A 72,089-nucleotide genomic window follows, 5' to 3' on the forward strand; every position below is an offset into this window, starting at 1 on the left:
CACACGTGCGCACACAAACCCAAACACATGCACACACAGATAACAGAACTTTGCCAGCGTGTCAAAGCTTTGTGCTTGTATTACTGTCACACTAAGACGTATGTTTGCAACACTTGACATGTCAGGCATTAGCATGTGCCCGTCTGTCTCCCTGTGCTTTCACAAATACAAAACACAAGCACACTCAGACACAGAGGTAAGTTACCTCAGGGCTAAAAGTAACTATGGATTCTAAATCCCATTATGTAAAAGGTTTCCTGCTTGTGACCACAGGCTATATATGTACTTTTTAATCCAAGACAAAAGCAGCAGGGGTTTGCGTGCATCCTTTTACTACCTGAGGTCTGACTCGACAGATGTGCTGTCTATGTATAAAACAGTTGTACTTAGTTTCCTTAATATTCTTCAACATAATGTCTCTCCAAAGGCGATTACAGTTGATAATATACAACTGTGCACCTGTAATGAGCGGCGCGTGCATAAACCAAATAGCATAAAGTCTTCAAACGCTATGAATTGCTCCAACAAATCTTTTACAGCACCTTGTGTTCGCTCCGATGAGTTACAGAGCAGGAGGCAGATGCCGAGATCACCATTCCTATTTCTTTTTTTTTTTTTTTTTTTTAACTGGCTTACAGTTAAGATGCACTTTGATGGAAAATACAATGTGTTGCACTCCACACTAGCTCCGGAGTGTTCACAACTGAAACACAATAGCTATAAAGTGTGTGACAGCTCCTAAAAGGATTGTTAGAGGGATAATAACAGAGCGAGGAAGAAGCGAGGGGAGAGAATTAATCTAGCTTTCTGCTCAGGCTTTAAAGTTATTCTGCGGAGAGAAAAGTTCTCACTCGGATCTGACGATAGCTCGTTTTGGATAAATAGCCACTGTATCGTGGGGGCAGAGAAACTAATCAATGTTCTGATGCTATCTCCTAAAATGTTGACAGCGGCAATTTATGCACTTTAAGCCAGATCATTCTGCCCTGTGAGATGGAACAATCCTTTTTTTTTTTTTGTGATGAAGAAGGAGAAAGGATAAAGATTATGTTGCGACGTAAGGCTTTCACTGGTGCTTAATCAGAAAGAAATCAGAGCTGGAGCACTTAACATTTAGTTGACTGTCAAATCTTTGTGGGGAGCAGTGCAAGACACATTCCTTGCCTTTTGCTTGTTGGTGCCTTTCCAAACCATGTCTCTGTGGTAATAGTGGTGATGATTTTACAAGGCTCCATCTAATTAGCTTGTTACAGAGAGACTAATCAGAGCCAAGGCAGATAATTAGAGCCTATCAGCTCCGGAATGATAATGAAGAATGTAGTAGTGTGTGTGTGTGTGTGTGTGTGTGTGTGTGTGTGTGTGTGTGTGTGTGTGTGTGTGTGTGTGTGTGTGTGTGTGTGTGTGTGTGTGTGTGTGTGTGTGTGTGTCAAAGCCCATGTGTTGCAAATGGGTGCGCGTGTGTGCACGGTGCGTTTTTTCCGATGCTGCGAACGAGTGTGATTTCTTTCTGATCTGGTGTGTTACGTGCAGAGCACCTGTGAAGGATGCCCCCGCGAGAGCCGAGCCAACACAAGCTGACTCACCTGACCGGGAAAAAAAAACAAAAAAACAATAGGTGCGATCAACTAACGAGCGCCGGCTCCCGTGGATTTTTTTCAAAGTCCAATATGCTTTCTGTGCTCCGTGCGATAAAAAGGCGGTCTGCGGGATGACTAACATAATAATGTCACATGAAAATTTGGATGATAGGGATGCAATGTGCGTTTGGCCAAGGCTCAGTGGGTACAACGAAACTTGGAGTGTTTGCACGTGTATGTGTGTGTGTGTGTGTGTGTGTTCGGTATCAGCGAGCCGTTCTGTTGATGTTTCTTGCTGTTAATCCTCTCCTTGGGTACTTGCTATATAAAGCTGCTAAGTGGCTTGCCGGTATGAGAGAGAGAGAGAGAGAGAGAAAAAAAGTTGTCTCAAGTGCTTCTGTGCACATATACACTGCCCACAGTACAAGGACACTGAGTGTGTGTGTGGGAAGGGGATGAGAGGAAACAGAGTAAAGGAGAGAGGCACAGATGCAGAAACACAAATATCTACTGAGGGAGAAAGAGAGAGAGAAAGAAAGAGAGGGAGAGAGAGAGAGACAGAGAGGAGGCAGCATTGTGGAAGGAATACTGTGTGATTCTTACCAGAGAATGTAGAATAACATTACAAAGACAAAAGCACAAAGGAAGCACAGCAAACAGCAAAGCACTGCACATAGCAAGAGAGCCCGCTGTCTGGACAGGAAACAGTATCAGACCGCGAGTGGAGAAAATTAAGATAGAACACACAGTATAATTAATAACACAGGGTTTCCCTAATGCATCCCTTGTTCCTTGTGCTTCCGTCGAGAGAGGAGATTAAGATACAAATATTTCTGTGTGGAGTTCAACTAATTGCATCTGCAAGCATAAATACCAATGGCCCGTACGAGACATGGAATTTCAGGGGTGCTTTTTTAGCAGCAAGTGAATGGAAAGTGAAAATCAGCTCAAAGGGGGAGTAATGAGGTACATTAACCAAATGTTGGTTAAGGAGGCTCTATTTGAAGCCCCCGGGCCCCTCCCAGCCGCTCCACGTCTCTGTGCTTAAAGCGGAGTGTGAAGCCGTCAGCAGGGGATCAACACGCTAAAAGCACTGGGGACAGAAATCTATTAACTCAGGGATCCCGGCGCCACACACCCCGGACTCTGCAGCGGCTCAGAATGGCTGACACACTAACCGCGTAAACAAAAATGCAAGTGCTTTTCATCCCAGAACAATTACAAGTGGGAGACGCCTTCAACTTGTAATAATTCTCCCGCTTGCATCTCAGCAAAAAAAGCGATTTCAAACAAAGTGCAATGTTGTTGAATCAAGAAGCTTGTATGTGTGATTTTGAGGGCGATAATATCGCACATGATCAATCATCAGTCGTAATGACATCCATTTCCCGTGGGATCATTTACAGATTTATCTCAAAAGGCCTCCAAGCCATATTTGTTTGACAGCTTTCAGCTTTGAATGAAACAAAAAAACAAAACTTGCTCTTTTAATTGTCCTTGTGATTAAGTGATTAAAGATGGCTGGAGTCCCATTATGAGCGACGCCTCTTCAAGCGGTGAGCCTTAATCTTTTTTCCCAGACGCCCCCCATCCCGATTTACCTTCAATTTTAGAGTCAGCGAGGCCGGAGCCGATCCCGGCAGAGTGCAACCCGGACAGAACATCACAGGGCAAACACACACAAACACATGGAAAGTCAACACATTCTGCAGTGAACCTTTAAAGAAAAAGCAGAGTGAACACTTGAAGGTCGTAAGATTTATATAGAAATATGGGCTTTTTTTTTTTTTTTCAAAAATCAATTTGTTCTGACTCTGTACTCATATGAAGCCTCGGGGCCTTGTGATGTTGGTTTCACCAATCTGCATTGGGATTTACTGAAGTCATATAAAATCAGTATAGATTAAAGATTAATTAAAGTCTTCCAGATCCCAGCCATCTCCCCTCTCCTCCGGTGTCCCACCGGGCTCTGTCCGAGGCCCCTTTCTCTTCATTATCTATATCCTCCCCCTTGGCCATTTTGTTTTAGTATATAATATTGAATTTCACCGTTACACAAATGACACTCAGCTCTCCCTTTCCACCAAAAAGAAAAATCGCGTTTTACAAAGTATATTTTTACAGAAGCGTATTCATTTTGAAAAATGTCAGTCTGCAAATGTCTGCTTGTCTATAACTGTATTTTGACATATTCATTGTGCACAGTGACCTTGATTGTCCTGCAAGGCACCAATAAATAATTGTATTATCATCATTAAGGTGAGCTGTGACCGGGAAATCAAAAATCCATAAAGTATCATTTCCGTTACGGGTGTTGCATTTTATGATCATTGTGGAAGTCAACATGGCCTGAACACCTCTTCCATGGGCCGCAGTCTCAGCTGCAGCTGGACTTACACAACCCAGGATTTGTGGTATTGCTGCTTTAAAGACGCTGAAGTAAACTGGTAGTTTTCCCTTTAGAGCAGTTCCATTTTTCTTGCGGCATTTGCATACAGTTCATTTTTGTTCTGTGTCATATTTACTGAAGCCAAAAGGTCTCCACACAACTGGCTCCGCTTTTTGTTTGTTTTGGTTTTTTCCTGGAACAGCCTTCTCTCTCCACCTCGACATAAATAAACGGTACCAAAAAAAATGCTGCAAAGTAGAAATCGTCTACTAAATACTTAAAAAGGGATAATTGTGGGACACACTTGTTGTTGCCACGGAGACTTATGAAGTTAATGAAGTTGACCAGCCCACTGTGGTGCTGGAAAAGGCCTTTAAGTGTGTTTTGTTTGTTTGTTGTTGTTTTTTTCTTGTAACTGTGTTCCAATAATTGCTGTCCTTATTATCTCTCACAGCTGAGTTTTATTGGTTCTAACAGCTCGGTGCTGAATCAAATTCCAGCTGCATATGCGAGTTTGTGTCTGAGCGTGGCGCATTGGGGGAAAGAAATAACAAAAGATCAGAAGCTAACTATAAATGACAGCGATCGGCCATTTAATATGGAGCAATATGACTTGTCGTAGAAGTCATGAGGAAAATAAGGGAAGCACCACGTGGATGGAGGATTTTAGAAAATGAAGCTGAAGGAAGGAAGGAACGGACACCTCTCCCCGAACAGACCCATAAAAGCGACAGTTTCTTTTCCGGTGGGCTCACTTCTCCTGTATTTCTGCCAAAAGAATTACAAAACTTAAACAATCCCTTTTGTTTTATTGCTTTGAGCTGGGAAAATTGTACCCCATTCACTTCTATTCACTTGCACAAAAGAGGAGGATTTAGAGAGGAGCAAGTGTTGAATGGAGATTTACTGCTAGCGTGTAGCCTTCAGGGAAAAGGAAATGTATAATTAAGCCGAAATATTTTAACGTTCATTTTAAACAACTTCACATACTTCACAAATGCACATACTGAAGTAATGTTCAAATATTTATCGAGTCTAAATGAGAAAAGTGTTTTTACTAATAGTTAGCCTTTTTTTTTTTTTTTTTCAATCTGCAAGATACTGTCTAATTATTTCCACATAGTAATAAACATCACATATTTGATATACCAACTTGCACCGGGGTGAACATTCAGACTTAATACCTGTCAATGAATTAATGACAGCAGCTACTTGCACCAATTATTCAGTGGCTGACTCTTAATTCACATTCCTATTGCATGCTGCTGGAGTTGTTTTTGACCAGGGGAAGGAGAAGTAGTGTCTCATTACCCCACCAGCCTCCACCCACATTTCCTTGGAGATGCTCGTTGTGTTGTGTGCCGCTGCTCCCCAGAGCCACGGACGAGGCCAGACAAGTCGCTGCACTGAATTCGCACGATGACGCATATGCGCGTCATTTGAGATACTCCATAATTCTCTAGTTTTGGAGCATATACCCTGCCAAGACCTTACGGTCCCCTTACGTCCCCTGTGCAAAGTGTCGGACTCACTGAGGCCACATCCACACCAGGCAAAACCATCTTTTTTTTTCCTCCCCGAGGTAGTACACATGCCAGGCCTTTAGGGGTGCCGTGACTCACCAAACACACCAAAAACGAAGAAGAAGACAGACAACATAGATATTTAGAAGTAGACTCCAGCATTATGTTATTCTGAGTTCTATAGGTCTTGCTGTCACAAGTCGGGGTTTTAGAATTTCCCCACTCTGGGACCCGTGTTAAAAAAAAACATCGCAAAAAACAGTTTTCATGCTTCTAAAACACCGCCTCATGTGGATGATAAGCCTAAAACAGCTTGTTTAGGTAAACCGGTATGTAAAAAAGACAGTCCAAAAAGGCAGTGAGCATTTTCAACATGTATCTTATGGCTTGAATGCAGACATTGATGATTATAGCAGCCCCCTCAAGTTATTCCACACTGACTACCAGAGGGCTAAATTGGGACTCATCTCGTAAATTACAAGGATATATATCCTTTCTTGTGTGTGCGTGTATATAGGACGTATGGCTTGTAATTCTACAAAGGTTTTAACAAACATTTTGATTTAGTTTCCCCCAGAGTGTTCGTAGACCTGAAAGGTCACTTCAAAGCAGCTGTAAACCGCACTCACTACTGATTTGTCTCTAGATTAACCAGATGACTGTTACGTAAATGTTAAGATGTGCAGCATATGCTTAAGAGAACATGATGTATAGGTTTTACGCCGGCCCCTCCCAGTCACTGTTAGCAGTCATTTTTTCCCGTATAAGCCCACACACACTTGGTCCCGCGGTGTCAAAGAGGATATGTGAGGGAAAAGAACAAAAGCCCAGTAAGGAGAGGTCAGAGAAGCAGCAAAAAGCAAAGGCATCGTGGACATTGAAGCATTCTTATCCAAACAACAGTGGGACGTGGCCCTTTTGTGGGATTGTGGCTTTTTACTAGATTATTTGTTAACGTCTTGCCCAAGCGGCTGAGGCCCAGTCTACATGACAACGTTTTCAAGTCAAAACCAAAGAGCATTTTTGTTGACGTTTTGAAAACGGCTTCCAAGCTGGAACTTTTTAAAAACACTCCGACTTTCTGAAAATGCTCGGGTTCGATCGAAATGTGAACGGAGGAAATGCGTGAACTCCACAGCCGTAATAAATAGTTGTTATGCACGCGCTCAGTAGGTGGATAATAACAATATTGCTTTCTCTCGTGTCGTGACTCCATGCATGTGTGTATGTGGTTTTATTTTGAAAATACCAACAACAGCACCCACTACTGGCCCAACATGAAAATGACATAATTTTCAACGTTTCCGCCAGGAAAAGCAGAGGAAGATGTCTACATGTCGATAGCTTCCACCGTTATAAGTTTTATTTGCACCGTAGGCTGCGTGCATCAGTTAGACCCCAGCTTCATTCCCCCCCCCCTCTTTTTCTTAGTTTGTATTTTCTGCTTCGTGCTGTTGTGTTTTTTACTCCGAGAAGTATTTGTAGCGCCACATTCAACTCAAGTGTTTTTCTAGGTTCTGCAGTGGATGCCGAGGTGTACTATGAATGAGTAATTATTCCAAGTCTCTTAATGTCAGAATGTGTGTTTACTAATGGAGTCATTGTATTCTGTGAAAAGAAAAAAATGTGGTGGATGTCATGTTCTTTCATGTCACTGACTAAAAATGCCCCTGAACTCATTCACCTGAATGAAATATTGTGATTATAATTTGATAAAATTTGAATAATCCTTTCCTGTTTTGACAAGTCTTAATGCCTGCTGTAAAAAGAGTCTGTTGAGCTTGAAGTGTGAGTCTTACCGGGGAGACACTACATAAATTATGCAGGATTTCCATTTGACAAAAACAAAAACAATATTGCGTGCATGAGTAATAGTGTTGCTGTATTTGCTTCCAAGGTTGACAAAGTGCCATGTGACGAGTGTAAATTCTCACAGGCTAGCCAGATATCATTTGAACGTGAACCGACAGAAGGCAGGAAAAGCAAAAAAAAAAAAAAAAAAAAAAAAATACATCTATGACGACCATGTTAGTCACATCCAAAATGACACATCAAATCCCTGCTCGCCATACAGTTGAGGTCATCAAAAGGCCATGTCTGTGTTAAAAAATAAATAAATTCCCTCGTTCATTGCCTGAAAACTTCTTCAGGAGGAAAGGTGGTTTTGTAGATGCAAAAATATTGTATATTGAGTGTAAAAGGGCCCCATCTTGAGCTCAGTGAAAAGTGGCACATAGTGCATCACAAGTACTTCGCAATGACCTACTTGTCAATTTCCCATCAGGCTTCTCTGTCATGTAAACACACTTACACGCATGTGTGAACTCCGTTGGTCGTAACGCGAGGTGTGGTCAGGTGCTCTGGTCGTGCACGGCCGTCTCCAGGCAAAGCAAATGGGCCGTTGACCAAATAAAACGGAGTCCTGAGTCGACGGTGCGGCGCGTTATTGTGTTTTTAATGGGCGAGTATGACTGTCTGCCATTACGTGTCGCTCACAACTCAAGTTCTCTCTGCTTGGTGGATGCTGGGAGATTTGGAGTGACACTGTCAAACAAGAGCCTCCAGTTTATTCACAATAAATGTGTAGAATTCATACTCACCCTATATGCAGAGTTGGAAAGAAAGAATTACATTTATTCACGTTACTGCCATTGAATAGTTTTTAGACAGGTAGTTGATTCTTTTTTATCAATTTGGAGGTGTTAAGATGGTGGAAATGTATTGTTTTTGGTATTTGTTTTTCACATTACGAATAGAATAGAATAGAAAAACATAATTAATTCCAGAGGGAAATCCTTTGTAGCATTGCAAGAATAAATCTAATAAAAGTTTAAATATCAATGAGGCTGAATGTAAATTAAAAAAATCATTTTAAATATCGATATGGCGAAGTGTTAACTGGTATAGCTGGTATAACTGGAATAGAAGAATGAAATTAACAGGGAAAAAAACAATAAACATTATAAACGGGGAGGAGCTATAGAGTCTTATGTCTAAGAATCTAATCCTACAGTCAGGATCAGACAGAGATTAATATGTCCTTTTTTTTTTTTATTTAATACAAGTGAGAATAATTTGTCTTCTCGCAGCTGTCAGTCCTGAACTCTGCTGTTTTTGTCACCACTGCTTGACTAAATCTTCTTTCATAAGTGATATCAGCCTCATGTATTATGCATCAGCACAGATTCCCACACTCAACCTCAAAAATGTTAAAAATAGTAAGGTTGAGACCTACAATAAAAAGTTGAAGTTCCACATGAGTGAGTATGCAGACCAGTGATTTAAAAAAAAAAAAAAAAAAAAAAAAGGAGAGAGTGTTGGCATTGCCTCTTTGACTTTCTGTTCATTTTTTTTTTTAGGGGGGGGCATAACGTCCAAAAACACGCCCATGAATAATTGAGAGAATAACTATCACCCCTTTGAACTATGCGCTGGACTTGGCTGCAGACGATCCGCCATTAGAATTGCAAGCAGGTACTCTGATTCGTACAAACTGCCTTGAACTTTAGACAGTGCACTTCAGGCCGCCAAAAAAAGCCCCTCAAAACCTTAAGTTCAAACCCACATGACTGCGAAATCAACAAATAAGAAACTGATACAGAATACTACTTCTGCTAAGCAATGTTTTTTTTTTTATATCAATACTGAGAGGTAATTTAAGCTTGGGTACTAAAAATACATTTCCACTGCGTCACCTTGTGTCAACGGGCTAAATTGTTCCATTATCTATTGAATCTTCAAAGAAATTACAATAGTAATGCCTCACATTTCTCCCCTTTTTCTTCTTGAAAAACAGCATCAAATGTCAAATGACTCACCCTCCACTAGAATTAGTTTACTAAATCTGTACCCAATAGAAATTCTAATGCAGCATTGCAGGATTCTTTTGCACCGGCAGCGGCACAGGCTTTGGATACCGGCCCGAACGTGTGAGGTGTGCAACTTAGATTCAACGAGACTGGCTACTACAAATGTCTTTTTCCCCCCCAAGAGAACCGTGTAAATCTACCGAAAACGGAATACAGTACAGCTCAGATTATATTTAACGGGGCCTACTGAAAATATATATCGCGAGTTAATTTCAGTAATATAATTTTATTTACTGCTTCAGGTAAATTGTGCTTCTGCACATGCGCTAGTAGATGATAACGGCAATGGCGGCAGCCAGACTGTCATGACTCCCGGTCCATATTCTCCTGGGACTTGGTGATTTATTAGTTTACAGGCACCGTGACAACAATGCAACTTCCATCTGGAAATGACAAGAGCCTTGACCCAGAACAGAGAAGCATGGCCATCTTTTGTTGCTGCCTGATGGCATTCGTGAGCGTGACTGACTGTGACTGCCTTGCTCTAGGGAACTTCTTGCATATGGGCATGGAAAGATGAGGAATCGAACCTGTGACATTGCAACCGAAAGAAGATCTGCTCGCACATTTAATTGATCAAACATAATCATATAGCATGAAAACATAATGTGACTATTGTGTTTAATTGTTTCAGCTTTACAGATGCACGTTGTGTTCATGTGCTAAATATTTCATGCAACTTCTATATTGTTCCCACATACAAACAGGGGAAAACCTAGAATCTTCTCCCCACATTGTGTGGCACGCTAAATAATATATGAAATCCAGTTCATGTACGTGTGACTCGAAGAGATTCCTCCTTCATCCGCAATAATGGAGCCCTGCGGGACGCCTGATCGTTTGGTTAACAGTGACGTTGGCGAACGGATTCCCGGAAGAAAGGTTTGCCAGGCAAACAGTCCAAGTATCGCGGGAATCGTGGAGATTGATCGAAAAACCCCTCCCACCTCCGTCGGATGGTTGAAGGGTATTTTCTGCTACGCTTCATGCGAAATCGTCTGCGCCTTTAAGGTACAAATTTCATGCCATCTCCTGCAAATCTGTTTAATCATCGTGATATGCAAACTCCACATAGTTTATTCAAACGCGGGTTGAATACAGATGTTCTGCTCAACACCTGTCAATAGAGCCGGTTTCAATATCCATCCAACCAAAACATTTGGCATGCTCTCAAATGGCACGTGAGTCACGCGGATTTATTCACGCCGTCATGTTTGTCACTCAGCAAAGTCGGACACATAAAGGCCCCTGTGTCGGAGTAACAGCCAGTCGTGACGGTTTGTCATTTGCTCATAGGCGCCAAATAGGGCGTCAAATGTCACTTTGTGTTGTTCTGCAGCTTCCCCTGGATGCACATACTGCAGAAAATTCAAGTTTTAAGACCCTTCTTTTCCATTTCTTTCAGAGAAAAAAAAAACAAAAAAAACCTCCTGATTATCACCATATTAATCCTTGGCTTTGACTAAGTCAGAAGAAGGTCTGATTGTTTCTGAATGCCTAATCATTCAGAGAGTGTATAGTGGCTTCACTGGTAAGAAATACTTACTTACCAGCCCAAGGTTTGCGAACGCAACCCGCAGTAAAAGCCGTTCTTTGCTTCGACGCTGGCGATCACAGTTAATGCGACACACAGACGTCAAGGCGGAGGAAAAAAAAAAAACTAAGTTCCATTTGTTCTTTAGTCACCTAACTCTCTCGACGGTTGCCTTTAAAGCGTGGTCACTTTACCGCTTCTCATTTCACCCTCACCTTGGCCTCGGCGTGTACCAATAAAGAGAAGCGATAACTGACAGAGGCAATGGCCACTTCTACGCCACTGCCTCAAAACCCTCAACTGTACTTATGGATGAAGTGAATACATGAGCAGAAATAGTATTAGTGTGTACAGTCCTTGGGATTTCTCACTAGAATACACCCATAAAATCTTAATTCAGTGGATGGTCTCACAGTCGTTGCACTCTGCAGCCAAGAGAGAGAGAGAGAAACAAAACAACAACCCTGCATTAATTATATAGGTATTTACTCTTTCGGTGTTTATAAAGTGTGGATGAATAGAGATGGAAAAGCAGTTATGTCAGGGAGATGAGAAATGTAAATATTTCATGTGTATTTATGAATGAAAATATCAATAATGATTAAAAAAACTACTTTATTCATATAATATTTTTCAAAACATAACTACAAAGACCTCCACTGCAAAGTATAGGGAGAAATCGATATAAACAATAAAGAGGTAGCATATGTGTGTCAAAAAAAACCAATCAAACTGTTCAAAAGGTGGGTTTTTATGGGACATTTGAAAGAGGATGACATTTCAAGGAAGAGGCATGTTGGAAAAAAAAATAAGCACTGAACGATATAAAGGTATGAATGAACACTAGATATACTCCCGTTAGTTCCTGCTTTGACTCCTGTTTATACAATTTTATTTTCAAGTACAAAAATATCAGAAATAACCGTCACTAAAATGTACTCCATAATCTCAAATTATAGACATTTGAAAGGATGAAGGCACTTGAACAACTACATCACTAATTTAGTTAATTGCAAAGAACTTCTCGACCATAAATGATCCCACAAATTCAGAAATAACAGTTTCTGAAATTGAGAAAGTGTGAAAACTGATTTCCGTATGACACCAGAAAATGTATTTATCTGAATTTTTGAGACTGATTAAAAAAATTTTATAAATAAAAAATGTGATAATACAAAACATGTATGCTGAAAGTCAAGTGAGTCAAACTCAAAATAGCGGAGAAGTCATGCTATCAATAATTCATGTAAAATGTCCAATTTTGAACACTTCTTGCATGAAAACTTCAGCAATACTTTATACACTCGCATCAGATGTGTCCTAAAACAAACACGCATAAAAAAAGAATAACCCCACCCCCCCCCTCCCCCCCAAAGAAAAAGCCTTAAAAGTCGTCCCAACATTGCAGCGAATGCGAGAGACGCCACCAAAGCCGACGGGAACATGTGCTCCCAGCAAATCAATACAAGTCCCGCAGCATAATGAGGGCTGCTACAGGTTGACTGTTAAGATGCGATAAATAGGTTTGCAGCCGTCTCCTCAAAGAATATACAGTATTGCTGTTTGCATCCCTTCAGGCAAACGGCTTCAAAGCTCAGACGCCCCGACTGAAATGCCTTTTGTCTCTTATCTAAACTCCGAAAAACAGACTAAACAAAACAGCTTCATCTGTGGGCCCTCTGGAAGATTACTGACGATTGGAAGGTAAAAGCACCCGAACAGAGGCCGTAGACAGCCATTCCATTGTGCGAGAACAATAGTCCGGTGTTTGAAACCTGATTGGGAGGCGGCGTAATGAGCAATAGGAAAAGCACTTGGCAAGTGTCTCCCCACTTTGAAAACTTTGGATGTGCAAGTGAGTATGAATGAACTGGATCTGCGAGCGGCTATTACAACATAAAATTCCAATGTGGGATTCCTTTCCTTGTTTCAAGATGAAATTGGGGAGAAATAACTATACACACAGTTATTAGGGTACATTTACATAAGCACTACATTAGTAGTCAAGTCTCTTCGCCGCGATCAGTGATGTCGTACGTAATTGGAGCGAGCTGTGAAGTATGCTTTCTGGGTTAAAATAATGTCGCTGCAATTCCAAACGGACACTTGGGGCAGACATAATACACACTCACACATGGGCAGTACAGTCTACAGCGCTCCCACACACGCCAGCACCTAATACACCGTAAATGAATTAACTGCTCACACGGACGCGCCGTCACGTGGCTTTTCAAGGAGATTCATCTCAAGGACTCCCCGAGATGGAATATTCCAGTGCTGTCACTCAGCAAGAAGATCTGAGGGCCCCACCTTGCTTCAGGGTTTGTTTGGGGGTTGTTGTTTTTTTTTTTGTTTTTTTTTCTAATTTGCTTGTCTGAAGCTGGGAATATATGGTGTGCATGTTTTCTTCAACTTCTATCATGTGTGTGCTTCTGACCTGCTTGGTACCCGTCGGGGTATTGATGTTTTATTGAATCGCGGCTTGTTTGCGCATCCATGTGTGTTTGAGGGCTTTCATGTGTGCGTCAGGGTCTGCGAGGGGATCGTATGGAAGTTGTGTAACTTTAAGTCGTGTGTGTGTCGTTGGCCTACTGGCGTGTAACGGCAATTAGTGTGCAGTCCATGAGCGTGTGTTTATGTGCGTTCGATGGAAAGCTGACGAGGGACGCGCTATCCACTATGCAACCCTCGGCGAATACTGGCCTGGAGGTAAAGTGGGAAAATGTAGGCTGTGAGGAGAGGAGAGAAGAAGAGAGAGGAGAGGAGAGGAGGGGAGAGTTGATTCCATGTTGCTCTCTTCTATTCCAGTCCTTGCCAGAAAGGTGCACTGTTCATAGCCGAGGCTTTCATTTGGTCATTAGTCTCTATCAGCGCCCGTCTGTTAGCGTTAGTGTGTGTCAGCGAGCCATCTTTCTCCCTCTCCATGGTTTGATGATAGAGAGGTAATTTCAGCTTTATGGAGGCATGACTCTAATGATGAGGAAGGGACAGCTGAGAGCATGCGAGGCCACTGAAATATGCGGTGGCGAGTTCCCGCGCGCGTTCATACGAAAGTGCACATCTGTGCTTTCTTTTATCTCAGTGTGTGTGTGTGTGTGTGTGTGCGTGTGTGTGTACGTAAGCACCACGTGTGTGTGGACGCATCGGGATGGGCTCCAAGTCCTACTGCCGTCCCCATCACTGAATGGGCCGTTAATGGAGAGTAATGAGGGAGTACTTTCGTGGCAGATGTGCCCTCACTGCAACTCTGTTTTACCACGAGACTGTAAAACTGACCCAAGTGAGACATCAGCAGGCAAGTAGCCTCTCTCCTTGTTCTGATTAAACTTTGCATGTGTTGCACGGATTTCAATGGCTTTGTTGCGCCGAGTTCGCCTCATGCCGCCGTACCCTACGTAAGTAGGAGTAAGTATCATTCCGACACAGCACCTAGAGTCACATTAAATGACAAAAGCCCTGGCGGTGTCAGCCAGGCCCAAAATCTGTTAGAGGGGCCATCTTCTTCACTGGAGTGTGAAATTATTTTAGCTCTCTCCTCATTATAGGATTTTAAAATGCATTATAGTTAGGGCTTTTATGGTGTGCTGCAGCATTAATTCAATTTGCCCCATTCACGCTTTCTTATTATCATACTCAGTTCAAGCTACAGGGAGAAGAAGCTGCTGAGCGGTGCTCCCCGGCCTTATCTCTAAAGGATATAAACTACACTTCCCAGCTCAATCAGAGCCAGCCTGTACTTCTCCATCCATTCATCTACTTTTCTTCCGTCTCCTCCTCTGCCTTTCTCAGGATGCCGCTTCCTGTGGTGACCTCCATCTCTCTTTCCATCTTCCGTCCCACTCTACATTTCCTTCTGAGCATGGGTGATTGATGGGGGTGGTCCACGGAGTGCTTTCGATATCTTTCCATAGGAACACGTGTATAGGCAAACAAACGCACGCGGCCCGCGCACGAGCGGGGACGCCAACACACAATAATGAGAAAGTCGGACCGGGGCGAGGCAGAAGCAACAGAAGCAACCGCGCAGGTTTAATGGGAAAACAAGCCACAGTGTATGGGTGAGACAGCATTAATCTATCACAGAAACCAGACCTGGGACTGTGTTTGTTTAGCACACCACATAGTTAGAGAGAGAGAGAGAGAGAGGGGCATTCTGGGAAACACCCTATCGCTATCTGTTATGGTGGGAAGGGAAAAAAAAAATTTGAATAATGTCTTGAACACTGCAAATTTATTCCTGTGGAAGTGCAGCAGATTAGTGAAGAGCAGCCGTGTGAGGCCGGACTTGAGCTCTGACATTGTCCCTCTAATATGAATGCTACACACTTGCTTGGATGCATGCACACACACACACACACACACACACACACACACACACACACACACACACAAGCATGTTTTGTCCATCCGCATTGCTTCACGAGTCACATGCATTAAACTGTAACTCTGCATGTGAGTGCGTTGTGGCTTATTTCTAATGGGGAAAAGAGGAAGAGAGGATGAGGATAAAGTCCTCATTTAGATATCTAATCCAGTGAGCAGTCTGTCCTGTGTGGACCATCATCTCCCATCATTAGCAGCGGGCCGGCAAGATTAAACAAGATCAATGTTTATCACCCACTGTGTTCGAGAGAAACCAAGTGTTAAACCCCCCCCCCCCACCTCATCACAGTTCATCACAATATCTGCCACCGCAGCCACGACGTTAACCACGGAAATCTATGATTATTGCAAGCACATGTGATAAAGGCGGAGATTAATCAACTTTAATGCCCCAAATCTGTGATAACGTTCGCATGTTGGTACTGGATGAACATGATCTGATATTAATATCATTAAAGTAAAAAAATGTTAATGTTCCATTAGTAGGATTCGCGTCAATATGTCAATATATGGTAATCTTATTTTAAATCCAAATATTAAGACAAGCTGAGAGAGTCATTTGTGATTCTGAGTGCTAACTGAACGTTTAGGAACAGATCCTCGATTTAGCATTTAACAGACACAGCCATTTCTCAGTCAGAGATATCCATCAAAACCGAGTTACCGCACATTCACACAATTAATTATTGAAATTACTCAAATAAATAGCAGCTGGGATGTCAGGGCAGAAAGGGCAGAAGTAATTATGAGTCGATAACTTGTGAAAAATGACATGACAGAGTCTAAACAAAAGCTATGCTCTCTTTGTTGCATAAGAAGCTCAAAGAAATTAGCACTTTTCATTCTGCCCCCCCCCCGCCCCCATTCTTTTATTTCCTCCATTTCATTTTGAGCACACAAAAAAAAAACCTCCTGAAAGGTCTGCAGCAAACTCAGTTCCAGGTCTCGATCCTTAATGCATGGCGGCGGTGTATGTCTGTGATTTCAAAGCAAGGCTGCGCACTACTAATGACACCCCAACCTCGACATCCTATCCTTTCTCAGAAACATCATAAGACTGTAGCGGCCATCTGGTCTGATTAGTGCACAGGATTAAGCCCTACAGTGTCGTGAGAGAAAGATAGAAACAAAGCCATGTCCGAAACAGATACAAATTGGGAGCTAGAAAGCAGTTAGAGGGGAAAAAAAACCCCAACAAAAAAAACATGTGCTCCATAAGTACACACAAGCCAAGTTTGAAATGGGCGAAACCATTCAACCACAGATAGATAAAGCATAGGAAAAGTTACAATACATTATCCAAGTTGGATCAGAGACAAAAGGGGGGATTTTTATGTGTCCTCCTTTGTGATCGTTACAACATTTGGTTGAATGGAAATTGACTATATGACTGCAGCTCATGTAATTTAATAACATATGGGAGGCCCACCGAAATGCTCAACAATCCCGAGACGCACCACATTTTCTCTGCATCAAAGACACCTGCTATCTTCGTCAGGCTTCGTCTGAGATGGGCATCATCTTCAAACAAATGCTCTCACATCCGAGCCTTGACTCGCTCGCCTCCTACGGTCTTTAAAAAAAAAAAAAACGTCGGTCAGACTAAATCTTTGCAAGTGTTTTTCTTCATTCCACCATTTTGCATGCATGGCAATCATTTCCATCTTTCCAACAAAAGACTGTGTAAATTGGTGTCCCACAATTACTGCAATTTGTGCAATCGGTGCTCTTTCCTCCAAAGCAAAGTTCACGGCGTGTCAAAACATCTTACAGGGCGACTTGGCCAACCATGTGATGTTTTTTTTTTGTTTTTTTTCCCTCACCGCATTAAAAATCTCCTTGTTCACTGCTCACTCTGAAAAGCATTTAAAGTTGTCTGTATCCTGCGTGTTTATCAGTGCCTCCTTTGGCCACCGAGAGCAGGGCTGCAACCATTGTTATGCTCAGCTAATTGGACCTTTGGGTACAAAAGGTTGGGAAATTCAACAACAAATAGATAAATAAGCACGGGCACTGAATTCCCACGGCATATCCCAGCGCAAGCTCCAATTTTCCCTTGGTTATTCTGGCCTATAGACAAGCTTGTCTGAGAGGCTTTCATTAGAGAGCTCCGGGACAGTTCCTCCAGCCCTTTGGCTCAATCACACACCTACCCCTCTGCAAGTCTGTAGACTATCAGCAGCAGTCTGTCACAACCTATTCCGCGACATATAAATTGTTGCTTAAAGTGATGTTTTGTGACTGGGAGCAAAACTGCTCCTAGTTAATCAATACCACAAAATCAATTCAGCTCTCTGGGGAAATGCCACGGAGAGACTACCCAGCATGCAAAAGGTGGAGCCCAAACAAAAGTTTTTCGACGGACGGGGGCGGGGAGTGGCAGGCCTGCAGGGGGCGAGGCAACGAGGCAGCGAGAGAAAAATATTACTGTGTTCATTACAAATCTTTTCACATTGAGGCAATGGCGGCAAATGCAATACAGATGATTCAATTATGTCAACAAAACCTACAAACTCAAACCTCCCACTAAGCTGCTGTCAGTGCATCATGGATTAGTTTTAATATTTGAGAAAGCGAAAAAAAAACCAAAAAAAACTTTAACGTTGGTGATAAGGAACAGTGTGTGAGCAGCGCTCATTTATCACACAGGTAGACATTAAGTAGCACAGAGGCATTCTGGGAATCCGTGCTATTGGAGGTCCGTGAGACATTTTACCTGACAGAGCCTGCCTCTGCGCAACGTCTGGAGGTGACAGTGTCTGTGGTAATGGGCATCAATAATGCAGATCCTTGGCCAAATAAAAACTCTCCGTCGCCACGGCTGTCCTCGCTGCACTGTGCCACCTGCAGGACTCAACTTCTTCTGCACCAGCACACACAACAAACTTGTATATAATACATGTGGGCTGAACGAATAAAGTTTATGGCATTGCGAGACACGCAGTGCTGCTGCAGACTGGTGCAGTACACACTCACTCAATCCCTGTCTTCAACTCCAATTACTTTTTTTTTTTTTTTTGTTGGGGACATCTAAGTGAACTCTGACATCCGCAGGCAAACAACAAAATACCTTCTCTTCCTCCGCGGTGCTTGTTGTCATGGTGGCAGGCCTTCACCAATCTGATCAGGGTCAATAATGACCTTATGAGGACGATCAGGTATCGGTCAGACATGAGCACTTCCCATTAGATCCAGTTAGCGCCGACGCCATTGTAATGTCATGGAAAAATGTGGCATTTCGACTCTCACTTATATTCATTAAGTCCCGCAGGCAACAAACACAGTCCCAATTGAAGAATACCTGGAGATTCACCAGCTGTGACGGGCAGCGACAACACCGGGCGTCACATGTACCAAAACAGCCTCACAACATTGAAATGTTCTTTTGATTAAGTATTAAAATATATAAATACTATATTTTGTTGTACGGTGGTATATACACAATAGATTCCCTTTTAACTAAACTAAACAAACCATGTTTTATTCATTCCTTTTTCCCCATTTCGAGGATGCGGTGGGCAGCCACATTACGGTGCTATAAGGGAGCCGATGGGGTTCAAGGGTCTTGCTCGGGGATTCGAACCTGCAAACTTCCGAATCCCAAGGCCACTTCACTGGCCTCGAAGCTACTACTGCCCCGAAACCCACAGACGTGGCGGCCATGTGAGGCGCTCTATCTGTCCAGTGGGACCAGTTGGTTCAGCTCAAGGACGCTTGTTGACCGGGAACCAACCTTGTAACCTTCTGACTGAGAGATGACCCACTCTACCGTCCTAAAAAAATACACTTGTGGTAGTTGTAACAGACCAAACTGTGCTAAAAATGCAGCCTGGATATATGTGCTTGAGTGTTGCAAATATCTGACGAGTCTCATGTTTTAAATGAAGTTTTGTGAAGTAGCTACTTATAGGGGATCAATTACCCTCTCCAGTTTTTCTATTCACCTTCGATAAATGTCCTCTGAATGTTACCTTGGTTTCGAATGGGATAGAGAACAAAAACAGCAGACCAGAATACAACTGAAGGTAGAAGTAGGAGAGACGGTGTCTTTCCCTACTGCTATACAACTGATAGGGCGAGAGAATCGACATCCCTTTTATACTATAAAAGTCCTATAAGTTCACTTTTCTATTTGGTTCTCGAAAATGTGATTTTACCAGCTTGTGGCCTCAAGTTTCTTTATGAAAGAACATAAACACAAGATCCCCTCTATGAGTAGATTGTGCCGATATAACATTTTTATTATTTACTACCAAATAGTTGAATTATTAACTTGGGCTTTAACTCACTTTTCTAAACATTTGCGTCAGTGTTCCGCCTATCAGGATGTATTTTATTCGTCTTGCATGAAACGTGAAATTGGACAAATAAATACATAAAATCATAATGAAGTGACAACTGTCTGAGACACATACAAATCCATAAATATACCTGTCATTTCATTTCACAATTACTATTTTTTACATCATTTAAATTGGCTTTTTGTTAAGATTGCAGTAATTATTGGTGCTAATTGTTCAGATTTTGGGGAAAAAATACAGACTTTTTGAAAACGTATACTCTGCACTACAACAAAGAAAAACTTTCAAGTTTAAATTTAAAGATTATCATGCTACTACTTCACCCCCCAAGATGAAGCTGCATGTGGCCCCTGAACTCATGTGACCCTGGAGAGATCATCGGTTCATCACAAGATCCAGACAAAGGGACTTACGATCACATGCATATGCACATTAACACCAATTGCAATTTTCAAGTCACCCATAGCCAAACATGCCGGTTTTTGACGGTAGGGTACATAAAGAAAACATAGGGAGAACATGCAAACAAAGAATTCTCCTCAAACCACCATTGATTCCTGGAAATGACTTCACTTTAGGTGTGACGTGTGCAAACCTCAGTCAAACACTGCATGTCGTTAGAATGTAGAGTGAAAGCATTAGTGAAGCTCAATCTATTGTTTTGTACAGACAGCTTGCTGGAGATTTATTGTGATGCCGTGCCGCCACGACGTGTTTGGGTTTGTTTTGCGTTATGGATGGAACCGGTTTGGATGCGTATTGGCAGACACACCTGTGTAAGTTATTGAAGTTTCTATCGAGAGAGGGAAAAAAGTCGAACAGAGCATCTCTTTCCAATAGATAAAACAATCTTTTTTTTTTTTTCCCACTCCATCGCTCCATTTTGCTTTCTATCTTCACGGCGTTCCAAAGGGCAGGTCATACTTTTTCTTTTCATCTTCCCTCCATTTGCCCTGCAAACAATCTTCAGACAAATTTGAGCACACATTGCCCTTTTCGCTACTGTACGCTACAACATTCCCCCCCCCCCCCCCCCCCCCCCTCCCTTTCACCACCTTTTCTTGTGCCCTACAGCCATCCACTCTGCACTACAGGGTAGGGTACATGCACACCTCATTCCCCTCCTGCCACCCGAACAGTTTCTCACTTCTGCCCTCTAACCATCTGACAATTATTTTTTCGCCGAGCTGACCTCTCATCAGCAGTATACAGCTCTCTGTCTCTCATCTGGCTGCCCTTTACTTTTTTTTTTTCCGCGCAGCCCACAGCAGCACGGAGGGAAAAAAAAAACAAACAATCTCACATATTGGCATGCATTTACGCAACCCTTCCCATCTTCTTTTTTTTTTTTATGCTTCATTTCTTCTCTTTCCTGTTCCTCCTCAGGTTGCTCACCTTCGCCTCACTTAACTTTCCTGGTCTTCGTGGCCAACCTCTGTGACGGTGCCCTCAGCTTTGCGGTTTTGTCCTGGCCCCTTTTTGGCCCCCAGCTGTAATGTCCTGTATCCGATTTAAATATCTCTGCTATAGGTGCAGGGGAGCTTCTCTCCTTTCTCTTTCTGCTCTTGCGCCACCAGCCTAATCCCATCTTTTGGAAAAAAAGAAAAGTGGCACATGCACACACACTCACACACACACTCTTTCCCCTCCTACATGGCTTCAGATACATGCTAGGACTGTAGAGGAGAGAGGACTGCGGGGATGTTGCTCAGACACATCCATTTGATATCTGAGACACTACAGAGCAGAAATCTAATGCTGCAAGGCATGTTGCAGCTCCAAAACGTTACGTCAGGAGAAACAAATCTGGGAATCTCTGCTGCAGGGAATCTGGGCGCTGAAAGACCAATCACAACACTTAATAAGATCCAACAAATACACACAATTATATATGTAGATGGAAGAAAAAAGATTCCTCAAGCATATCCACATGCAGACATGCTCACAAGAGCATAGTGTAATAACCACAGGCATGATTTCTTTTCGTTTTGTTTTTATTTATTTATTTATTTTTAATTCTCAGTAAATCTAATAGATGCACACAGCTTTTTGTGAAATTGTTTTCTATTTAAACAAACAGCCCCTCAGTCACAAATTACAAAACAAAAAAAACGAGATCGGGTCTCTTCTCAATTCATTTCACACCGCAAGGGGAATATGCAAATATGCTTTGGGGTGAGATGGTGGGGGTTAGGAGAAGGGAAATTGGATTAAAGACAGCATGAGGCTAGATGTTGACTGGGAGACAGGAAGACGGGAAGAGAGATGAGGGCAGAGGAAAGGGAAGAGTGCAGACGAAGGTTTCCTGACAAAAACGTTCTGAGGAGAGGCGATTACCACAAACTGAATGCCACCGTGCCCACAGACACACAAAAAAAAAAGGAGATGGAGAAACCTCTCCAATATCCCTCACTTCAACTCACAGAGGGCTGCAACACTCATTCAATACTCCCCCTGACCCGTCAAATACCATTAACAGATTTCCACTCAGGTGCAAAGAAAAGGATTCTTTGGGTGGGACAACCAAAAGCAAACGTTCCCCACCATTAATCTAAACTGACGTCCTTTGTGGGCCAGCGAAAATCCTTTACAGGAAGAGCTGTAGAGGTCCCTCACTCCCTCTTCACAAAACAACACCACATAACCAGTATCAGTGAGTCATGAGTCATGGCCTACTTCCATTGCTTTTACCGTTTTGTTTTTTTTTTCCCCCTCTTACTGTTGGTTTGATACACAGAGGCTATGTCAGGAAAATATCACTCTTTTTCTCAAGGGATTTTGAGTGTACTGAATATTATTTAGAAGGTAAATATTCTGCCGGCATCACCAGGAGATTTAGTCAAGGAGAAAAGAAGGATACTTTCATTGGGCCCTGAGATAAAACAAGAAAATAAATAAATAAAATTGAGCTCCTTAAGCAAATAAGTTGAATCTACAGTATGTTAAATCTGATGCATCAGTGAGAGGAGCAGCATCAGCGCTCGTCCTAAATTCCACTTTATCCTGTCCTGCAGCAAAGTCCTAATTAAATCTCAACCCTCTCGAATGTATCTCGATGACCTTTGCTTACATGGATGAATAAAATTCACACCCCACACATCCTCCACACACTCTGGAGATGAGCTACAAAGCGTAGTTTTCTCAATAAGTTGAAGAAAGTTTCAAGAGAAATATAATTAAAAGAAAAAAGAAATGGGGCAAAACAGTTTTGTTTTGTTTTATAAAAGCGAAAGTAATTTCTAACTTTGGGGGAGTAATTAAAAAGTAAGTGGAGTAATGAATCACAGCACTCTGATGGTAATATGTAATATAAGGATATTACTTCAGAAATACGCATGAAGAATAAACTAGCCCACTCTGGTTAAAGAATGGAAGCAGTCAAATGTGACAATATGTTGCGTGATTACATTAACCGATCAATTACTGCAGAAAATACCAATCAAAACTGTGACTAATTATATAAGATCTGGGTTCGTGAAGCAGATATCAGAGTTATGGTAAATTACTGCGATCATGCACGAATGGGAATCGACATTTGGTGTGTGTGGGCTGCTTGGATGACAAACACAGGCCAGGCACGCTACCCTGAAATGTTTAATGCGATACAAGACTCTTCACTTTTTCTAACAACGCTCGTACGGCAGGAAACTTTTCACCATCGTGTTTAATGCAAAAGGTTACAAAGAATGCTCGGCGTTCAAATGTGTCTCAGACGCAGTGGCGGAGCTGCGGATGAGCTTTTAGTGAGCTCTTTCAGGTAACCATGTCGCCATGTATTGACCCATGCTGAGTAATCTAGGCCCGCTGTTCCATCTCTTCCTCATCTGCAATGTGCCAGAATAATTCGTATGCAATATTAAGCGTTATTCTCCATTTGAACAGCACTAATAATGGCTCCTCTGATGACTCTAATCATAACGGCATTCCCACAGAAAACGTATTACCATATGAAAGCCGAGCACCACTGTGATTAGCAATTTGTGCCCACATTAACCAAATAATGAACACATTCCCCATACATTTAGTAAATCTGCATTCACCAGTTAATAACCATACACGCACACCCACACGCAAACATGTGCGCACACAAAGAGAGAGTAAGATGTTTATTCTAGGACTTATCCAGTGGAGCAAACAATAAACTATAACACCTGAAAACAGAGAGCTAATCCCAAATACACACATCCCCGAGTCTGCCAAAGACAGATTATGACATTAGAATATATGAGAGTTGAGGCAGCTGCAGTACTAAGTGTCAGAGATGGAGATCAAAGGCTGGAGTTTTTCCATCTGTGTTGGTAGAAGTGTATTGAAGTCAAATTTGAATTCCAACAATTGAGGCCCAGATAACAACAAAATGGTTTAGCTTTGTTGCTGCGAATGCACAGACGACGCTTCACCTAAATGACAGTCTTGGAAAAGTGCTCTCAGTTCTGACATTGGCGGTGTCTGAGGCTATTATGTGGCATACGTTTGTATTCCAGTGCGCTATTTTTTTCCTGTCGTGTTTGCGACGTGTGGAAGTCTGTATGTTTGTGGCTAGCAATGAATGTTGCTGACTGTGTTGTGTTTGAAGTCTTCACAGACGACTGTCAGGAGGTGTTTCTGCTCGACATTCAGCAGGTGACTGTCAGAACCACGGACAGCTCTGTGCCACGGAGAGTTCACGGTGGTAAAACATGTCGAGATGATGCAACACACAGGGCCTCATTAAAATGGTTGTTATTGTACCTGGGGTCAGTATTCATATGACCACACTGTCTCACTCTTGCATACAAACAAGCGTCAAGAAAGACAGATGCACGAATAGAAAACATCTCACCCTCCTGCCTTTCTTTCTGTCTAATGTGGCCATGAGCTGGCTGCTTTATCTCAGAGACTGAGCAGTGCACTGCAACACCCAAGCAACCCTGCATGCAAAATCACATGAGAGATTAGGTTAAACCTCAAAAAAAAGAAAAGACAAAAAAAAAGAAAAGAATCACACATTGCTGAAATGAACTCATTCTATCAGGAGGACATGTATGCATGGATTGGGAGTGAGAGGAGTGGAAGAAAGGCCTGTCCTCCCAGACTTCCATCAGGATTCTGTCAAGAAAGCTGTAGTCACAGGATAAAGGACATGCCATGTCTTTGATCAGCAGAGGAGAGTTTTGCAGGTGAGAAAGGTAAAATGGAGAAACGTATCTAAATATCTGTCAAGCAAGAGCGGCTGAAGTCTGTTACACATCTGTAAGGAGTGGAAAGAAAGAAAGAAAAAAAAACCCTCAGCATTTTTTGCTGTCTTTAAAAAACCTCCAGTTACCCCTTTGCAAGAATGTGCCCCAATCAGGAATGCAATTACAATCTAGAACAAGCTGTGCAATGTGGCAGCAGCATGCAATCCAAATGAAAATAGTGCACACTGTTTCCTGCACACTATGTGGCTCAATTACAAAGACATTTTTTTTTTTTTATCTCCCTCATTTAAATTGATTTTGGGTGAAGAAGCCAAAGGCTCCGAGATGCAACACAAAACTGGGATATCTGATATGCGCCAGTTTCACCTTTCCTCCAAGTGTTTGAGAGGTTTCCTGACTGTAGCGGTGCTACTTCAAATCCCTGGGACTAGAGGGTGAATGAGAGGAGGATTAGAGGGGTAATGCCAGGAGATGAGAGAGAGGGGGTCGCAGTGGTTTGCCACTCTGCAAGGATTAGCTCTGAAAGCAACTTCACAGTCTCAAACTACGTCAATCAAGGACATAATGCAAGCAGTCTGGAAAAAAAAACCCCCAAAAAACATCATTATACATGAACTGAAAAACTTATCTCCTCCGTTTGGTTGAGCTACTTCCCTGCATAATGACTTCAATATTGTGTGCATTTTTAATCAATGTAAAAATAAAGGGAATATGCGTTTTTCTGAGGTCTCCATATGGAGTGAATGCTGAGACACACCTGTGGAATAACCCTGTGCTGTACACCACCTTTCCTATATGCATAAGATGAGAGCATGTCAGGTCTGCTGCAAGGTTCTCCACTGATGAAGTGTGAGGTGTCCAGATGGCGGCACAGTTTTACCATGCGCATGTAAAGAGCAGCATTTCATTATAGGGCAACGCCACCACAATGTAAGAGGAAGGGGGGGGGGGGGGGGGGGGGGGGGGGTTACTTAAGTGCAGATGAAAAGAGGAATATTCAACACACCTCTTTTATCCTGAATCTTAATGGTCAGCTCCACGAAAGGCTCCGTCTCCCTGTCCAGTCGCCTGGTGATAGTGACATCCCCGCTGTCGCGGCCCACGGTGACCGGCGAGCTCTCCGACTCCGGGTAAATCAACTCGTAGCTGGACGACTGAAACCTGGTGGGACTCAGGCTCATTATGAGTGAGCCTATGTTCGCATCTTCGGAGACGTTGAGGGAAAGCACTGCGCCGGGGTCAAGCAAAGCCCTGGGCGTGCGCCCTGCCCGGGCTGACCCCGCGGGGCGCGTCGCCCACCGCTGTGGAGCGATAGTGACCAGCACGGGCCGGCTGGTCAGTGGGGGCCACCCGTGGTCTCTGGCATACACATAAAATCTGACTTCGGAAGGAAGCCCCAGGATAGAGTCGACCAGCAAAACTTCACCTGTTTTCGGGACTACGTAGAAACTGCCATTTTTGGGGATGGAGATGTAGGTTAACTCTGCGTTTTTCCCACTGTCCAAATCAAAAGCCTCCAGCTTGTAAACCACGCTGCGGAGAGCGGTGGTGTCGTCTAAACTTATGTGGATACTGTCTGCAGTGCGAAAAGTCGGTTCGTGGTCGTTGGTATCCAAAACGTCCACTTTTACCGACGCAGCCTGGAAAACGACCGCCTCTGACGCACAGGTCTGGCAACACAGACCGAGGCTCAGCAGGTATTCTGAGCGTGTCTCTCTGTCTAAAACCCTGCTAGTTTTCAGCAATATATTCCCCCGGTTGTGGTGGGCGAAAGCGCGGAAATCTTCACTCCCGTTCCCGTACAGTTTGAAGTGCATCCCGGAGAACGGGCACCATTTTTGCGCGTTGATGCGCCTCACCGGAATGCTAAGTCCATTCACTTTAGAAGCCACTGGCGAGTTTTCAAAAACATGTCCGTGGAAGAAAGGCAGTCGCTCCGGTGATTGGTATCCAGCAGCCGGTGGTAGAAGGCAGCATAACAAAACACCCCAAATCATGTTGGTGGCAAGTTATGCACCTCCAAGTGCGTCGTCGGCGGTGAAATCATTCAGAAAACAAATGGGAAACACTTGAGAAACATCTCCTCCATGGTTCTTCCCGGTGCGATCCTTCGAGGAGAGCCCTGTGAACTTTAAGCTTTTCCATCCTGGGAGCAGATCCGTCTCCTCGGCTCCATGCAGCACGTCTGCGTGCAGGCAGGCTCTCCGCTGCGCTGCAGGCAGTCGCTTGGATTCAGCGTTCAGCACCGCAGCTCAGGACAGCGCCAAGCGCGGGGGCGTGGCGGCGGCGCACGGGTGAACCCCACCCTGTGTGGTGGTCAGGAGGGTCCCTGCCTCCAACCTCCAACCATCCATGTGTGACACATAATCCGCTCTGGAAGGGGGGGAAAATCACTCAAGCCTCCCGTTCAGAGAAAGTCACAAATGCACCTTTTTTTTTTCTTTTTGTTCCCTCCCTCCCTTCTCCCCCGCCCTCCCTCCGCGACGCGCTCTCTTTCCAAACACTGTCAGAGGCGCCTCGCTCAGGAAAACTACCATTAGTTGATGAAGAAGAAATTATTCATGCGCTGCACTCTTCTCATCCCAGTGGAATATGAACTCATGACCCTGTGCTCACGAGTCAAATCTGAACTCCACGTTGCTGTTTTCCCACTGCAACTCCATTTGCGAGATCACACGCGCACACAGCCATACGTTTCATCATGTGGCTTAAAGAAACTGCAGAACTTGTAAATGCACCAATATATATGCAAATACCAGGATCTGAGCTGTTAAACTGTGTAAATATGATGATTTAAGGCGTCCCACGCCAAGAGGAGCCATATGTCTTTGCAGCCTGTGTTATATGCACAGGGGTGTTGGAATTAACATTGTCACCCTGATTGCGCTTCCTTTTCCCTTCCCACTCAACTGGTGCGCGAGGCACCCAGGGCACTCTCAGCCTCATCTGTAGGTGGCTGGTGTTAATTCAGACTACACACTTTTCATTCCACTCACCCCTCCGTATACGTGACAAGTCAGAAGACTAAATATTACATTCAGAGAGGAGCTTTGAATTGTCAAAAGGATGAGAAAATAATGGGCTAAGGAGCAGGCTTTATTGAGTTTGTCTCGCATGTCATGTCAATGATTCTTCCGTGAGACGTGCGCGGATCAATATTCATATGCTACTGGATGGGGTGTGATGTTATGCCGGCTACGTAATGCAATCCACTGTTCATGCTGTAGACAACATCTGTATTCAGTCTCAAAATTCATCAAAGCTGTCACTGAGAGATCTTATCAATTTAAAGCCACGATCCATCAAAGCAATTTCACCCAAATCCACTCTGTGCAGTGAACGCTTCTTTTCAGGCAATAATTCTGGTAACTGGCAGCAAGCCTCCAGACAATTCTGAATCACAGCCTGCAGCTGGAGCACAAAACTCATACTGGCTGATGGTTGTACTCTTTCATGTGGCTCGAGCTTCAGGCTGTGTCACCGGGACACATGAGCCCCCCCACTTACTGCTGTTTTTACAATCTTTGACCTGAGGAGGGGGAAATGCATTCCAAAATATGCCCACGAAAATAACCTCAAACTAAAATATGCCAGGGAGCTTTTCGACCTTGCGTGGCGTCTGCCGGTATCTACAATTACCATGATATCTGAAACAGACACCGTCAGCCGGGGCGATACGTGCGCTTCATTTTGGCCTGTAACTTTTCTTTGAACTTCCTAAGTGCTCCATGAATGCAAATCAAATCCTGTCTTTTATCATGCAGTTTCACATGATGAAACTCACCATGACTGCCAGCATGAGAGATAACTGTCCCCCCCTGAAAAAAAAAGCTAATTCAATCAGGCCAGAATGTGAGGGATAGTTTTCTTGAGGGTTGCAGTTATCTGCCAAGATGAAACGTTAACAAAAGCCCCATGAAAACAACAAAGCTGTAATGAATATGAAAAATAAAATATAGCTATATGTATTTATATATGAAAAGGCCTTATCACCTCTCTTCTTGAACAGATAACTGACAGCTGCAGGGCATCAAAAGAAGAGAGGGGGTGGTGGGGGGTGGTGGATCACACTGGAGAAAGCAGCAAGCGAACATTAAAAAGCTTCATGCTTACTTAATGAATAATTGACCAAATCCATTCCCTTCACTCGCACAGAGGCAGGCGGTAGTTTGAGACAGCAAAGGTTGCAGCCTTGTAGCATTTAAAGCGTCCTACCTTGCCTCTGTGCTCCTCTGAGACAAAGCATGATGGGACTGGAGGAAATGAGATCCCATAATGCAACTTGTATGTCTTGTGAGTTATCTATTATTCTTCCCGCGGAAAAGGCCGGTGGAAAAAAAAAAGGGGGGGGGTGGAAAAAAGAAATGAGGAAATGATGAAAGGTAATGTTAAGAGGACTTGGCACGAACATCCGTTAATGGGCAGTTTGTGCCACAAAGTAAGTGGAGTGTTAAAACATCTTGAGGAGAAAAAAAAATAGACCATTCAGCAGAAGTCAATGAAACAATTGGCCCAAACAGGCAGGGTTATTAAAGAATGACAAGAATAATTAGAAAAGATGACTAAGCTTGGGTGCCCTGGGTTCATTTATAGTTTGTGGATATCGTGCTCCTCGCATTTTCCTGGAAGAGCAGCAAAGAGCGTTTTTTTTTGGGGGGGGGGGAACATCATCTCACACAAAAGGAGCAGGAGCTCAGTGGCACTGCTCATTGAAGTGTTCCTGCGTTTATGGGACCCTCAGGACATTTTCCCACATCGCAACCCCAAGGCAAAAAAGCAGTTAAAGGAGCTGGATAAATATAAAGACATTTCCCTTATGGATTAGGTACGGTTAATTAGATTTGATCTGTGATCCCCTTGAGGCTCCCACCTCCTACTGTAGTTTTCATGTTGGACTGCAGAAACCATAACTGTTTATTAAGAGAGATATTATTTAAGGGACAGCGTGTGAGGCCAGGTTCAGGATTTGGAAAATGTCAAAACGAAAACCAAAGCATCTCATTACTGAGCCACCGGTGCACCTTTTTGCATTGAATGCCACACCTCATAAAAGCTGACGTTTGTTCATTTTTAATTACCCAATAAGTCTGACAATGAAAAAAAAAGAAATAAATATACAACACCAGCAGCCACCCTGAAAGAAAATGTGGTCCATTGTTGATGCATGGAATGATGTTTTGTTGGAAACAAAACACAAAACTTCAAGGCCACATCTGAGTCTCAGGAGTGCTTTTATCATCTGTGTTCTGATTATTGCAGCCTGGGGTCCCCTCCATGATCAACACACCAAGAAATGATCATTGATTTGAAAAGCATCTTCCCGTGGCCTCAAACAAACACAGATTTTTTTTTTTTTATTATTATCACATTAAAAGATTTCTTACATCATCAAGAAGACACGGGAGACACTCATTGCCAAAATAACGGGAATTAGCACAGCTCAATTGTCGCGACGAAAAGGTGAAAGAGGTGCTGATGTTCCCTTTTGAAACACAGTGTGGAGAACGAGAGCGTTATTTCAGATGCAACAATGAAACTCCTCAATTCTATCGCTGTGTTAATTATCGCAGCGAGCCCCAGTCATTAGGTGGGTTCCCATTACTGGTCCAGTTCAAGGCAATGAACTAATGGTGTAAATTCAATAATGTGCCATTTAGAGGGCTGAGAGGATTATGAGGGACTCACTGGGGGGAGAACAGGAGAAATGGTGACGGTCCTCTCGAGCACAGCACACTGATAATTTCCTCAGAACTGGTGATCATGTAACATCTCGTATATATGATGTAGAAATGGGACCCAAACCACTCCCACCACTTACTGCCTTTTGTTGAAGCAGTGAATTACACAGCCTGATCTTGAATCTCCCCTGCTCTTCTGACCAACATTGTTCTGTGCCGCTCAGTGAGAATAGTCAGTAATAGGCTCAGATTAAAATAGATCTGTTATATCCCCCTCTGTCTTAATAACGTACTCAACTCAGTCTCATGTTCCCACTTCTCCAAATCCTCTGAACTACATTGTTCTTTTTTTTTTTTCTCTCCCTACAACTGTTAAGTGGCCTCTTATTAGGAGGATCTCTAAACGGACTTCACACTCATACATCATAAAGCAGCGCCTTCACAAACAACTCTGCTCTCCAGGCAAAACGCCCCGCGGTTCATCATCACCACTGTCCAGGGGGAAATAACTTTATACAGTCACTTCAGGAATGGTTTTCCTGCTGGACCGATCATTTAATAAATAATGAGGGGGACTTGCAAGCAGCTGTCCAGAACATTAATTCCACACACTCTGTGGCTTGTTTGGCAATATGTTTTCTAAGGGACAGTGGCTAGAGAGCATTTGTGCACTTATGGGGAGTTTTCCTTTTGTGATGTCTCATATTCAGCACACAGGAGATTAAAAAAACAAAACACTGGTTGTAAAGTAACTACATGCCACCATACCTCTTGTGTTCACTCTATTTTCCCTGTGTGAGCATGAGTGCTGTTGAACGGATCCTGTAAACCCCCCCACTTCTTCTTTATCCCACTCGCAATCCATCTGCCAAATATCCCCAGCAAAGCAGTATTGTCAACAGACATCCTCCATCACTGCTAATTTTGAGGCCACGGTCAAGAGGAAGCTATGCCACAGTGGAGAAACTTTGGCGCCCCCATCTGTCTTTGCGAAGTAATCAATGCTGTGCACTCAATAACACTGAGGGAAGCTAATGAGAAACGAGCCAATTAATACAAGTCACAACTCACCTGATCCATTCCCGAGCCTCCTGGGAGAGAAACACGTCACGTTGAGGTAAGAGAGTGGTGCATTTCATTTCGCCTATAATGTCAAGTTTATTCGGTTTCCTTATTCTTTCTCACGGCGGTGTTTTAACTATTATTCATAAAGTGAGTGTGGTTTCAGCTCACAAAAGGTCTGGGGTAAGTGGGACCAAAAAAGAGTCTGCAAACCTCTTAACATCCATCCATTCTTACACCCCCTCTTTTATTTTATGCATCCTCCGGTATGTGATCCAGTTTGACGCCACACACACTTAAGGCACGGCGGTGATTGGTTGGCAGAAAGGTCGTCACTCAATCAGAAGATCGCAGGTGTGATTCCAGTGGAAAGCAGGTGTGTTTAACAAGGTAAAGCACGATATTGATGAAATCCAACGTTTCTGCTTAATCTTGAATAACAGTTGACTTGAACACTGGAGTTTTTAATCTCAATGCCACTTTCTAAAATCCTCACAAGAATTTTAAAACGTGTCTCCGTGTTTAATCACTACCCTTTTAACATTTCCATTTTTTTTTTTTTATAATACAAGTTACATCAACTTTAAGTGTATTTTGCAAACTTTGTATGTATTTGATGCCAAAGGCAGCGACACCTGCAATTTCATTATGTTACTTATATAATGACAAATAAAGCATATATTTTATTCTATCTTGGTTGTTATTTTACATACAGACCCAGTATTTCAGTTCAAGGGCTTTCTGATAGCATCCTGGAAAACTGCTCTGCATGTTTTATGTTTTGAGGTAATGCCTCTCACTTGATTGTAATTTTGTGTTTGAGACTAAACCGTGCATTTTATGTTTGAGTCTAAGTGATAACAGCTCAGCATTTAACAGCAGGCACACGTGACAAGTATCACATTTTGAAAGCATGAGTTTGATAGAGGTCTGACATATTGACAAAAGTGTAAAAAAAATGTTACGGCAGTCCTCGGTCTCCCCGGCAGAATGACCAGAAACACGGCAACAGACTGCTAAAAGTTGAATATTGGATTCTTGGGATGAAATTGCATTGCGCGGCGAGAACGTTATTATTGCTGTCCTTGACAAATCCTATAATACTGAGTATGAAAACAACTAGAAAATGGTCCTGAGGAGATGAAATTCCAATAAAATTTCCAAAGCGATCGAGGAGTAAAGTCCAATTTATGTTGGTACATAAAGTATTAACTGTACATGTCGACCATCTAACACAATTATTGGATTATCTAAAGGCATCATATTGATGGAAAATTCCACATTTAAAAAGTGATATTTTCTGATTCAATCAGTCCAGTCAACAGTAAAAAGCCTGTTTAATTGCAGAATATAGTGACAGTACAGTATAGCAATAAAAATGCTGCCATATTGCTTTTATTTTTACATGACTTACACAGCTGCGGTTCAGCTTATGAAACAAAACAGTAATACGGTACTTGTACAGTAACGGTGAGAAACACAACACGCAGACAGGCTCACAGAGCGTTGCATCCTTCACTTTCCACTGACGGGTGGCTGTGTTAAGTTAAAAAAAAAAAAAAAGAAAGAAAAAGAAAAGAAAAAGCACAGTATAATTGTAATCATAAGAGCAAAAAAAAAAAAAAATAAGAGACACGGAGGGTTGGATCCCCGCTAAATGTGTCAGTCGATGTGTCTAAAGGGACAAACTGGGCTGAAACAACTGGTCACACAGGGAGGAGAGGATCACAGCCACCAAGAACAACAAAACAAGTAGAAATAAAGCCAAAAAAATCTGGGTTACTTTGAAACGTACGCAATACATACACCACTTCGTCCTTAAGTCACTTCATGACTCGACTGGCCTTCATTCACCACATTACATCACCTCCGTTACTTGTGCCGCAGTTAAATGCATTACATGAGTGCTGTTGTGTTTCACTACAAAAGCTTTAGTTTGTAAATAAGGGCACGGCAGCTGCTTCTCCGCAGCTTTTTTTTTTTTTTTTGCCTTCCCCGTCGACTACCGGAGGATCCGGGGGGCTGATCTGTCGTCAGTTACTGCCTTCCTGAGCTTCACCCCCCGGCGTATAGATACCAGCATATCCCTGTCCTCCTGAGTCTCAGGGGAGGGCTCCCGCTGCGCGTACTGAGCCGAGTCCCCCGGCGGGGAGCTGGGGAAGGGGAACTGACCCTCACCGAGGGCGTGGGCGCTGGCTGCCAGCTCTCCTATCTTCTCCACCAGGCTGTGGCGGTTGGCAGCCAGCAGAGGGTCCTCCTCAGAGCCGTGGGCGCCGGCGCCGGGGGCCTGCTGGGCATTGAGAGTCCTATCCGTCCCCGCTCCCCCGCAGCCCCAGGCCGTGTCGGGGAGGCTCATGCGCTTGGGCGACGCCCTCATGTAGTCGCCGGCCGACAGGTCGTCGCCGTACAGAAACTCCTCGCTGCCCGCGCGATGCTGGGACGGGCTGGCGTAGCCGGGGGAGTCCGGCACCGTCGGGGTCTTCACTGGGACGATGGGGGGCCGGATGGGGATGGGACCGGATGTGGACGGAGTGCGTCTCAGTCCGGTTTTAGAGGACGGCGTCCTCCGAATGGTGGCCGTCCCCGAGGAAATGGGCGCGGAGCCGTTGGTGGTCCCCTGCAGGCTCTTACCTGCGGGCAGGCCCGCCGTGCTGGCGGGCCTCTTGGTCTGGATCATGCGGCGGTAGCTCTGAGCGATGTTGCTGTGGCGCGGGATGGTGGAGGATTTGTCAAAGTCCGCCTGCCCCTCGCTGTCGGCGTCCCCGTTGAGAGAGTAGCACTCATAATCAGAACCTGAAGGCGAGAGAGAGGAGAGCGACGTGAGGAATACCGACGACGGCAGTTGTTCTTGAGGAGTAAATTTGCAGCTGCTTTATTGCGTAATAACTTCACAGAGGCAATAAAACCAATTGGTGCAGCACTTTGTTTTTTGTTTTTTTAAATCGCTGAAATGTAAAGACTCACTCTCACATTTAACAGAAAATCAATTTGGGGAAATTGGAAGATGGCGGTGGGCTATAATACAGAGGTATCCTGAAGCCGCTACCTTGCGAGGGAATGGTGTCCTCCGAACAGGACGGGGTGTTGGTTTGAGTGCTGTAGCCGCTGGAGTACTGCAGAGAGTCTCTGCTACTCTTCTGCTGCTCCATACTCAAGCCTCTGGTCAGAACCATCGCCAGAGTGCTGGCTGCTGGAGAGAGGGGCTCGCCGTGCTGACACACACACACACACACACACACACGAAATACAGATCAGCACAAAATTTACATATGCAGTTCACCACATTACAATTTCTAAGCCACACAAATTTACACTCTGACATTTACATTTTCCCTCCCTGGAGACTTCTTACCTTCGCGGTAATGGATCCCGGGCCACCTCTCGCTCGGTGTAGATCATCTGATTGCATCCCAGAATACCCCTGTGGACTGTGTGGCGCGTCCAGTTCTCTCATCCGATCCATAGACTCCCTCCTACGCTGCAGAGTGCTGGCCAACGACGGCTCGCAGGAACTCGATTTGGCCCAGTCCTGCAGCCGCGGCAGACAGAATAATGAGACGCGTCTTCACGCTGTGCATCACCGGCGCTTGCCATCTGACAGTCGCACAGCTGCTTAAATATAGAAGCTGCTGATTTGGCTCATGGACTTGTTAGGTGCAGGGGTAGTTGTGGAGCAGACTGCAATAAGCAATGTCAATGTTAAATGCCACAGCCATTTCGGGTTTAGCACACATTTGTGAGGAACGGCTGGAAAAACCCAAGCTGCTGAAACTACGTCTCGAAACATGGCGGCGTGAAAACAGAACAAAAGGTGCAAACAAAGGAAAGAACCCAAAAACTCAAATTGCAAATGAAAACAAACCTTCCAGCTAGGAACCTTTGATGTGGGTGAGGGAGTGTTGGATCCGGGGGAGTGGTTAAATGTGGGGGACGCAGGAAGTATGACAGAGAGAGGCCTGATGGTGCCAGTGTGAGAGAAAGCGGGGCGGAAGGTACCGAAGGATGAGCATGAGCCAAACTGCGAAATGGATAGACAAGTGTGAGTCAGAGTGCTCAAACATCCATGAATAGTCCAGGAGATGCCGCGGCGCCGCGGCTCTCATGTGTCGAGCCCACGGGCCTCTTAAAGCTGGAGGTAACAACGAGTTCAGTGCAAATCAAGTGTATTGCTGTCTATGTGCATGCATGCTTTCGTGTCCATGCGTGAGTGTGTGTACCTCCATATGTGTATGTGTGTGTGTGTGCGCGTGTCCAGCAAAGCAAGTGGATATTGTCGAGAGATGCATGCAGTACTAACCGCTGTAGGAGAGTTGCACTCGCTGACAGACTGGCAGGTTTCTGAAGCCTCAGAGGAGGCTGAGCTTGTTGATTTCTGGGAAAGGGGAGATGGAGTACAGAAGAGTGGAATAGTAGGGGAAATGAGGAGAAAGATGTAGGTGTGAGAAATGTATAGGAATAGGGTGAGAGTTGGAGAAGAGTGTTGATGAGCTTTAGAAAGAGGGATTTTCTTTTCCCTCTCTGAGGGGATCTATATACTACAGGCAAGATCGAAAATAAAGCAGCCTGTAAGATCATTTATTCAGAGGAACATTGCATCAGTCGGTGTGCTGGTGTGCTGCTGAGTGTGTTCTGTATATTGCAATATGTTCAGACCGTGAGAGCCCGAATAATTTTATCACTCCAATGGGATAAAAATTCACCATTTGCAACTGATAAAGCTCTATTGCAGCAAAAAGAAAAAAAAAGAAATGAAATGCTCAATGTTCGACAATCGAGTGCAAGAGTGCAGACTCGGGTTTAAAATGCATACACGGGGAAAAAACCACAAGTTAACTGAAGATACCAGATGGAAAAAGCCTTGTTAAAATGAGTGAATTATGGTATTTTGACGAGCGGCTATGGCTTCCTGCCCTGAAGTCATACCATCTAAGGAAACCCTGAAATAACAAAACCACTTTGTTCCTAGTTTTTTTTTTGCTGCAATAGAAAACAGTTTCCTGCCGATAAAATAAACAGAAACTGAAGTATTGTGTCTGGGGCTGTTACCTGGCTGGTGATATCAGAGGGCATAGGTGACGGAGGCTTTGAATGGGTGTTGGCATCCTGGGAAATGAAGCCTGAGTCATGGGAGGAGACGCTGCTGAGCCGATGAGCTCCCGCAGAGGGCATCTGGAGGAGGCTGTAGGCAAGATATCCTATCAGTATAAAACACAACTAGCATGCATGTTAAACAGTTGCTTTTTTTTTTTTTCTCCCCCACATTTTGTTTTTGGGAGGATTTATGTGCAACTATGTGGAGAAACAGAAAATGTTAAATGAAAAATTGATCACAAAAGCGGTGAACATAAAGGCAGCACTTCTAAATGATGCCATGCTCCTAATTTTGGTGCATCAAAGAGCATTAAAAAGTTTTCTGCTCTTTGATTTATCTTTCCCTCTGAACATTAACAGCTGTCTTTGTGCTTTTTTTTTTCTTCTTCCCCCCGTGCACTGTCATTCTCACTCAGTGTTTCTTTCCCTTTGTCACCCACGCATTTTATTTTAAATTTGCAATATGCGATTCTCACCTTCTCTCTGTGACTCTCCCCCACATCCCCATACCCTCCTTCTGGAACATATCTGAAATTATCATTTCTCATTAATCTTTGCTCTCAAGGATGAAGCTTGGGGAGAAATTCCAAGATGAATGAGGCAAACTAAATAACCATAAAACTAAAGAGCATCCTTAGATCCCCTTCTCTGTTTTTTTAGTGTCTTGATATATAAAAAAAAAAAAGCTTATTTCTTATATCCCACCATCAAAAACCTTTTTGTGTGTAGCTTTGGTACTGGAAAAATCCTGAAACTCACAGAATAAGTGTTAATTTACTTTAAAAACATCGCCTTAAGTGTGATTTCAAAGCTAAGTCTGTGTTACTGCGTCGCACATAGTCAGGTTTTGCTCTGTGAATGAAGAAAAGAAATTTTCCACAGAATTCAGCCTTAATTGGTGCGACTGGGAAGCTCATGTTTGCACTTGCGACACCAAAGCAAGGTGATGACTTGTTATGAACAAGCTTGTTTGTAACTTCTACCGTGGGTATTAAATTTGTAACAATGCACGTGTCTAGATCTGGAATAAATAGATTGCCGCAGTATCGCCTTGTCTTGTTAAACACTTGAGATATTGGCTCTTACAGAGGGCTCACTGTTTCCAGGCTGTGATATCTGAAAGCTTTGGACCTAATCTGGCCGTGAGGAGCTTGAGAATTACAAATCTGCCAGGTGGAAGAGCCGAGAGGCTGGTAAGATGTTCCTGCGCGCTGACTGTCACTGTCGCCGGCGTCAGGCTGTGCACAGAGGAAGGCACGTATGTCACCGGGACATCAGAGGCTTTTCAAAGCACCTTTAAATCTATAATGTCTTCCTCGAGTCAGTCTGCCAATACAAAGTGAGTGATTATTCAGCAGAACCATAAAAACTGCCCCCAGTTTGTTTTGGAGTCGGTGTTACATCAGGTGGATGTTTGACCTTCATATTGCAGACTGTTGGATATGAGTTTGACATCAGAGGGCAGTTTTCAGATTCATCCGCTGACGGGAATGTTTTTTGTTCTGAAAAACAAATGTGTTTTTTTTTTGTTTTTTTTTTAATACTGAAGAATTATAAATATCACCCAAGACAAATAGTTTCATCACTTGACATTCTTGTTAGCTACACAACAGTGGAATGATTAGTAGTCTCACTTCATTGTGAGAACGTCCCCGAGCTCAAGTCAGAGCTTAGGCGGCTTTCTCTGTGGAGTTTGTATGTTTACGTTGTGTGCGCTTTCAGGTTTCCGCTGGATACTCTGGTTTAATCCCACAATCCAAGAACATCTATTTGAGCCAAATGTCTGACAGTAAATTGTCGATTGGTGAATGTGAGGGTGTCAGTGCTGGATGGATGGATGGAATCATTCCTCACAATTCACCACTGACATTGACAATCTTTTAGTTTGCTCGTCGCTATCGGTCTCTATCTTTTCCTCTCTTCTCGCCACTTCTGGGTCTGGTTCTGCAGGTTTCTTCCTGTTGAAAAAGGCTTTTTTCTTTTCCTTTCCACCGTCTCTTATACTTGTGAAATTGTTAAGTTTTTCCTCAGTAAAAATGCCTTGAAATGACGTGTGTATTTCGTGTATATTGTTGGATGGATAGAGCGCCTTGCATGGCAGCTAAATCCTTTGGATTAAACAACTTCCCTCTGGGATTAATAACGTTTTTCTATTCTATTTTGCTTGTGGCTCCTCATAGGGAAAACATTTTGCTAATCTTCAACATAGCCAACGAATTTAAAAAAAAACCAAAAGTTTTGTTAAAACTCACATCAACCATGAAGAACAAGAAGATCCTGGTTCACATTGATACTCAGACTTTCAACATTGCCTGCATCTATAAATGCATGCATGTATGATCAACTGCCGCCCTGCCCTGACCCTTCACATTATAACTTGGTGACATGTCCGCGCTGCACGTATATGCCTGCACCGCAACCTGCAAGATATAGTGTGTCTGGGGATCCCTGACACACTGACTCGTCTTGCTCATCATCGCATGCGACACCACAATATACCTGCACATGCTGCTTTTCCTGGAGCCAGTGCTGCTCGGAGAGGAAGGGGGGGTCTGGTAGGACCAGCTAAAGTCGGAGCCCTTCAGGTCCCGGATCACCTTCATTAACACACAAATCCAAATGTTGATAACGCTTCCAGGGCGCTCAGCTCACAACAGACAAGATCCTACGCTAGAACTGGTGGAAACTGTCGTCTGCAACAGAGGTTCATCAGTCAGTCCAATAAATGCAAAGAGTATCTGTACAAAACAATTTTTTTTTTTATAAAGAGCTTTGGAAGAATACTGGCTGTTATTCACTCAGAGAAAAAACATTTTTGGCTTTGGAAAGAAAAAAAGTTTTAATTCTTATGTTGACAAGTAAGAAACCAATTAAAAAATATTCGGATTTACCGCTGGCACACAATTACAGAGAGCAAATTTGATTGAATGACAAAATAATTGGAAGATCTCTGTTGGAAGTAGAAGCACTACAGAAGTATTACCTGCTCACTGGCTGGTGGCAGCTTGTGCGGGTCTTCAGTCAACAAGGTAAGGTCGTCAACGATGGGCTGGAGATGTGTTATTTCCCCCAGCATGGCGATTTCTACGTTCTGGAATGGAAACAGAGCAAACCAATATATTGTAAATACTGTTTTTCACTCGGGGTGCACAATATATCGGACGTTTATCACGATTGCGACTGTGCATTGAAGCTATGCATGTCAAACTATTTAGCCAATCAGATGCAGCCCTACTACCCTGAATCCTCACATTAGGCTCATATTACAGATTTTGCTTGACATTGTTCTATATAGTTTTTACACACATCTTCTCCCCCTTCCTTCCATGTTAAAGCTACACAAAGATGACAGTTTATTCCTCAAACTAACTGCCTTCTCTGTAGTAAATGACCCTTTTTAACCCACTGTAACTTGTATTATTACTCCATTCCAAGTCTATATCTTAAGTTTTTGACATTGCTGACGGTCTCCTCATCTCCCCGGAACTGCATGTGTCCTACAGGCCTCAGGTTCTTGTCTCACGGGATTGAAGTGTCTGAGTACAAGAGCGACTGTGATCCTCGGAGCAAATCAGCACAACCGTATAAAACTGACTGGAGCCCATCACTGAGCGGGACAAACACCCAGGCGCTTTCAAACGGAAAACAACAACAGAAAAACAATGATTCCGTTTGTATCTGATAGTTTTTCTCGGACTGGGATGTCGTCAAGATGACGGTTCCGCCACTGTCTGGGAATTCTGTCGTTAAGTGTGTCCTTTCCTCCTGGGGGGGGTGCCTCACCACAACAGGCTGAAGCAAGTTGATGAATGTACAGTAACGTCCTCTCTCCTCCAGCAGGGCTCTGCGCACCGCCTGCTTCTCCGTCTCCTCCATCAGCAGATACAAGTCGCTGACGTCCTGCATGGCACTGTCCAGCTGGGGGCGCAGGTTTCCCCGGCCTGCTCAGGGCAACAGGGCAAGGGCGCCACGGAGACACAGAGGAGGGAGGGAGGGAGGGAGGGAGCGGCGAAGGGAGGACACCGGCGGAGGGGGAGTCGAGTAAACAGAGGCAGAGAGAGGGAGGAATGAAAACAGTTTTGAAAATTTGAAGGGGAGGGTGATAATTATAGAAGTGAAATGAGGCGTCGGCGGGGGAAGGGAGGAGAGAAAGAGTAAAGATGATTACTACAAATAATGGCAATGCGCGGTGTGCTACAGGTCAACGCAATGACAGACAATAACACACAAATGGCTCACGTACACGGGAACGAGAGGAAATAGATCTTCGGTTAATGCTACTTTTTTGGGGGGGGAATGGACGCGATGAGAAAAAAAACTATTGTCATTCAAGACCACAGCGCCACTCGACGACAGACAGGTGAAGAGCGATGAGAGAGGGGTGAGATGAAGATGATCAGCCAGTCATTTCTGAACACCCTGCAGGTCACTGTATTAGCAGTTTGTGTCCATAGCAACCAAGAGACTTTAAAATGTGCCGTACAAACTGAAGTACACACATTTGTAATGCTATCAAGTGGCTCTGGGCCAATTTGTTATACAACTGTTTCTATGTTGGACACCTATCTGAACAATTAATCTCATCTTTGCACCCGCATTTAATAATAATAATTAAAAAAAAACCCAAACAACCCTACTTAACTGAGCAGATCCATGAGGATGTGACAGCTTGCCAGCTTCTGGGTTCATAAAATCACTTTATGATATAAAACCTGCTATTATTCAAATGAATTGTGCAAAAAATGAGTCAGTCTCTATTAAAATACGCCGCATCAATGACAGGTTGTTAAATCCAACTGCATCAATTTCAAACACCTTTTTTTTTGGGAGGGGCTCCAAAATATTTTCTTTCTCAAGGCAGCACTTTGTGAAATGCCATCCTATCATAAACACATTATGTAATTTTACTCCATTAGTAAAATAAGATATCAAGTGTATAACTTAGATCTTTTTTTTTTTAATTAAGCCTTCATGACAAGAATATTTGGTTCTCATTTTTAGAAAATGACTTGGGTGACAATATATTCCATTTCACAATAGACACTACATTCCTGAGTTCAGTTTTATGTCATAATAAGATTTGTAATAGTAAATAACAATGATGTCGACATTTTTAGCTCAGCTGCTCACCTACATGATGTTTTCTTTTACACAGCAACATTGAGTATTAATACGTTTTGAAGGAACCAGCTGCTCAGATTTGGAAACTGCTTATTGTTTCCTACGTTTCCCCGAGTTTGTGCAAAGCTCAGCTAAATGGCGACCGCCAGGCTGCCAGACACCCAGACTGACGCGTGTCGATTTTCCACGAACAGAGAATAAGCAAAGTACTCAACGACGCTGACAGACTTCACTCTCGAACCCCCCCAGAAAATATGCCAAGATTGCACGGTGCTTTGTCTTTGACTGGCAGGTTGCTCTAGAGATGGTTTTTGATGCTGAACAGCTACCACAAGAAGCTCTCATTTGTGGAAAGGGGGGGGGGGGGGGGGGGAGAGACGTACACCTCACGTACCTAGAAGCTCTACAGCCAGTGTAAACAGCCAGAAAGAAATAGAGGAGGGTTGCAGTATGGGGCAGGGGGAGGGAGGAGAGACAGGAGAACAGGCAGCGTTTGTGTTTGTACTTATTCAGGGCACAATGCAATGTTTATGTCTGTCACGTACTGCTGCTATATGAAAGCACTGTTTGAAAATAGGAGTTTAATTACAAGCAGCGGTGGGGCCTAATGCAAGCACAGCTGGGTAAGAAGTTAATTCCTTAGATTTATAAAGTACATCACCCAAAGCTGGGAAAAGGAGCCTGTGAAAGTGTGCCAGGCATTCTGATTTGATGGGAGTAATCATTTCTCATTCCCCTCCCTAGATGGCGCTAGGTCACTATTAGACATTAAGCACAGCATGGAAACCACAGCTCGGCAGGCTTCATTAGTTCCAACCCCGAAAGCTCCATGCATCAATCTTTCATAGTGTTTCATCTGAGTCAGAAGCACGGCTCACTATAGACAGAGTCAGATTTAAAGGGCATATAAGGAGAGATAAACAATCGCACACGCTCACATTCACACGTATCGGCGACTTTGGGATAACCACAAGTTTTGTTTGTGCGTTGTGAGGAGACGCGTGCACGCCACACAGAAAAAAGGCTCCAAAGCTCAACCTGGACTCGAACCAGGGACATTCTTGACGAGAGATTGCTAAACACCGCGCCACTGTGCAAGCAACTGACTGGAAGCTCAGTGCTTTTAAAAACAGGTCCGCGTGAAGGTTTTCCTCACCTTTTCTCGCCTTTTTCTGCAGTTTTATTGTATCCAGCGACTTTCTTTTGATTTCCTGACGAGATCGTTTGTATTCTGCAGAGAGAAAGTCAAATCATGTGTCAATGACACAGCGTTCGAAAAACGTTTTCTACTTTTTTTTTTTTTTTTTTTTTTCCTCGTTCACCTTTGGCATGATCTTTGTCCAGCTGATTAGCCGTCTTCTTCCATTCTTCTATCCTGTCCTGGAGTGGTGTAACCAGGCCCTCCATAAGAGCGCTGGAGACGACATAACAACACCCAGTCAGGCAATGAAAGCTATAACAAATCGCCTTATTTCCACAGCCCAAAATCCCTCAGCGAAGCGCATCTGAACAAGGGGAAGGTCAAGAGGGATGTGATTGGACCTGGGAACACAATGATTCCCTTGGGGCCTCAAAAAAAAAGAGAAAATTGCAGTGGAGGGGTAAAAACAGAAAAATACAAGTGACACTTACTTGGTGAAGTGGCGTAATTTTGCCTCTATGCTGCGGTGTCGCATGCACATCCTTGTCAGAGCTGAGCCGATGTCCCTGGTGGCACCTAAGAAAGACGATATGAGAAACAAATAATCACTTCGCGTATAAGAGCTTGGTATTACCCGTCATCGATATGCTCTCTTGGCCCGGGAACACGTGATTTTCCCTGAGAAGAGACAACACACCAGGAGAGCTTTTTTGAAAAGGTCTAATTCTCTCCTGTCAAATGGACTTATTTCGATTATTTCTTGCCTGCTGGAGAGACATTTCTATCTGCTGCCAGTAGGCGGACACATGCCGACTGAGCAGAGCACAAAATGTGTACTTTTGTTTTGAAAACTAGAACGTTATACTCGTTTCTTTTTTTCCTCATTCCTTCTTTCCACACCCCACACACCCCGCATTTCACACTTCAAGGACTGCGTGCACGGCCATCATCACGGTTTAATCAACAGCCTGTGTGAATTGTTTACTGTACTTTTCCTCTCAGCTGAAGTGTAATTAAATGGGGTCTTAAGCCCCGAAAGCTCAGCCTGTCCCACTGTCTCACTGATGGTTCACAGGCCAGTGTAATATGTGGCAGCACTGATCCTGTTGTAATCTGGGCCACATAGGGCTAATCTGAAGGCTCCTTGCCACATACAGAGGAACACACACACAAAAAAGAGAGAGAGAGAGAGAGGGGGGGGGGGGGGGGACACTTGGGAGCAGGCAAACCTGGAGGCATGTCTGATCACATCCAATCATGATGTTTTATTTGCATGCGTACGTCGGTGCACTTGTGGACAGGTGGTGTGATTTACCACCACCCCCCTCTCCACCCTTTCCGAAGTTCCCACCCCCCCCATTTATCCTGGAGGAAAAAGGAGGGAACCCTGTAAGGGGATATCCCTCTATTCTTCCCTGCCAGCTCTGCCTTTCCTGTTCCCTCTGTTTCCTAAACACTATTCATGCAGGGCAAAGAGACAGAGCGAAACCAGCGAAACCGTAGCTTCACTACAAAAACAGGGAGAAAGTAAGAGCGACGGAGTGAGAATTTAAAAAAACACAACAACAACAAAAAAAACAACCCACAAGGTTAATGAAACTGGCATGAAATGTAAGGAATGCATCAGATTGTTGTCTGGTGAGATCTGTGCTATTTTCCCCAGAAACTAGGTTACGCTACACGGAGATCAGTCCGGTCACGCATTCGGCCGACTGACAGATCTGCACTCACAGAGACATTTTCAAGCGACAGATGTTGAGTAACTCATTGCATTTTAGACGGAGGAAGCGAGAGTCAAGGATTGGCTTCTTTGCTTTTTTTTAATTTTTATTTTTTTAGGCGACTGAGCGAGGCGAGAGGTGAAAGGCCATCCAGCTGTAACGCATGCCGACATTAAACACCAGCAGGAAGTCATTGAAGGAACGCATGAAACCTACACCTTGAGCTCTCGCTATAAATAGTGAAAAGATGCGTCCGTCTTTAAAGGACGGCGCTTCTGTAACATAAGCACTTCTATTTGCACCGATTCACGAGGTCAAGTGTGAAAACCGATGAGAAATGCAGATGGGCGGAGAAGGCACGCGCACACAGGTCATGCATTTCTTCTCTGGAACAGCTGTGAATTAGCTCTCGAAGGGTGCAAGACTTTAAAAAAGAAAAAAAAAAGAGAGACGATAGGAAGAGAGAGTAATGTCAGCCCCTGTATCTCGATGACAGACCTTTCCAATGACACTGTCAGCAGGAGACAATCCCGCTCTCATGTCCCATCCACACCTGCCAAGATTCCTCTCCCCGCCGCTTCCCTCCCGTCCCCTTCCTCTCCCTCTTCCCTTCTCCAAAACGGGGGGGGGGGGGATCAGCTGACAGCTACATCCTGGGGTGGTTCAGAGGCTTCCTGGCCATGTCCTTACAGCCCGGCTGGCCTCTGGCCTCGACCGGACGGACGGACGGACGGAGACGGTGATTCACCCGACAGCAGTCTGCTCATCCACACGGCGATGCAACAGGCACACACAAGCTGGGAGGATGTGCCAAACGTCTCCAAAAATGTAAAAAAAAAAAAAAAAATCAAAAATCTCTTGCTACAACCGAAAGACGATTTCTTCTTTGAAGGTAGATATCACTCTGTGATCTGCTGGATCGTTTTCAATTCCTCATTCGACGTGAGATTTTTGGCTCGCCTGTTGCTAAACCGTCCCACCGTCTATACGTCAATATTTGAGTTTGTAGCAGAAAGGAGCTGGCTTAAAGTGCTTAAGGACTGGAAAAGTGATTATTTTTGCATACCAAGACCACTAGGGATTTTGAGGGCGAGGAGGGGGGGTTAACCCGACCTCATAGCAGACACCCACACGTGCAGGGATAAAGCAAAACACACAGACCAGCTATTATGAAACCCCAGCCATATATCTTAGAACCGAGTACAACCGAGTACGCGGCAGTACGCATGCGTTTGAAACTGATGGCGTCTGACATAAAGATAAACTACCACAACATGTTTGCATGTTGAAAAGTGCACGTGAGTGTTGATCCAAAGGTCAAGCCTCTAACTTAAGAGGTCTGGTGAGAAACTCTAAGCTCCGGTAACCAGAACCAGTACTGTGCGGCGTAAGCAGTTAGTGAGTGGTTGTATCCAGATATCTGGTTCTGATCAACTCCTTTCGCTCCTTGGTGAAGGAGGAGCATTTTAATAGGCCTGCTTTATTGGGGGGGGGGTCTCCTGCCAGGAGCCGGGAGCCAGGGGCTAAACTGCCACAGGCCTCGGTCTCTGACGTCTTCAACATGGGAAACGTGGCTTCACTTTCTTATTTTCTTATTCAGCATCGAAACCCTGCTGACGAGCTCAGGTTTCATTAGTGCTCAAGCTACCGGGTTGGAGAGATCTTCCACTAGCTAGACTCGTGTCCTCCTGACATCAGTTTTCAAGCTCAGTCCAGCTCCACTGAAACCACTGTGTGATCCTCCTCACTCCCCCCACCCCACCCCGCTCTGCTTCCTGTGTCAATAAAGCATGTTTATGTTCACTGCACAAGGAAAAAGGTACAGAACATCCTTACTGTAAGACTTCAAGGAACAAGGAATCTCTTCTTTTTTTTTTTTTTTTTTCCACGAGTCTCACACGTAGCCGCCACTAAGCTTTGGAAATTCCATCATCCGTGGGACAACAGTGATTCCTGACGTTGGCACCTCGGCCACGGAGCCGACTGCGGCTGGCACAGACAGTTAAGCCTCCTGCCTTTACCCTCCCCTCAACCCTTTCAAGTCGGACAGAATGTGAACTGGCAGGGACACAGCGAAGGCCACTGACGGATGAAAGGGGCCGTGGGATAAAGGAGGGTGGAGAGGGGCGGATGAAAGAGGTTACACACTACTGAAGTGCCGGGTGGGTTCGGCCAGTCGGAGGGCAGCGGAAGTGTTGGTTGGCCGTCGCAGGTGCCGCGGGCACAGGCCAGGACAACGTCTCCCGACTGACGGAAATAAATAAAACGATGAAAAACTTTTTCTATTTCAACTTTTTTTTTGTTTTGCTTTGTGAAGACGTCAACAAAAGCTACACACGCCAAAAGACGCGCTTCAATTCTGTCGACCGCGATCGCCTCGTTTAGTTACAAGTCGAGCAAACACCGAGTCGAGTTGTCTGCATTCGAAACCTGACGAAACATCATACGTTCACAACATCAGGCGCTCACTTCAAAGCACAGCTGGAGACCTGGCGGTGGAGGACAGTGGGAGCAGTCGGCATCATAAATAAAGCAAGCATCCATCCCTTCTATCTGCCGGTTAGGGAGCAATAGCTTCTGATGAAGGGGAGACGTAGTGGGTAAAACAGCCGCACGTTGGACATGGATCGCGGAACAAGAGATCTGCGCCGTGCGCCCGCAAGCAAAGGAGTTGCAGATATAATTCAAGCCGCATAAATTGTGGATGACAGACACAAGACAGCAGACGTCTTTTGAGAAAGTCTCCCGAAAGGCTCGGATTTCGAATGTGCTTCTTGCTGCGAGGCCGACTTGAAAGTGAAGTAATTCTCTTTTCATACCGTTTCTCTTCATGATCATAAACACAAACTAAGTCTGTTTGACTCCGTTCACCATAACTTGGGAGAATTGTGAAAAAAAAAAGCATGCATGTCCCCTGAGCTTCGAACGGCTGAGGACTGATTCTGGAGAGGTTTACTTTTATCTTCTTCTGTTTATGCTGGGTAACTGCAATTAAAAACAATACTTTCACATTTTTTTCCCAGCCTTGTTGAAACTCAATGAACTGATTGAAAAAAATAATCTGTAAAAACAATGCAATTGAGTTGATTCTCTCTGAAGAAGTTGGATAAGAAAGTTGCAGCCCTTTGAAGCTCTTCTCCACCAGCACTGGAAGAGCACAACAATTATTTCAGTCCAGCAAATCTTATATTTCATTGTTTAAATAGTCACGTTCAAAACCAAACTTTCCTTTTCCAAAAGTTCCTTTTAACTGTTGTAATCTGTATGTCCATGCTATAATATTACAGTCTCCAGACTCCAAACATAATTGATGTCTTTTTTTCCCCCCCACAGATTTACGAGACGTGTTACCATAGAAATATAAGTATTAAACTATTTTTTTGGAGATGTTAAGCAAAGCTGCACATAAATCAAAGAGACTGCGGACTCCCGTAGTTAATGTTTATAGCATATTGTTCTGCGTGCATGTGTATGTGGTTTCAATGCTAAAACAACCGAGTGCACCCACTAGTGGCCCAACATGAAAACTACATCATTTTCAAAACGTTGCTGTGCAAGCGTTCCTGAAACGAAAACGCATGTCACTTGGATATAAACCGACGACGCGCATGCATGTAGACATAATAATAATATAATGTTGATCAATCAATCTGTTATTTAATCTAACTATTACTATATTACAAGAAAGTGGAATAAGGGAAGGATTAACTTAACTTCTGTGGCAGAGCAGCCAAGAAGCTGAATGTGAGTTTGCTCATGAATGGACATGTGTGCTGCGTTTATAGTGGAAACCAAAACCTAATTCCAGGCCTTTGTGTTACTCCCTTGAAAGTGGAATTCCTCTTTTTTTTTTTTTTACCAGGAAACAATGCGAACTGGAAAGGCAGAGGAAATGACCTTACGGATCAATTGTTTCAGTCTCACACAAACACACACTCATCCCATTGTTGCCCGGGCCAGACAGTACGCACAGAGAGTTTCACCTCCCGAGCGCAAAAAAAAACACCCCCAGACAGACCCCAGAGTCTCCTCATGTGGTGTAAAACGTGTTCTGGAGCGCATTAGGAGCAGACTGACGGAGGAGGAGGAGGAGGAGGAGAACATGGAGGAAGTGATATCTCTCTGCTGGAGGAGTTTCCTGTTCACCAACATAAATGTTGCTAAAAATAATCACCACCTCTTGTCCACATGTGCTTTTCATTAAGAGATGAAAAAAAAAAAAAAAAAGTGCTGCAGAGAGGGGGAAAACAACAAGATGTGCAAAGTAAAGGAAGGCCGTCTTCAGAGACGGGCCTTTGTGCTTCGTCACACGTCAGACGAAGGATTTGGTTATCCTTTCAGATAGCCTCAGTCCATATTTGAATGTATGTGGAGCGATGCCGGCCCCGGAGTTAGCTCAGTCAGACAGCTCGAGTTTCCCTGCCTTACAAGCCGTGCAATTGTCTCTCGTCTCAGCTGACAATAACCGCGCCAGCTCTTTTGCTCAGCCCGAGTAAATGCCGCTATGCTCGTTCGAAAAAAAACAACGCTGACACCGCCGCTCTTCCTCAAATAACGTTTCAGAAGCGCCACTGCCGTCTGAAGTCTGAGTCTTGGGTTACACTCACGTGAAGTTTGCAGTCATTCTTCCTCGGTTTCCTCTGGACTGATCTCTCTGTGCACTCCGGGTCAGAACTTCATGTGTACAGGCTTTATACTCTAATTAAAGCACACGACTCATTCACCAAATGTATGGACTGATCGTTTACTGTCAATCGATTTATCTTTATTTATGATGCACCTTTTAGATATTAAACACACACACATGCAAATATCTATTGCAATGGAATTAACAGAGATAAGACAGAGAAACCAATACTAGTGGAATAAAACTTTCTACCCGATCCAAACAAATCGTATAACCAGAGTTCCTTAAGGTCTTTTACAGTGAATATATCTGACAGTTCTGAAAATAGTTCAGTCCTCAGCGATGGCCTTTTGGTCATAATTGATGTTCACCAGACAATCACAGCCCAAGGTCATATTTTATATGATCCTGAAATATTTGATTTCTCTTGGCACAAAAATAATGACAACTATTCCGGGTTACATTCTATTGGATCCTGCCAATTTTCCTCTATTTCTTGACAAATGGAGCGAACTTTGGCTTGACTAAATTCCAGTTTTTTTAACTCAGGATTGTGTTGCAGTGCATATAAATTGTTTAACATGTGAACCAATCAAGGTGTCTGCTTCACCTTAAAATCTGCATTATACAAATAATCGAACGTGTTTACCAAAAGATGACGACGAACTTGACTCACCTCATGGCCAGATTTTAAGAGGCCCATTTTTCATTGTTTAGATAATCGGGAGCTGTCACATGATCATGAAAAAGACTTTAGACATCACTCACTCCACGTTCACAAAAACAGCAGCTGCAGTTAAAAGACTCGTGTACTCCTTTTCTTTCCTCCTCCGATGTCCTCCCTCGCATTCCCCTACCGGACTCTCCGGTGTATCCCCCCCCCCTTTCAGTTCAGCTCCACGTCGAGTTCATGTGCAGGATACGGCCGAACACAGTGTTCCTCCTCCATTCTCATGTTTGTCTTCTGAGCTTAGTATTCGGCCCCAGAATGAAAGGTATGCACAACTTAAAAAAAAAAAATTGTGTTTTCTCTCCAATTATTATTTCCCCTTTTCATCTGTTCCTCACATCACTGTTACCCTCCACGTTTTGCACACAGTCATCATAATGGCTGGAAAACATTCCCTTGCAGGCAGACCACATTCAGATTGTAGCCTCTGAGCGAGACATTTTGTTTTTTTTTGTTTTTTTTCCCCTCTGACTGACAGACCAAGTGGACAGCTGTAGTTAAAAAAAACAAAAAAAAAACAAATAGGAGGCCCTTATCCACATCTAATAGATGTCATGACATACCTGAAGAGCCATGAATGTAATCGCCGCAATGTCAGAGCACAATACGATGTGTTAGTAAGTCCAAGCTCATTTCATGAATTCAAATACACAGAGTTTACACACACACACACACACAGGTTCTCATCAGGGTTGGACATAAAATGCCAAAGCCTGATGGATGTCAGTAGTGGTCACATGGCTACTCTCATTATTTGACATGTCCGTAAAAATAGCTGCGCTGCCGGGAGAGCACGGAAGACAGTAATCCCCTGATCTCGCTCAGCACTAGGCCACAGCCGCATCTCGTCCCATGCCAGGTTGTCCAGATGGCGGGTAGGGATATCCGTCCCATCTGCCAACCCCAAGAAGTACAGCGGCCAAGCAGATTACCGCTTCGCTGACACACTGATCTACTGGCATACCTCAACGGACTACCGACGGGATGAGCGGGAGAGGAAAGACAAGAGAGTCCGAGAGGACGAGGCTTTCAGGGCGACCCGCAGGAACGCTACGTTTAGCCCGCGCGTACTCTGCTGGCCTCGGGCGCACACGCGCAAAGAGAGGGGAAGGTTTCATCAGTGTCAAACACAGATTTGTGTAGCCAGGCAGTCTGGCCGGTGATCCCGGAGTGTGAATTTTTAAAGCTGGGGGCGGCTGATCAGGAAGGGAAGAGAAGGCAGTCTGTGTCTGTGTGTTACAGAGTGGGGCTAAGAGGATTAGCTGAACGCCTCTGCCTAGCCTGGATACCCAGAGCTGTGGAAATCCCACTGCCACCACACAACCCCCACCCTGGTCAATGCAACCCTCACCCCCCCCTTCCAATGAGACTCACCTCACTCTCCAAAAAATATGGAGCCTGCATGTTAACCCCCCCCCGCCGATGGACCATTAGACATGGACAACCGGCTCTTTGACATACATCTGATCCAAGCATGTCCAAAAATGAGGGGGAAGAAAAAAAACCCTACAAACTATTAAAACATATGCCATCGACTCTGACAGCACAAAACACCACACAAAGTCCACTATTTACCAGATTCTTTCGACTTTGCATCATGATAAAATAAAAACAAGCACAGTGGTTTAGACAACACACCAGAATGCATTAGGCTTGACCGGCCCAACAATAAAAACTAAAGTGACGGCAAACAATGGGTGCCGAAACATGAAACGCACACATTAACGAGCCATAACTCCTCCGAGTGCATCCATCTAATGTAGTCTCTGCGGCCCGCAGACCTTTATTCAACCCAGATGCACGACCGCCAGTGTGCAGAGACGGACGCGCCTTCACAGTGGCGGGGGATCGTCGGCGCGGCGGCTTAAGAGAAACAGCGCCGTCGGACAACCGTGCCAGAACGGCTGGCAGCCGACTCCTCCAGCTGCTTCGTAAAACACAAGACGCCGACGCCACGGCCGCGACCATAAACTCTAAAAACAGACAACACAGGAGGGAGAGGGAGTCTGAACGTGAACACAAGCCGGAGGAGTTTGACACACGGAGCCACGGGGAGGAGGTCGAATGAGGTGAGGAGGAGACGAGGGGCTCGTCTCGAGGTAATGCTAAAATCTGTTCATAGAGTCATCCGGGGGGGGGGGGGGGGTGACATTGCTTCGCTTGGCAGCGAATGGATGCGGTTTAAAGACAAACAAAATACGACGAAACGCGAGGAACACAGACGGAAACTCAGGAATAGAGACTTCTAAAGGAGCATGCGCGTAATCACAGAACTCAAATCTTCCATTTCCTGAAGAGTGGGGAGTTAGAAAGACGACGTGGAACATCTGGAGGCCCGTACACTTTTAACAGAACCGGAGCAGAGCGGCCGCCGGAAAAAGCGAAGCCGCCGACTGCATCTCCAGGCTAGCATAAAGGTTATCCCCCCCCCCCCCCCCCCTCACCGGTCGCCACGGGCCAGCACAAATAAATATTGACATTTGCGCTCGCAAATTAATTGCCTGGGTTCAGGAGCACACAGAGACGCACACAGCTCCCGTGGAGGGATTTAAAAAGGCACGCTGGTTAAGGGCGAATCAGGGCGGGTTTGAGAGCTCGTTTTGGTCAGAAACAAGATGAAAGCCAGTTTTTTGGCGAATCCCAGAATGCCTCGTGACAAAATCCGCAAAGCAACACAGCTGCTATCAATCATAGAAAACGATGAAATTATAGTAATTGTTTTGGTATAGGGTAAATGGTTAACATCCCTGTCCACTCTGATAAGTGGGTCTGGTCACAAAAGACCGCCAGTGGGAAGCGGCTTTGAAGCGACAAAGAGGCATGTCACAATAAAACCCACAAGGTCAAAGCAATTAGGAATCATTCAACAGTTTCTAAAGTTAAGAGAAGGCAAATATGATTTTAAGAGGGACGTCTACTCGCTGTTAGCTCTCAGCAAAGCTGTAAAATGCAGAATAATTAAGGATTACAGTAAATAGGAGGAAAGGGAGATCATTGTGTTTTTCCACTTTTATATTCTAGTTCAGGGGTATCGGACACAACTTAGTTCAGGGGCTACAATTTCGTCTTGCGTGGTAAAATGATGCCATAATAACCTTTAAATTTAAACTTGAAAGTTTTCCATTGTTGTGGCGCGGAGTGTAAGTGATGAAAATATCTATATTTTTGTGGAAAAAAACCCAATAATTACTTCTGAAAATTACTACAATCTCGACATGAAGCCAACTTAAATGAAACCTTCTGGTCCAAAATACAGTGAAATGTCCCCAAAAAAAACCAACAGCTTCTCCTACAACTGATGCACTGCACACGTTTTTAAAGTTGCTAGTTTACTGTCTTTCAGGGCCGATATCTCAGCTCAGGTCTCAGTGTTTTGTCCGCAACTTGCATTTTTTCTTTAATACAAAAAGAGAATTATAAGAGAAATGATTCTCTTGATCCAATGTGATAAAGTCAACATCACTGCTGCACATTGAATGACAATAAACAAATAGCAGCAGGAAAAAAACCCTGAAATATTGGGTTCATCTGGCTTTTTATTTTTTTTGCCGTCAAACAACAGTTTTGAAATACTAGCCTTGTTGTATGCATGAAAAACCAAAACTACAAATTTCCAATTCGTGTTTTTTGTGTTGATTCTTAGTGTTTTGCCTGAGATTCAAACCACTGAACTTCTAATATTTTTTGACATATTTCAATGAATTGGCTCTGACATTATGAATTTAGTTGCAAAGATGGATAATAGTCTTAAACCAAGGTTCCCGCAAACTTGCATGTTGTGACTTGCCTATTTTATCACTTACTGTCTTATAACAGTGCCAATAATTATATAAAAATATCGCAAAAAACCCACACTGCTCGATTTTTCTTACATTTTTCTGGCAAACAAAGACAAGACCTCTTTCTTTTGCGTCCATCAAAGACCCAGCTCCAGCCTGAACCATGTTTCATTAGTTCCTCTTTAATTGCAGAACTCTCTCATCACTCATACAGTCTGTGGCCTGAAACGGATGACATTAATCCTGAAGTTAATGTCCGTGGCAGAGGAGCAGAAGAGCGAGCGTATGAGTGACACACTTACAGGGATTTTATGCGCCCGTAGTTGCAAAAAACTCGATTCGCCCGTCTCTCTCATCTCCCTCTCATCTCTCCTCGGTCTATCCATCACTGTGCTCGTTTCCCCCTCTTTTACTGCGCTCCTCCTTTGAAGTCGTGCTCTTGCCGTGGTCCATACCCCCTTCTTTTTCTTTTTTCTTTTCTTTTTTTTTTATTGGGAGCAGGCTGCCAACTGTTCACAGCTGGCAGGTTGACCCCAGTCTACCTTCTGCTTCGTCTTTTTTTTGCGGCGCTCGTGCGCGCTAACACATCGGGAATCACTTACAGTAGCCCCGACGTATCAACGTGGTTTATAAACTCCACTGGAAAGTCGGCGGAAGTTAAAACCCGGTGACAATGTGTGAACACCGCGAAAGGAATACCTCTTTATTCTCCTCGGCTGTAAGTGGTCAGTGAGGCGGGGGCAGCGCTGGTACAAACTGCTTAAAAAGCATTGCTGGTATGTGACCTGTGAGGTCAGGTGACCGGCTACCAGCTGTCACCCCTTTGAATATTAACGTGTGTGTGTGTGTGTGTATATGTGTGTCTGTGTGCACGTTTCTGCATTTGTGCATTTGCGTGTCAAGAGTCCTTGCACGGTCGTGGTGGGTTTGTAGGATTTTTTTTTTTTTTTGACCTACATACTGCTCTCGACGATCGGCTCCGAAGAAATCTGTGTTAATCAGCAGCAGCAGCCTCCGTGGCCTGCCCGTCTACCGCCGGGTGACAAAGCAGATCAGCAGACCTCATTAAAGAAACAATAAGCTTAAGATTTTCATTTCTTTTGTGCTCACTGCCCCCCACCCGCCGTCTCACTCCGCCAAAGCCACCCCCACTTTCTTAACGGGGCAGAATTATGTCATGAGAGGCGCCAATCATCCACAGCAAACTTTTCAAACATGACAGTGATTCCCAATAAGGCTGGCCCATCCCCCCCCACTGGGGGCAAAGATTCATGGAGGGGTCATCTCCAGTTTGTATAAAAAAAATGTAAAAAGTTTTTCTTTCTCCGTGAAAAAAAAAATCTTGACTTTGTTGACTTTTTTTCCAAAGCACATGAGTTTTGTTTTGTTTTTTGTTTTTTAACCTTGGAAATGTTTTTTTCTTCAGTGTCTCTAATACTCTTCTGTAGTGAAGCCCTCTTGAGTTTAAGGGATGTAACTGGGGCTGGGCGATTTGGGCAAAAAATAAAAATATAGGATTTTTTTTTTTTTAAGAAAAATTTGAGTTTCGATTTTGTCATTTTTCAAAAAACTATTTAAAAATGATGACGTGGACGTCGTGTAAAAGGTACACTCGCAACGCAAGACTCGGGAGAAAGATGAATGAGAAAGATGAATTGATCAAAAAGCAAAATAACAGAGGGTAGAAAGAAAATTTTATATAATATGGCTTAACTGAAGCAATGGACAAAATGTTCGCTGTATTCGTCGTCTGTGACGAATAAAAGTTTGAAATTGTCCAATGCTGAGTGGTGGCGAGTTGGCTCGGTGTACAATAGTACAAATGTGGGTCCCTTAATAAAAACATCTTTAGATAATTACTCACGCTCATTTCTAAGTGCCCATGTTCAGTTCTTTGTTTTACAAATGTATGTCCTACCCAGATATTTTATGTCCTACCCAGATATTTTTATATTTGTATATTTGTATATTTTTATTCCCTACTTTTATATTCTATTCCATTGTATTTTATAAACCAGAATGCTGCAACAAAACAATTTCCCTTCGGGGATTAATAAAGTTATCTATCTATCTATCTATGTGCAATACACACCTATTATATTTGTTTTGTCAAAGACTGCAGTCACATGTCAAAAGAACTGTTGACACAATAGCAGGTTGATTTCTGCAGGGTCACTAAAACTGCAAGTGCATAAATACTGGAATCAAAGGAGCGTTAATGTCCAAAACTAATCCTCATGACGGCTTAGAGTCAACCCAAATAAAATAAAACAGTCCATGTGCCCCAACACAAGGAAGACTGGACAATATTATGCTCTCACGAGGTTGTTGAATTTCATCGTTTTGCATTTGATTGAGACAAAAAAGAAAAGAAAAAGAATGTTTTCCTTACCTCTGGAGTTGGTGGCCATGTCTGCCACCTTCTGAAAGGCATCTAAGAAGGCCACCGCTGCCAGCATCGTGGTCCTGTAAACACAAGGTTCATTTTGTAAACACTCGGCGGGAAACCGCTCAAACGTCCCGTCGTCCGGCGGCCGGCGATCCTCACCTGAGTTGAGAGTGCAGCTTTGTGGCCTTGGCACTGAAGTCTTCCCACACGGGGTACGAGCTCTGATAAGGAAACAAAAAAAAACAAAAAACAATTAAACCGGAGGAAAAAATACCCGACCAAGGACTACGTTTTTTTGGTTCACACGCCTGCTCTCCTGGTTCCTCAACAAACGAGAGGCTAACCGCACTCAGTGCATCTTCTACTCATTTCACCCGACTTTGACATCGGAAAAGATGGCCCGCTAAGTAATTTCACCCTTGGGTTATATACAAAGCTCTTTGCTCTGACTCGTCTCGACAAAAGGTCAATATATTTCACTCACTCAATTTATATTCTCAATCAATCAGCGTAAGTGCATGCGCCTGTTCCCGTGTTTCGAAGGCTCTTGCAACACGCCTGAACCGCATAAGCTCTCGTATCATGACTGTTTATGGTGAGCTTGGGAAGGAGGTGGTTGCGGGGGATGGGGGGGGGTGGCAGGTAGTCGGGGCTTGTCTTTGAAAAGTCTGGATTAGATTTAGCTGGGATCATCGTATGGTGCCTTGAGCTACGGGCTCAGAAGCCAAACACAACGCACATTCAAGGCAAGATCCCATTAGAGCAAAAGCTCTGAGTCCCGGGAGTCAGGAGACGAAGGGCATAACCTTCATGTGCCTCTTTGATGGAGAGGAGCCAAAAGGGGGGGTTCCACACATCATGACTATATATAGTAAGTGTGCAATCTGGAGAGAGTCTTGCTCTTCATCACTTCTGGGCTTAACCTCCATTCTGGCAATGACAAGAGTTTAACTCCCAGATAAAAACCCTCCGCCTCAGAAAGATTTTTGATTTAGGAGCAAAAAGTAAACAAGATTGCCGTGAACCTCGCAGCCTCGCACTTCACTTCAACAGGTGTCTAATTAGCTTGTGTGACCAGTGACTCCTGGTGATACGCTGCCAAGCGGTGGGGGTGGTGGGGCAATGCAAAGCACCGTGGGGAGGGTGGTGTACGTTTATATTATCGTCCACGCCCAGCAGCCACCGGGGAGGGGATGGGATGAAGAGACGGAAGTAAAGAGAGAGAGAGAGATGCCATTCCCTTCGACAGCTCGCCATTCGGTGGAGAGCGAGGTCAGAAGCTTTATACTTGGAGATTGTACTTCAGTCTTCCAAGGACTTTTCCCAAAGGTGGTTTCTTTCCCACACGTGGAGGCTTGAAACACCCCCCCCCCCCATGTGATCTAACTGATGATCCAATCCTGGCCTGCCGATGTAATCCAGCTGAATCACTTCTATTTCTCACCATCCACCCACTTGTTCTGCCACCTCCTCCTCCGCCTCCTTTATGTCTTCTCCTCCATCAGACAGTTATATAACTAACAGGTACAGCCTGTCTCCACGGGTCTGGTCAAATCAAGAGGGACGATTCAGGCAAGTGTGCACTGTGCACCCCCCTGGCACTGTTCACAATCAGCGCCATCAGCACAGGAAAGCCATGTCGCTCTCGTGGTGGCGGTGGCGGCGGTGTTGGTGGTGGGGGTTGGTTTGTAAAGCTAGTTCGGCCCAGCCAGGCGGCAGAAATGAGGTCAGATGTCTGTCTCAGACAGTGGACACGGATACTGTGCTGACTAAGGGCTCCGGCTTCATTCATCTGCACTGCTTATCAATACACAGGCCGCCTCTTTCCACCGGCCCATGCCTCTCGCCCCGGTCCTGGGATGAGCGCGGCACAAAAGCGGAAATAATATGAAATGAAGCCAGCAGCCCCGTCAATAGCTGAGGGCCGATTTCATCGGAGCCTGACGGATGGACGGGGGCCCATAAATAGTCCGTCCGACAGCAACACGGCCCCGTGAGCCAGCGATCAATAAGAAATCTGCCGGGCCGATGCTTGACTTGCTCTCTGTTATATTTGCATCACCAGTGTCCTGGACAATGAGGAGGCTGAAGGCCCGGATGAATACATTCACACTTTCCATCTGTTGTCACGAACAACAACAGACCACCCGGTTCAACTTCCTTGACTCGACCCCCCCTTCCCCCAACACAGACAAATACAGACACATCAAGGCAAAAGATGAGAAGAAGAAGACATCCAATCCACGCTGGGGACATCAGAAGACACCATCTTGATCGGTAGAGATCTCGTCCTTTCATGCAAAGTTGTAAGTTTGTTTCTAAGAGTCGGGGTCAAATGTTAAAACGACAACATCTCGCAAAAGTGTCCATGTCCTGCAACGAGGCCAAACATCAGGAACAACAATCAATAAAGTCAACATCCATTTCTGTGATGGAGTTATATTCGCTCATTTCTGGGAGCGTCTTTGTGCTGCTGACACCTTATGGAGGCTGGAGCAGCTGTTTGGGGTCAAATGGCAGCCATCATTTATTCAATAGTTACTACACCCCCTCACACACACTTGATTTTCACTCAGCTCCTGTGCTTTTGGCTTTTTAAAAGACTTTTTAACCGACTATATTAAAATAAAACGTTTGTTTTTATGTTATGCTGTCAATGATCGTGATTTCTGGACTGAACAGGGCCACAAACTTAATGGTTTTCAGATTCATTCACAACTGATCCGTGCAGTTACTTTAAAAAAAGGGGGGGGGGGGGGGGGGGGGGGGGGTCAGATTAAAACAAGTGTTGAATACAACCATAGTACCTGCTGCACATTATGCAAATAACATAAAGGAGGGGAAACGTGTTGCAGACCTCAATTTGTCCTGGAGCACCCGTTTTAAGTGGGGGAGGACCCGGCGAAAAGAGACAAAGGCAGTATAAATACGCGTCTGATCAGCAACTGTGCAGCCGCAAAGGTCAGATAAAACCCGGGTGTACTTTCATTTACATGCGCGTTTACCTTCATGTCGTTCACAATGGCCTGGAATAATCCACCCAGCGCTCCACACTCCTTCTCCACCGACTCCATGGCGCAGAAAACAATCGGAGGGGGGGGGTGAAAAAAAAAAAAAAAAAGCGCACAAAGACCGACAAAAGGAAAAAAAATAAAAAATCAAACCAAATATCCCACGGATGAGGCGTTTTCAAACATCAGACATGGAGATATTTGTTTTGGCCATCCGCCCTCGGTTGTTCTCTCCTTTTAACAAAAAAGAAAAAGGAAAAAGGAAAAAAAACCAACAAAAACAAACACAAAAAAAAACCGTAGCCGGCAGCAGGAGAGAGGATGCGAAGCCTCGTACGGTCCCACAGCCAGCAGCTTGCCGAGCGCACAGACAAAAAAGAAATGTGCTGCTTGCTTGCTGCTTCGACGGCACCGGGTCTGGAGAGCCGCTGCGCTGCGCCGCGCCGCCGCGACGCGCCTCCGGTGGCACAGGAGGGATGGAGCAGGGGCGCAGCGGGGGAAACTACAGCCCGACAGACGTTGTTGGAGGGGCACCTGCAAGGATGGCTCCTCCGGGTCACAGATAACGGAGAGTGCGAGAGAAGGAGCAATAGCAGCAGCAGGAGGAGGAGGAAGAGGAGGAGGAGGAGGCGCGGGGACGCGCTCCGTTGTTGGAATCGGAGCAGATGTCTCCGGGCCGGAGTCTCCAGGAACACGATCCATGGGAAAGGGGGCTGGACAAGGAGGAGGGGACAAGGAGGAACCCCCCCCCTCCCTTCAATCTCCTCCCCCTGCAACCCCCAGGCAAACAAAAGTGAAGTTCTGGATGTCCAAGTTAACAATTGACTCACATGCTAAGCAGGATTTCCTCTCAGTTGTATGCGCGTTTACGTTTTTGTTTTTTTTGGGTTTTTTTTACTGAGATTCAATTAAACAAGCAAATGAATAAATAAATAATTATATATCTATAAATTCCTCAAAAGAAAGAAAGACAGAAAAAGAAATGAAAGAAATATCTACTAAATGTACATGTCTTTTCATAAAAGTGGGATTCATTTCCATAGATAATTTACAAATGTGTGTATAAATGTATGTATTCATGCATGCACGTGTGATTATATAGATAAATTCATATTCTTGTAACATTTTTTCATATGTATCTTGTATATGTTTTGACATGTCTGACAATGAAGAAAGAAAAGTAATAATTTCTTTTGGGAGCAGCTTTTACTCCGTTTCATCGGTTAATGTGTCATGTAAACATATATTATATCATGATTTATTGTGTTGAATTTACTTGTATTTCAAAACTATTCTTTTACCTTTCAACGTGCGCAATAGGAAGAAAAAAAAATTCGAATTTTGTGTATTTTTTTTTAAATGCAAAAGAAACCGTTCCAACACTTTCTCCACCAAACTGAGCTGTTCAATGTTTACACTGGTTGTGTTTCGATCATGAAAACAAAAAGTCATTCAAATGTGTTGTGTTTCTTATTTACAATAATTCATGTGAATCTTCACATTGTGAACCTCACTGGTCGGATTTTTCTGACCATCAAAGGTTGGAGCCGGCTGCTTGCAATCACAGTGAAATAAATTAAGATCATCCTGCTGTCAAGCTATTACATTACTCTTGTGCCACGCCGATTCAGCCAGGTTTATTCTGGACTGATCACAAGTTTGTAAAAGTTGCCACTAAAAGCAAGCAGGGAGAGTCTGGGGACCACCAGACTGTATTTTGACCACATTATCACAGGCATGTTATGAAATGGTTCTGGGGGGGGGACTGGGGGTCACCCCACAGAATTCCTGATAAACATCCTGTCAATCTATAACCCTGCACATCTGCCCCACACCCTCTTTCATCTGTCACCCCCCCCCCCCCCCCCCCCCCCAACCCCCCTTTCATCTCAGGCAGAACGTCCAGACTTCACCATGAAACACGGCTCCTTCTCGCCCATAACTGCAGCCCACGTCAGCAGACAGGCCGCGCAAGCGGAAAAAGTCTCGGCTTTAGCCATAATTCAGTGAGATTATTTTTATCAGTCGGGCCTCTCTGCCACCACGCCATCTCTGCCGTCACTCCCTTTTAGCAGAGCAATTACGCAATCATTGTTTTGCTCTGTAATAATATCCTTTATAGTTGTCATACAGTGAAAACATGACTTCTGCCGTGGACGTTTATAGAAAAACCAGACACTCCGCATCCTGTCATAAGATGCAGAACTCATAAACAAGGGGAGAGTCACAAACACAACTGCAAGCAGGAGCAAAAAAAAAAAAAAAAAGGAACTCCAGTCGTACAGCGTTTTATTAAAATTTGTGGCGACCGCATTTAGAAACGATGTCTGGTGTGGTGTCTCCCGCACGTGGACAGACATGAGGCAGGGAGACGGCCCTCACCACACTCGCTGGCATCACCGAGGAAAACAGCCATAAAACAGAAAACATCCCCAACATAGACGATGACTCTCTCCACCAGTGGGGGGGGCGATTCTATTTTCTACCATCCCACTGATGCATGTGTATTTTGCAAGAGTTTTCCTAATTCAGCAAGGATGGCTTCTTGGTGAAGGGGAAAAAATGTGAAGGTTTCAGTTTCGTCGTTCTCTCCCAGCACAGCCGTACAATTGAAAGCAATCATCAGGCCCTAAACGCATCAAGCTGGTCCGACTCAGAAGATTTTACAGGTTTACATAACCGTCTTGAAGGGGTTGGACTCGCGGGTACGTCTTATTCACCATCGCCTGATAATGTCTGTTTATTTTTGGGGCCTCGGCTGAGGGCTGTGTTTTTCACCCCATATTCATGAAAGACCGGAGGGAGCCTAGTCTCTCATTTATTCGCAGGGGACAACTTGGGAAACGAAATCTGGAATGCGCTCAGCAAATTGAATCTGGGTGACGCTCAAATGATGCCACCATGTTATATAAGCTCAAGAGTGGTAAAGCTTTAAAGCGTGGAGATACTTGTTTTTTTTGTATCCCTCCCTCCACTCACAGCACCTTTAATCTCTGCCTTTGTTCAGTCCCTGCTTCTTCTGGCCAGCATTTCCAGGTCGACGTCCACAACCTCGACCCAGCAGCAAGACGCTCACCGTCACTCACAGGCCATGTGATATACTGCGACCTCTGACATCTGGGCTGCGTCCTCCCTGTGACTCACCCTTGGCTTTCGTGGTTTATCGCCTGCAGTGGAGGATAACATTAGGGAGGCTGTGACCCCCCCCCCTCCCCATGAAAGTCACTTCTGAGGTCATTACTGAGGCCTCTTGACCACTTGACCGTAAGATCTATCAGGACTTATCATCCTGAGCCTCACTTTGTGAAATTGTTATGTAAAATACTTTTTTTTTGTAATCCCTACATTCAGCGTTTTGGGAGCATCACTGTGGTTTTAGTAATCGGAGCCGTTCCCTCACTGTGAGATGTCCCAAGTTTGTTGTTTTAACGACCAAGAATGTAAAATGGACCAATATAATGCAAGAACTCTGTCAATATTAAATGGAATAAAGCCAATAAATGATGTGAAAGGATATTTGAGCCATTGTCGTAATAACATTTAGACAATCTATTATGTTCTTAGATTAAAAAAAAAAAATTCCAATATGTAATAATTACCGCTGATATTTTTATAATACAAATACATTTCTTGAACATTTTTAGGTTTTCAGGGTATTTTTTTGGTTTGGTTTTTTTTAAATGAAAAATAGGTATAGTGGATGGCACATTGGCCCATAAGTCATATAAAAAAATATATCCCTGTCCTGCCAAGACTAGAGCAGACTGGACTGTGGAGCTATGCGAGGAAATGGATGAGAACAAGAGGAATTGTGCTGAAGGGTGAACAGTACTTCTTCTGCAAGATTAAGTAGAGTACAGTTCGGAGTCCAACATCGAGCTCACATTTCCAAAGATTAGCTAAATTGTTCCCTAATTCAAATGCAAGTTATAACAGGCGCTTTAACAACCCTGCCAACTTAACTCATGAGTTTTGGTCATGCCCTGCTCTCACTGCTTACTGCTCTGTCAGCCTTAAATCACTTTATGACGCATTTTATATCGATTTCTCAGCCAGAGCAGTGGCAGCCATAGTCACAATCAGTTAGGAAAATTAATTTCATTTTTTCCAAATATTACTCTATTGATAGTTATTGGTTGCGACACTGTTTCATATGGAGTTTGCATGTTTTGTTTTTACAAGCCGTGTTTTTCTTATTCTCTTGGTAAACCAGTCACTCTAAATTGCATGGATAGGCATGAAAGAGTGCGTGTGTGTGTGTGTGTGTGTGTGTGTGTGTGTGTGTGTGTGTGTGTGTGTGTGTGTGTGTGTGTGTGTGTGTGTGTGTGTGTGTGTGTGTGTGTGTGTGTGTGTGTGTGTGTGTGTGTTGACCAGCCATGTGCTGGAGCCCCTGCCTTTGCTCGGTTTCAGCCCCTGTGGCCCTACAATATGTCGTGTGCCCCGAAAGGCCCCCGAATTTCCATCAACGCGCTTATGGAAGACGCATCAACAGATGGACATTTGACCATATGTTGAGCAGGGCATCACAAGCAGCACACAAACCCTGCATGAACATCAGCTTCTGGTTTTCCCTGCTAAGATAAGACAAACTCTCCTGATATCACAAATGGGAAGATGCCAAAAAAAAAAGAAAAGAAAAATCACACCGAATGCTCTGATGGACAAAAGAGAAATGGATTATAAAGCATGTTTGAAAAATTCCTGTGGGTTTTTGTAATACTTGTTTTTCTATCATGAAAGCCCGTCGCCGTATGAATCCATTAAAGCAGAATGGATTCAAGCTGGTGTTTTCTCTTTGCAAGGAAACTACAAACCTTTAACAGCCGCCTTTCAAGCCTGCAGGGGGCAAGACTTTATTGCTCGGAAGATAGGCGGTAGATAGAAAATTGCCTGAAGTGCCAACTCAGTATTGTACATTGTATTCTACTGCATATTCATAGTGAGGTTTTTTTTTTTTTTTTGCCATATGTTTGCCTTAATACTGACTAATGGACGACATGTTACGTAGTCGCGTCATTGTATTTGCCCAAGGTCTTGGATCATCCTGTGCATTTAATCAAGCACAATTCACCCTTTTAGAAATTCATTTTCGCAGCTTTCAAATAGAACAAAACATTAAGTATTTGATTAATCGCCGTTTTCGGGTGAACCGTTACCAGTTTGAAGTATTCTGCTCCATTTCTTTGCTGAAATGTCTTTGAATTGTGTCCTCGGGGGAGGGAGTGATTAAAACATTATGTTCACCTGATTTACCCTCAGTCACTATCATAAGCTCAAAGTAATAAGCTTAATGAGCAGCACTGAGGGAAGTTATAGGCTCTTGGTGCTCAGGGTTTTGTTTTGCAGGCCACATATTGGGCTTCCGATCTAATTTTTGGAAAAACAAACTTGTTGGCAAGGACTGAGATTGGTATGCACGTTAATCATCATTATGCTTGGATATAATGCAGATTCTATCCATGTGAGCAAACTAGGTTCATCAGAGAAAATCCATGCACGGATACCGGGAGAACATGCAAACTCTGCACGGAAAGGCACGAAACCTGTATTTGAATGCAGGACTTCCTTGACGTGAGGCGGGAGCATTAACCTCTGCTGCGAGATTACTGTCAATCTTCTTCCAGACATGTTCACACCATTGTTATCTCGCAGAGTCGTTAATAGTATTTCAGCTCCGTTTATTGAAAATGTGCTAAGTAGCCAAAGAAGGGGGTGCTCGAACGAAAGTAGACGCCTGTAGGTAAACAGTCAAATCCAGAGGAGCAATTATTTTTCTAATGAATCTTCCCAGCAGGATCCCAAGGCTGCGGCAAAGAAGGCATTTGGCTTTTAACCGTCACTTTAAGGAGAGAACATTTGACAAAATTGCAATATAGCGATTAGATGCTAGTCGCAAAACGCTCATAAGAAACCCACATTTGACGCTACTCGTCTGGGTTGAGCAGCTGGCGGCCATCGCTCTCGCGGGCCAGAGTGCTCTTAACCAGTGATCCTCTCTAAATGTGACACACGACAGCTTTTACGTCAACACGCCACAGATGGATGGAAAGTTGTCCTCGGAGAAGGATCGCAATCTGTGGTACGTGCTCTTTTTCAAACAAACGGGTGGACGTCTCGCGGATGAGCCAACGTAAACCGCACTGCTCCCAGACGGAGCGTCTCTTCACCTCGTCTTCCTCCGCTCCGGTTTTCTCGCACCCCTTCCTTCAGCTCTAATCTCACGTCTATCCCTTTGTTCCTGTTCTGTCGTCGTCATCTGCCTGTTTGAAAGTCTGCTTCATTTTTTTCTGCTCGTGTCGCCCACCCACCCACACTCCCCCACCCCCCGCGTGAGTTTAGTACCCCCTTAGGCATTAACCATGGGTTATAGCTCCATGTGAGCCTGTGGAATTTCCTCTACATTTTGCCCGGCAGGTCCTGCCATCCCTCCTGAAGGACCCCCACAGACACGTGTCCATCTGTACACATCTCACAGAGATCGGGGCGGCGATAGCGCAGAGGCCTGGACACGTGTCGAGACGGGAGAAGAAGGTCTGAGGGGAGTCGACGTCTTTTTTACTGTATTCTGAGGCACATTAACTTCTGCAAACACTTGGGATAAATACACACTTCGGAGTATGGAACTGGGAGCTGGGCAGCCGTAAACACGGGTATTTGGTAAAGCAAACAAATAGAAAGCCTGCTGAATGATTGAGGATAATGCCTTTTTTTGGTGGTGGGGGGATTTATCCTTTAAATCCACACACACTGGTTGTCTTTTCTTGCTTTAGCTGCCAAGACTGGAGCTAAAAATACTCCCGCTGTCACTCAGAACGTCTGACTTTTAACAACGTCCCAGACGCACGTATGAGGAAACGCAGACCTCTATAAATTCGCCACGGAGCAGCGGCAGATCTGAACCGACGCGTGGAACCGAACAAACAGTCACACGGTGCAACATCGTGCACGCACAAATATGCTGAACTTGAAATGTGCGCGGACACAGGCCACTCCACTTACTGGCAGATTTTCGCCTCACCTTGTGGTCAAACTCCAATATCAATCTATCTCCGCCGAGCCCTTGGGCGCGTTTAATTTTATCTCCGCCAAGGACGCCGCAACAGGCTGGGAGAGTAAACACGGGCGCAGATGAGAAGTCTGACCCGACGAATTTGGATGGAATTAAAGACTCGATTTCACTCGGAGCAGAGACGGCTCTGGCTCTGGTTTTACGGATCTTTTAGCTGTCACAGCTGCTGCTGCGAGATAAATGTCGTGAAGTGAAAAGTTCTCAAGCTCATCAGTGGTTAATATAAAAAAAAAAAAAGAATTCAATCTTTCAGGCTCAAGAAGCAAAGTGATCTGTGGGGATGCATGCAGAGTGAAGAATCTGTGCAAAGACCGTGTTGATCCTCTCACCATGGTGAGACTCACGGCGATGTGCCTCCCCCAGACACATAAAATAAACACAATTATAACTGACATTCCACTTTAAGAAAGAAGAGTGACCCCGGTCAGATGGCTGTTTGAGCATTGCTGCCATTCCAGCCGTACTCCCTCTCGAGTCACTGTCAGTGTGTGTGTGTGTGGGTGTGCGTGTGTGTGTGTGTGTGTGTGTGTGTGTGTCAGGTGTTTGTGCGTGTGCACCATGTGAGCTCTGTGCATGTGTGTTCGGAGAAATGCTGCTCAAATCCAGAACGCTCTGAAAATAAACCAGGGGGTCAACAAACAAGAGAGGTAGCGTGGCCATGTGCTGCTGTGTTGGACATTGGGTGGGGGTGGAGGGGGGGGGGGGGTGTTTGTGGGGTTAAAAAAAAAAAAAGAAAAAAGAAAGTACTTTCCCCTCTGTTTTCCTGTCTGCTTTGGGAACAGAACTCTCTGACTTCTCTGTGAACTACCCAGCAGCACCAGGCCTGTGTTTGTGGTTGTGTGTGTGTGTGTGTGTGTGCTCGAGGTACTACTAACATTATGGGGACCTAAATATGCTTATATGGTCACTTTTTACTTTTCTACATTTCTGTTTTTGTTTTTTTGTTTTTTATCTTATATGCTTTATCTTATCTAGTTTTTATTTTGCTCATCTGACCTTTCCTTAGGTGCCAAGCTTAATTGTTCTATTGACAGATTGATGATTCAATCACAGTTTATTTATTGAATGCGTGCGTAAATGTAAATGTACTCCTGAAAGCTCAAAATCAGTTGTGCTTTGTGGGATTAAAAAAAAGTTGTCTGAACTTTATTGGACGAGGCTTTGTTTTGAATACGACAACGAAAAAGTTAACCTCACATTCAGACGTTTTAAATTAAATGAACCATAACAGTACAAAATCCCAAGACCTCATGGATACAGACACTGAAATTTGATTAGGCGCTTCCAGCTCTTCCTCGTCTCCATGATTTTTACATTTGATTTGATATATCCGTTATTTAAAAATCCCGCAAACATAATAAACTCTGTAATTAATAAATCTCCAGGAAATGAATGTGCGTGACTGTGATGTCCCCTAAAGTGTTTGTTTGTGTGGAAAAACAAAAAAAATCACCCAGAGTTCAGTGCGGAGGGGCTCAAAACGGGAAGGGGGGGGGGGGGGGGTGTCCTCTGGAGAGTCGGCCTCCCGAGTCAAGGATCTGGAGGTCACTCAAGACAAGCTTGTTAAATTCTACACCCACCGGTGGAGACTTATGTCGGAGGAATGGAGAGAATCTGAAAAAGCAAACAGGCGTGCGGCAAGAATGTTCAAACGTTTGTTTCTTGGACTCGTCGCTCATATTCAGCACAAAAATAAGGTCATCAGTGTCGACCGGAGGACAATTAATCACCTGATAAGCGGCCATGTCAGCTCCTCTCTGACAGCTTTAATCACTCAAAGAGAGTTGTGAGACTGGAAGCTAATTGCCAAGATCAGTGTTTTAACTTTCTGATGTTTGGCAGATGCCGTTAATAAAGAGTAATTGGGTGCTTGGAAAAATCACTTTCGCAATGTTCAAATCCTCGTTATCCAACATTGGGCTGATGTGGTCGTGGCCGCCATCTTGGTTTGGACGTGTGACATTGTAAACTGGGTGCAGCTTTAGGATTTCGCCATTTAGGCAAAATTGTGATGGAAATACTTATCGAATGTACAAAATTAAAATCCACTCTGGCAGGCTGCCAAGTTGCAACTTAAGCTTAGATCAAGGGTGTCAAATAAAATTGACACACAAGAGGCTCCAAACCACCAAGAAAATGGAAAAAAAAAAAATCAATGAAAACAGACTTTTCTAAAGAAATTTCTTAAGAGTAAAAGACAAAACAACACAGAGGCCCGAGCGCAGCTATCGATAATGCCGACATGAAAGTTACCTCGCTGCCAGGATGGCTTTGTAAAAACATACATAATGTAACAGCGACTGGGGTTTAGTTTGGCTCGGGAGAAGACTCAATGCACCGCTCATATTTCTATTTCTAAAATGGCAAAACCAAAAATCCAACACACCAAAAATAAAGTAAACAAGAGCGTCGGTGGAAGAAGAAGAAAAAACAAAAAGACGACGATTCACTGGAAAGTTCCCAGTGGATACTCCAAAACAATGAACACAGACAACCACGGGAGCATTGTGCACAAGGAACACGGACAGAACGACAACCAGAACACACAGAAGACGCCCAATATAAACCATAGCCAGCAGGTGAAGACAATCACACACTCAGGTGAAAGGTGCAACACATCAGGGCAGCAATCAGACACGAGGAGGGAGAAGTCATGAGCCTGAAACCAGAGAGAGAATCAGAATCTCAAAAAGAACACGAGACGTTCGAATTTAAAAGTTCTTGATGACACTTATTTTACTGGTCTGGGCTGTTTGTGCCACCTGAAGAAAAAAGATAAACAATTCCGTGTATGCCTTTATTGTGGTAATTGTGAGAAGAAATCGTGGTAAAGTGCGGAGTAGAGCGAAGACTAAAAAGTTCCAGTTTTTTACCGATTTCAAAGCATTCGAGTCGGCAAACCTGCCTTTACTGTTTGTGGTGAATTTATTATTTCAGTCGTCTGTCAAAATGTCTTCAGTGACTTTGTTAATCTGCTGTTTTAACCGTCTGACAAATATAATCTGGTGATGTTTACACACTGCCCCCTAGTGTTGGTATACAAGCGAAACACAAATATTCCAATAGCCCCTTTGTGCTTTGCAAGTCAGATGGTTAATTTCAGGTTGATGTGAAACATAGCAGATTTAAAATTTTCTCTTTTTCTACCACCAACTGCTCTGTTTTTGTTTTGAATTTTTTCTTTTTATACCAAATTGAATTGTTCACAAATACTTACATTTATTTACTGACCAACTTTCATCATCATCATCCTGACAGATTCCCTTGTTTTTTTTCCACCCCAGATGTATTCTTTCGTTATTTTGTTTTTGCTGTGCGCCATTTTAAGTCACTAACACACGACTATGCTTCACGCCTGCCATGTGTTCGTATTCCAAACTTTGGCGGTGGAGTTTTAACAACTTCCACTGTCACAGTTTGAATGCACAACTTGATTTGTTTTGGGAGAAAACGCCCATTATAAAAGTCTGCCGCAACATCTGTGTTATTCTCAAAGGGAATCCTCAATATTAAAAATGCATGAGTAGCTGTTAGAAACTGTCAGAATTCATGATTCACTGTAGGAAAATATGCCTTTTGCAACTTTTTTTATTTCACAAAACACAACATAAATCAGCACGTGAGTGTTTGTGCATCGAGGATTCTAAACCATCCGCAGCTCAGTACTTTTTTTTTCTTTTTTGGGTTATTATTGCTTTTTCCCCACAGTGGTCGCTGGAGAAAAAAAACAAAACAAGGTCAGCGCTGGCATGTAGACTAAACACACACATAGATATGCAAACACACACACACACAGTCAGTGATTGGGGTGACTGGCCACTTCATATACGTTACAACTATCGTTTCATCTATTACTTTATTTCAGTTGTTTTACAGCCGGATGCATTTTACCCATCCATTTAAATCATTTCCACAATTTTTGCAATTCCGATTGTCTCCAGAACTTTTATAGTTTTGAGAATTTATATGAGAGTTGTACCTCACATTACCCATAACGACGCGACTCAAAATGAATATCAAAGCAACCAGACGTAACAACTCAATTGCCTGAATGAATTATAATGTATTATTTCTCACTGATGCCGGTCACATAGACTTGTTCAGATTTTAAGTATTTGGGCTTTTGTTGCTCTCTATAGCATCTGCCCAATGCCACCCAGAATAAATTAATGAAATCTACATTAAGACGTCAAGCCTCGGCTCTAATTTGAGATATTGAATCTGTTCTAAAATCTAAACCACAAGAGTTTTATGTTATGTTGAAGAGCGAGGTGATCTCTGCTCAGTGAAAAAATAGTTCACACGTGGCCTTTAAGATTGGTGTGTCGTCATCCATCAGCATGAGGAGAACAGAAGCTCACAAAAAAAAAAAAAAAGGATCCATTTCAGTGACATTTCAAGTTGCTGGTTCGCCAAATTTAACCACTGGGTTGCTAAATCTGTAAACTTCTGTATTGAGTTGCACAGATGTTGCAGATGACTGGTTTTATGGTGTTATTTACCAGATCTGGATTTATTTCAGCTGCATCTAGCAATCAGAATAAGTTCCAAGTGCAGGGTAGCGCTATATTTATTTTCAGCAAAAAACCAATTTTGTTCGCACGTGATTGTTTTAAGCAATGTGACACATGTAATAGGGACAAATTAAAAGCTATAAAAATCAGCATGACGTCAAGCTGAGTCTGACAAGTAGGACAATTTTAGACTGTAAATGCTGAATGAATTTCATTTTCAGCACAACCGCTCCCATTTGTGCATTGCGAGTTGTCAGATTTGTGAATAACAGTCATATCGTCAGATTTAAATGAGACAAACACGTGTGGAGCGAGCTTGTACGTAAAGTCTTGTGCTCGATGTATGGGGGTTGACAGCCCCGCGTTTACGAAGTAAATCCATGATTTTTATAGCAGTAAAAACCCACATTTACCAAAAACGACAGGGGGCTGCTGCTGAAACGTGGGAGATCGTCAAACAAGTGAGACGTGAAAATCTACAAAAATTCGGATGACTGTTTCAGTAATAACGGCTACTTTTGAACCACGAAAACGCGAGACTCTATAGGACAAATTCATGACAGTTCATGGCTTCGACCGTATAACACAGGGTGGAGGAGGATTGGTTCTCCTGTGAGCAGGAGGCGAACCAAACCAAACCAAATTACGCAGAAAAGACCATCTGAATTTAATGACAACAGAGACAAATCCATGGCAGCTTGCAGTTAAAAGGGTCAGTGGATGTTCATTCAGCCTTTTTGGTCAAAGACTTTTTCCCAGCGCAGCGCGACATAACGCCCTAGTTTGTTCTGGCTGCACCGACAAACTCCTCTGCGTCTCACAGTGAGGTTTCCTTGGACTCCATCATAACAGGCTTGAAGGTCAAGATCTCTGTGAAGGTGTGGCCTAAAGACAGGAGCACAGCAAGGCTATCAATCAATGCAAGTACCTCCTATTGTCTCCTTCCTTTCGCCTCTTTCTGAAATTACATCCCCAATACTGATCCTTCCCGCTCCCTTCCATATTGATCTCTCTCTCTCTCTCTCTGTCTGCGACATTCTTACGTTTCCACTGGTCCAGTTTGAGGTCTGTGTTGTCCAGCGAGTGGTCGTACAGCTGAGCTTCGGTCTCCTCCTCTGGTTCCCTGAACTCGGCGAAGTACGGCAAGACGAGAGCCTCTGCGGCCGTCACCCTTTTCTCCGGATCCAGCAACAACATGCGCTCCAGCACAGACACGGCTGGGGAGGGAGGGGAGGGGGAAGACGGGAGACGGCGTTTAAGCTTCACCGGGGATATTTACATGTAAAAACACTGCAGGGCAGAGCGTCTCCTACCTTGTGGGTTAGATGTGGCAAACACCTTGTGAAGGTCTTTCTTTTCCACTTTTGGGAGACTTCTGATGTAGCCTCTGGCCTACGGAG

General features: G+C 44.0%; 3 protein-coding genes across 4 annotated transcripts in view; all 3 read right to left on the bottom strand.

Annotated features, from left to right (window-relative positions):
- LOC308136730 (neural-cadherin-like) overlaps window positions 1–26,753 on the bottom strand; it is a gene marked incomplete at both ends in the record, with an annotated part of 103,513 nt that extends 76,760 nt beyond the window's left edge. The window contains one exon of the mRNA XM_080505197.1: window positions 25,763–26,753. Coding sequence (XP_080361323.1) covers window positions 25,763–26,753 — 991 coding nt within the window. The remainder of the gene's footprint in view (window positions 1–25,762) is intronic.
- A 6,063-nt stretch (window positions 26,754–32,816) lies between these two features.
- On the bottom strand, window positions 32,817–59,237 carry mtss1la (MTSS I-BAR domain containing 2a). Its single transcript, XM_080504233.1, has 14 exons — window positions 59,101–59,237; window positions 56,255–56,316; window positions 56,099–56,172; window positions 43,341–43,425; window positions 43,031–43,122; window positions 42,865–42,939; window positions 40,371–40,528; window positions 39,571–39,678; window positions 39,087–39,184; window positions 36,543–36,675; window positions 35,794–35,868; window positions 34,849–35,025; window positions 34,543–34,708; window positions 32,817–34,289 (listed from the first exon to the last, which is right to left on the bottom strand). Exons 1-14 carry the CDS (start codon window positions 59,167–59,169, stop codon window positions 33,499–33,501), a joined length of 2,163 nt encoding a protein of 720 aa, XP_080360359.1. The 5' UTR covers window positions 59,170–59,237; the 3' UTR covers window positions 32,817–33,498.
- Window positions 59,238–69,707: 10,470 nt separating this feature from the next.
- mapk12a (mitogen-activated protein kinase 12a) overlaps window positions 69,708–72,089 on the bottom strand; it is a 5,734-nt gene continuing 3,352 nt past the window's right edge. For both annotated transcript variants that reach the window (XM_080504239.1, XM_080504238.1), the window contains 3 exons: window positions 72,003–72,081; window positions 71,733–71,906; window positions 69,708–71,574 (listed from right to left, as the gene is read on the bottom strand). In XM_080504239.1, the coding sequence (XP_080360365.1) occupies window positions 71,507–71,574; window positions 71,733–71,906; window positions 72,003–72,081 (321 nt within the window). In that variant the 3' untranslated portion in view covers window positions 69,708–71,506. The remainder of the gene's footprint in view (window positions 71,575–71,732; window positions 71,907–72,002; window positions 72,082–72,089) is intronic.

The sequence above is a fragment of the Blennius ocellaris genome, assembly GCF_963422515.1.
Source record: "Blennius ocellaris genome assembly, chromosome: 11".
Lineage (NCBI taxonomy): Eukaryota > Metazoa > Chordata > Actinopteri > Blenniiformes > Blenniidae > Blennius > Blennius ocellaris.

Excerpts from the sequence above, each read along its gene's own strand:
- mtss1la (XM_080504233.1), bottom strand. The coding sequence starts at position 59,169 with ATGGAGTCGGTGGAGAAGGAGTGTGGAGCGCTGGGTGGATTATTCCAG. Across the intron at positions 43,123-43,340 it reads AAATTACGCCACTTCACCAA|CGCTCTTATGGAGGGCCTGG; the intron begins GTAAGTGTCACT and ends TGTCGTCTCCAG. Across the intron at positions 42,940-43,030 it reads GGACAAAGATCATGCCAAAG|AATACAAACGATCTCGTCAG; the intron begins GTGAACGAGGAA and ends TTCTCTCTGCAG.